The 72089-nt window shown below is 43.6% G+C and overlaps 1 protein-coding gene across 6 annotated transcripts; it reads right to left on the bottom strand.

Annotated features, from left to right (window-relative positions):
• Positions 1–19642: 19642 nt before the first annotated feature.
• LOC120488821 (uncharacterized) lies at positions 19643–70475 on the bottom strand. Of its 6 annotated transcripts, XM_039685478.2 has the most exons (18): positions 70363–70475; positions 70080–70243; positions 68749–69090; positions 68468–68680; positions 59054–59155; positions 57483–57581; positions 56912–57004; positions 56658–56708; positions 54918–55028; positions 54048–54197; positions 53753–53833; positions 53344–53442; positions 51789–51869; positions 21134–21241; positions 20937–21035; positions 20465–20499; positions 20323–20382; positions 19643–20202 (listed from the first exon to the last, which is right to left on the bottom strand). In XM_039685478.2, the coding sequence occupies exons 2-18, from the start codon at positions 70129–70131 to the stop codon at positions 19954–19956; spliced, it is 2025 nt and encodes a 674-aa protein (XP_039541412.2). In that variant the 5' UTR covers positions 70132–70243; positions 70363–70475; the 3' UTR covers positions 19643–19953. The 6 variants fall into 6 exon arrangements, with proteins under 6 accessions (XP_039541412.2, XP_088985074.1, XP_039541413.2 ...); XM_089128948.1 differs by having other exon boundaries at positions 70080–70472; XM_039685479.2 differs by having other exon boundaries at positions 20323–20385; positions 20471–20499; positions 70080–70472.
• Positions 70476–72089: the final 1614 nt, after the last annotated feature.

The following is a 72089-nucleotide window of genomic DNA, read 5'->3' as shown; positions in this document are numbered from 1 at the left end:
TTTGTCAGGCGAATCTTTGGGGATTCAGATTCCGACAGTGAGCCAGAGGGTGGTAAAAAGAGGAGGTACCACAATCTCTCAACTTGTCCACTGCCACTTATTCCTCCACCTACTCCTGACATACCATTAAAGCCACAATATGTATTTTTTCTGCATTAAAAATAGCAAAAATAACTGTATCTATGTTGTATATTTCTGTTAGATATGTACTTACATTATCCCGACAGTTTCCACCAAATTGCAAATACGGAGAAATTTATAGTTTAATTCGAAGACACGGGACGTTTCTTTATTTCCGTTTCGTCGCCCGTCTATGGCGTCATATAACCTTTGACTCCTCTATTTTCTCTAACTTCCTTGCGGAACCCGGCGAAACCGCCAAACACAAAGGGGAACACTGGACTACCGCCAATAAAGCAAAGAAAATGACGAAGAAAAAAAAGTAGTACGTATTTTTATGTGTGTAAATCACGTGCCCGCTCACGAGCGCTCACTCTTAACAGACACACTGTCCCCGGTGCTGCTCCTCGCGCATAAAGCGCTCCCCGTTCACAGTAACTGGGTCGTCTCATTCAAATCAGCCAACTGTTGCTGTTAGCGAGCCGCGCACATTGAATACTCTTATGAGTCAGGCTGCGAATGTACGTGCCCGCTTCAGCTCTCTCATGCTTACTAAATAAACGCCTCACCTCCGGCGCCGCGCACTCACTACATTCCCTTTAGCCTTTAGCACAAAGTGGATAAATATAACGCAAACCCAGTCAAACGTTTGACTGCAGTATCTTATGTGCTTTATAATCCGGTGCGCTCTATATATGAAAAATATTCTAAAATAGGTCATTCATTGAAGTAGCGTAATATTGATATTTATATTCGTCTGTATTATAGTTATGGACCACGATTACGCTTTGCCTGCACGTTCTGTTGCTACAGCCAGCTCATTAGCTAAAGCTCAAACGTACCTGAAAAATATGACGCGAGAAGGGTTTGGGACAGGAGAAGCATGACACAGGTAAACATTGGGGTTGCATTTAAAGCTTCTTGACAAGCTAAATCTACAGAGAGATGCCGTATATCCGTATATTTTGTGAAACGATGATGTCATGTCATGAGCTGAGCTGGTTGTCATTGACAGCGACAACAACTCCCGTGAGCCCACGCTCTTTCCCGACGTCATCAAAGTACGTCTTTTGTTATTATTTTAAACGAGTGACTAGTGTTGTCAAAAAACTCGGTACTTCGGTACCAAGTCGGTACTAAAAAAAAAAAATGTTACGGTACCAGCTTTTCTAGGTACCGAGTACCAGGTTAATCCAGTTCTGTTCTAGACGCGATGTCTGAAACGTGCACAGTTGCGTCCTCTTTATAACGCTGATATGGCTCTCTCTCTCTGAATCCACTTGTTGAAACGAAAGGAGGAAAGAGCCACATATGGAAATATTTTGGATTAGGCTAATGTCACGTTGCCATAAGAGGCCGATTACATGCAAATTCGCATATAGGCGCGATTCAAGCGTGCTCATAATAAAAACTCGTTGGCGTTGCATAGCAACGACAGACGCCGCGTGAGAGCAAGCGCTTTGGAAAGAATAAGCACGCGCAAAAATATAATTAAAAAACACGCGCGACATGTGAACGGCCTCTAAAGTGCTTTCGGGGTAGTTTTACGAGTACATGAGCACAGTAGTATCCACCCGACACCAGAGTACTACTGGTATTAGTATTGTCATTTAATGTCAATGCCAGTTCTAGGCGTATTCTTGCCTTTATAACTTAGCAGGTTTAAAAAGCCTTTTTAAAATTAAATATGAATGCAGTTTTAGATTAAATAAAAGGACAGTCAAGTCAAATAAAACATGTTTTATGGTAATGCTACAAAGATACCATTCATCAACATTACTTAGTTATCAACACATTGAGTTAACAATATATTTTTACAACATTAATTAATGTTTGAAAATGTTATTTATTACAAACATCTGATTGTTCATGTTTGTTCACTTAATTCATTGTGCATTAAATAAATAATGGATTAAAACTTTACAAACAACTTTAAAAATGTGTTAGTGTATACTATTGTTTATTTTAGGTCATTTTATTTAATCTTTTTCTAAAGTGTTTATAATACAAATGTACAGTTTCCATACTTGTAACCGTGATAAACACTTAAATATATGTAAATTTAAACTAAGCTTTGGTACCGAAATTGGTACCGAGAACCGTGAATTTTTACTGCTATTGGTACCGAATACTGAAATTTTGGTACCGTGACAACACTACGAGTGACCCCTGGTGGCCAAAAGTGAATCTTCTTCTTCCACTGGTATATTCCTGTATTTCTGTTAGTCCTGCTAAGTCCCGGAGTCTCTCTATACGCAAAGGAGCAAGAATCGATCACATCTTCTTCACAGTGAACAGTAAAAAGATCCCAATACTAGCAGATCAACCTATCCGGAGCCTTGGGAAACTGTATACAGCTGATTTGTCAGATAAGCACATGACGAATACTATAATGCTACAACTCACCGAAGGTCTGATGCGGATCGACAAGGTCTGGTGCTACCAGTTCATCTTATATAGGCGGCCAATGTGGCCTCTCAAGATGTGTGAGATAACTACCTCCAATGTGCAGAAGATGGACTCAAAAGCCAACAACTACATCAGGAAGTGGCTGGGCTTACCCCGGGGCCTCTCCAGTGTTGGTCTGTTTGGGAGGAACGCACTCCAACTGCCCCTGAGGTCAATCCTGTTGGGCTACAGACAGGAGAAGGCGAGGCTTGTTCTAGAGCTGAGGGACTCGCCGGACCCATCTGTGCGGAACACCAAAGCCCCAGTACGAACAGGTCGCAAGTGGAGGGCTGAACTGGCAGTCGATCAGGCTATCAGCAGGCTAAAACACCAAGAGATTGTTGGCAGGACACAGTCAGGAAGAACCGGCCTGGGGTGGGGTACTGCTCCGAAGAGGTGGTCCAAAGCCACAAAGAAGGAGAGGAAAGAGCTAGTGATTTCTGAGGTGGTCAGGACAGAGGAGGAGAACTACCAGATCAAAGCCCGTAGCCAAAGTCAGCAAGGACGCTGGACGACCTGGGAGGGAGTAATAAGCATGACCGTAGGGTGGGCCGACATGTGGAGAATCCCCCAAGCCAGGCTGAGCTTCCTCATAAGGTCCACCTATGACACCCTCCCAAGCCCCAGCAACCTCTGTCTGTGGTATGGCTCAGAGGAGTGCTGCCAGCTTTGTAATGCCCCAAATCCTAATCTGCAGCACATCCTATCAAGCTGCAAAACAGCACTAACCCAGGGTCGGTACAGGTGGCGCCACGACCGTGTCCTGCGGAAGCTGGCAGAGATCCTGGAGGTGTGCAGGGCGGAATCAGCCAGGGAGCGCCGACCACTAAAATCAAGACGGCCGATCCACTTTGTCAGAGAGGGAGGAGGGGCCACCAAAATTACGCAACCACAGAGATCAGCCCTGGTAGGCAGTTGCGATTGGAACCTGAGAGCGGACCTCGATCGGCAGCTCAGGTTCCCAACAGAGATCACCACAACCAACCTCCGACCAGACATCATTCTCTGGTCCGCCACAACCCGGGCAGTAATTTTGGCAGAGCTCACTGTCCCGTGGGAGGGAGGAATGGAGGCAGCCCATGAGAGGAAGAAAGATCGCTACCTCGACCTTACAGCCGAATGCAGAGAGGCTGGGTGGTCAGCTGCCAGCTACCCGGTGGAAGTCGGCTGTAGGGGGTTCGTGGGAACATCCACCCAGCGCTTCCTGAAGAGCATGGGAGTCACCGGCCCCAAACTCAGAAATGCTATGAAAGTCCTTGCCGAGGAGGCCGAGCAGGGAAGCTTTTGGCTTTGGTTAAGAAGGAAGGATCAGGCGTGGGGAAAACAAGGGTCCTAGGGTTAGCTGCAGGGGGCAGCGGGGAGACGTCCCTGCTGCCGCTCCACCACCGTGAGATGTTCCGGGATTAATGGAGCGAAACATCAATGAAGGGTGGCTCCCGGCTGATGACCCTGCAGCTACCCGAAATCGCACCGTCGGAGGTGCGGCAAGCAGAAATGCTCAGCGGGCAGTTATTTGCCTGTGCTACCACCTAGAATGTCTGGAACACCAGTGACTACTGAGAACAGAGCAGTTGGCGTCCAGGAAAGACTGGAGGACAGGCGGGAAAGACCGTTGTTGTGGAAATGATTCTCTGTTATTCGAAAAGATAGGAGGAAGAAGACAAGTGGAAACCTTTTCAAAAGTCAAAGTATCAAAAGTTTATTTTCTTGCAAGAAAACAATTCCAATCGTTGGCGTTCAACATACAGAACAGTGTCTACATGTGAAGGCGTTCAACATACAGAACAATGTCTACATGTGAAGGCGTTCAACATACAGAACAATGTCTACATGTGAAGGCGAAGGCTAGTCCTTCTCATCATCCTTATATACCTGAAAACCCAGGAAACCATGCAGGCTATATCTGGTTTTGCTACCGATTGTCTCCTACACCATCTAGCAAGGAAACATGTTTGCGCTGCTCTTGACTATTCTTGTAGACCGTATATTTAATTTGGACAGCACAATGACGTTTGTGTTAAGTTTCCTATGTTCAAATACAGCTTCACACCTCAATTTATCTCTTGGTTACAAGTTATGTTCGACCTCACACCTTTCTGCTCAATTTATCTCTTGGTTGCAAGTTCTGGTTTATCTTTTGTTGGATCAAAACCCTGCACAAATATAACTCACACTTGAAATACAATGAGCTATTAAAATGTTTCCATGCTGCTTGCTTCTTTTAAACACAGAACATTATGTCCTCACACTAAGCTTACATTACTTATGCATTTCTAACAGCTTGTTATATCTTTAACAATGTCCTTTGGATTACATGAACATCTTCCTTTAAATGCTTATGAGTATATGTTAGATGATATGAATATTTCCCTTTAAATGCTCATGAGTATATGTTCTCCAACGTTAGTAAAAGTTACACACACATCTATCACATCTTAATGAAATAAAAGAAAACATATAAAAGAAAATAGAGATCATATATGAAAGAAAAGAAACTTGTATAAATGTAAATGCAAAATTAGCCATTACACCGTCTGACGGCAGGAAAGACTGCACTAGGGGTGGACGGGCTAGTTACCCTCTCCACAGGTCCTCACACTGAGGATACCCTAACCAACTACGAGCACAAATAAAGAAACACAGCCCGAAGGTCCACCGAGAGGCGGGATGGAAGATGGACCAAATAGGACGGATAACATGGTATTGACCGATATGGAAACGACTAACGAGCAAAGGATCCTGAGGAGCTGCAGCTGCGGGTGGTCAAAGGTGACAACTTACAGGGGCCTGTGGATACACCAAGGGAAGGCTAAATGCGGAGGGAAGGACCAAAGGCAAACTTGCACTGCGGAAGCAGGTCAGACAAGGAGAAGTCAGAGCCGGGTTGAGCACCACAGCGTTACTGATTTCACCATTGTGGATGGTCACAGGGAGGTAGAGCAGCCGCAACAGCAGCAGGCCCAAATTCAACAACAGGCGCAAAGCCTAGAGCGTGAAAGTCACACAGAGACACCCAACGGCAGCCCAGTAAGACAAGCAATGGAGAGACCAGCCAGACAAAGCAAAGTCAATTGGCCAAAATCCATCGAAAAAGGTGCCTGGGAAAGCTCCGACCATGACCTGTACACCATCCTCAAGAATTTGCAATGAGGCAGTTCAATTACCAAGCTAAACCTCTTTGGCAGCATTGTTTATGGGGAGGGCAAAGAGAGGTTTGGGGAGGTAATCCAGAGGAAGAACATCCCTAGAGAGGTGGGAAGGCGCGAGCAAGAGATTCACAAGCTTGTGAAGGAGAGGAGGCTGCTTAGGAAGTCCTGGAAAAAAGCAGATGAGATTGAAAAGGAGGGTCTGAAAGCACTCTGGGCCCAAATTAGAAGCAGGCTTGCAACCCTGAGAAGGGCAGAGCGGATCCGGAGGGGAAGAAGCAAGAAAGAGAAGGAGCGAGCAAATTTGTGGTATGGGGGGCGTGGTTTAGCGCTGTCTGTGGCGGGAGAGCGGGGGAGGAGCCGAGCGGGAAGTAAGCGGGTCAAGTTCAAATGATAAACACCTGTCTGTGATTCCAGTGATTGGCGTTGGGAGAGTATTTAAGCGGGCCAGTGGGACACCTCAGGGAGAGAGACTGGAGCTTGTGTGTGGACACCGTGAGCTGAAGCTGTGGAAGGAGTGATCCGTTTGTCTGAGAAGGAAGCTGTGAACCAGCGGGAAAGAGTCTGTCCGATTGTGTATTCAAGTTTATTGTGAAGCGCTGAGACGCTGTGGAAAGAGTATTTGTTTTGTTTAATAAAGCACACAAGCTCCAGTATTCGCCGATCCCTTGTCTTCTTCCATCACCTCCTTTGAACCTTGTCACACTGATGCTGAAACCCGGGATGGAAGAAGCAGCAGCCGCCGCCAGGAATCCTCTGTCTTCGCCGTTTTGCGGAGATCATCCAGGGACTCGCGGGCTTGCACCAACAACACCAGGCAGCCCTGTTGAAGATGGAGGAGCGGCAGGAACGCCGGTTCGACACGCTCCTCAAGGAACAACAGGAGGCCCGCGAGCAGTTCCGGAGCTGGGTGGACCAGGGGAAATGGCCGGAAACTGACTGGCCGCTGCGCCTCATCCCATTGCTGTCCGGAGAGGCGCAGCTCGCCGCCCAACACCTGCCCGTCAGTAACCTCCTGGTCTACCAGGACCTTAAACGCGCCATCCTACAGCGGGTCGGTCGGTCTCCGGAGCAAAGCCGCCAGCGGTTCCGGTCCCTAGAGCTGGGGGAGATCGGCCGGCCCTTCGTCTTCGCGCAGCAGCTCCGGGACGCCTGCCGCAAATGGCTGGTGGCCGAGGGACGCGACGTCAACGGAGTGGTGGTGCTGGAGCAGTTCATTGCGAAACTGGCAAAGAAGACTGCGCAGTGGGTCCAGTGCCACCGGCCGACGTCGCTGGACCAGGCCATCACATTGGCGGAGGACCAGCTGGTGGCGTGCCCGGGGGTCGGCGAACCCCAACCATCTTCTCTCTCTCTCTCTCTCTCTCTCCCCCTCCCTCTCTCTCTCGCCCTGTCCCCGCTCCCAGGTCCCGAGGAGGAGGTCCTCCACGTCCGGCACCCCGCTGGAGGTCCGGACCCAGCGCTGAGGCGGTCCCGGCGCCCCGCCCTCCGCCTCGAAGTGGAACCCTGACTGGGAGCGTCCCTCCGTCCTCTGGCCCCGCGCTCTCCCCTCGCCAATCCCTTGACCCGTTTCCCGCCACCGGAGTGGCGGGGAGGCCTGGGCCGGCCTGTTGGCGTTGTGGGGACCCGGGGCACTTTATTGATAGGTGTCCACTGATGGAGGTGGACACCATCATTCGGGTCCCCTATGCGCCACAGGCCGCCCCCGATCAGACTGGGCTGTATCAGATACCTGTAAGTATCGAGGGGGTTATGTGTCAAGCTTTGGTGGATTCAGGTTGTAACCAGACCTCCATCCACCAAAGTTTGATTCAGCCTGGGGCATTGGATAAGAGCCGCGAGGTTATGGTGCGGTGTGTGCACGGCGAGGTGATGGGATATCCCGTCGTGCCAGTTATGATCCAATTTAGGGGACAAAAACATAGTGTGGAGGTGGCAGTTAATCCGCACCTCCGGCACCCGCTGATTCTGGGAACTAATTGGCCGGGGTTTCAATCTTTATTGGCGTGTTTGTGCGCGGGTGCTCCTGGGCAAAAACAACGGCACCGGGGGGGGGGGGGGGGGGGGGTGGGCGACTGTTCAGGCCGGCGAGGCTGTCCCGGGACCATCGGCGGCTGGTCCAGAGGAACGGAGCGGGGCCGAAATACCCATCTTTTCGGTCCGCGATGATTTTCCTCTGGAACAGTCCCGAGAGGATACGCTAAAAAACGCGTTTGAACGGGTCCAGGTCATCGACGGACAGCCGGTGCGGCTAGGTCAGCCGCTCACGTACCCATATTTTGCCATGATTAAAGATAGGTTGTATCGGGTGACTCAGGACAGCCAGACAAAGCAAGATACAACCCAGTTGTTAGTTCCTAAAAGCCGTCGGGAAATGCTTTTCCAGGCGGCTCATTCTAATCCGATGGCTGGACACCTCGGGCAGGCAGCCACGTTAAATCGTTTAATGACCCGATTCTTTTGGCCGGGCATTCATTAGAACGTGCGCAGGTGGTGCGCGTCTTGTCATGAATGTCAGTTAGTGAACCCTCCGGCCCATAGTAAAGCACCATTGTGCCCTCTACAGTTAGTTGAGGTCCCCTTCGAACGAATTGGGATGGACCTCATCGGGCCATTAGAGCGATCAGCACGGGGGCATCGCTTTGCATTGGTCCTGGTGGATTATGCAACGCGATACCCGGAGGCAGTGCCTCTTCGCAATATCTCGGCTAAAAGTGTTGCGAGTGCGCTGTTTTCATTAATCTCCCGGATGGGAATCCCGAAAGAGATTCTCACCGACCAGGACACGGCGTTTATGTCACGGACCTTACGCGAACTGTATGAGTTATTGGGCGTTAAATCGAATCCCACCAGCGTCTATCACCCACAAACGGACGGCCTGGTGGAACGATTTAATCGCACGTTAAAATCCATGATTCGGAAGTTCGTGCGGGAAGACGCCAAAAATTGGGATAAGTGGTTAGAACCCCTCTTGTTCGCGGTACGGGAGGTCCCGCAAGCCTCCACAGGGTTTTCCCCCTTCGAGCTTCTCTATGGGCGTCAGCCCCGCGGGGTATTGGATGTGCTTAGAGAGGCTTGGGAGGACGGACCTTCTAATAGTAAAAATGAAATTCAATATGTCCTGGACCTGCGAACAAAACTAACATACCACCGCAACCTCCTTAAAAGATGGAATGAGGTGGAGTCAGCGATGCTGGCGACGGTGGTGAGTGGGGAGGAGGATCTCGGGCCAGAGGCGAATGTAAAAGTGCAATCCCTCCCTCTGGCCGCTTGTGGAGACCACCTCTCGCCGTCCCAGATCGCTGACGTTCAATAGTTACAAGCGGAATTCGCAGATGTGTTCTCGCCCCTCCCTGGCCGAACGAATCTCATACAGCACCACGTTGAGACGGAGCCGGGCGTGGTGATTCGCAGCCGGCCGTATCGATTACCCGAACACAAGAAAAAGGTAGTTCAGGATGAATTAGCGGCGATGCTGGATATGGGAGTAATAGAGGAATCCAACAGTGACTGGGCAAGCCCGATAGTTTTAGTGCCTAAAACCGACGGCACAGTCCGGTTCTGTGTGGATTACCGCAAGGTGAATGCTGTATCGAAATTCGATGCATATCCAATGCCAAGGGTTGACGAGTTACTCGATCGGTTAGGCACGGCTCGTTTTTATTCGACACTGGATTTAACGAAGGGATATTGGCAGATCCCCTTATCTCCAATGTCCAAAGAAAAGACTGCTTTCACGACGCCGTTCGGATTACACCAATTTGTCACCCTTCCGTTCGGTTTGTTCGGGGCACCTGCCACCTTCCAGCGCTTGATGGACCGGATTCTACGGCTGCATGTGGCATATGCTGCGGCATACTTGGATGATATTATCATCTATAGTAATGATTGGCCGCGGCATATGCAGCATTTGCGAGCGGTCCTCAAGTCGCTGAGGAGGGCAGGGCTCACGGCCAACCTGAAGAAGTGTGCGGTTGGGCGCGTGGAGGTCAGGTATCTGGGCTTCCACTTGGGCCACGGGTAGGTGCGTCCCCAAATTGACAAGACAGCAGCGATTGCGACCTGTCCGAGACCCAAGACCAAAAAGGAGGTTAGACAGTTCCTGGGGCTAGCAGGATATTATAGGAGATTTGTGCCTGATTATTCGGACCTTGCTAGCCCGCTGACTGATCTAACTAAAAAGGGGGCGCCAGATACCGTCCAGTGGACGGAGCAATGTCAACAGGCTTTTACCCAGATAAAGGCAGCTCTGTGTGGCGGCCCGCTTTTACAGGCTCCTAATTTTTCTCTTCCCTTTTCTCTGCAGACGGACGCGTCGGACAGAGGATTGGGTGCGGTCTTGACCCAGGAGATGGAGGGCGAGGAACGGCCGGTGCTGTAAATCAATCGTAAGCTCTCTAAGAGGGAGACGATGTACAGCACCATTGAGAAAGAGGCGTTAGCCATCAAATGGGCCGTCCTCACCCTCCGCTATTATCTCCTGGGCCGGGAGTTCACCCTCTGTACCGACCACGCTCCCCTGCAGTGGCTCCACCGCATGAAAGATGCCAACGCGCGGATCACCCGTTGGTATCTGGCACTACAACCTTTCAAATTCAAGGTGATCCACAGGCCGGGTGCACAGATGGCTGTGGCTGACTTTCTCTCCCGGAGGGGGAGGCTGCAGGCCGGACGGCTCCCCGGCCTGAGTCGGGCGGTGGGGGTATGTGGTATGGGGGGCGTGGTTTAGCGCTGTCTACGGCGGGAGAGCGGGGGAGGAGCCGGGGGAGGAGCCGAGCGGGAAGTAAGCGGGTCAAGTTCAAATGATAAACACCTGTCTGTGATTTCAGTGATTGGCGTTGGGAGAGTATTTAAGCGGGCCAGTGGGACACCTCAGGGAGAGAGACTGGAGCTTGTGTGTGGACACCGTGAGCTGAAGCTGTGGAAGGAGTGATCCGTTTGTCTGAGAAGGAAGCTGTGAACCAGCGGGAAAGAGTCTGTCCGATTGTGTATTCAAGTTTATTGTGAAGCGCTGAGACGCTGTGGAAAGAGTATTTGTTTTGTTTAATAAAGCACACAAGCTCCAGTATTCGCCAATCCCTTGTCTTCTTCCATCACCTCCTTTGAACCTTGTCACAAAGTTTCTTTCGAGACCCCTTCAGATATGCCCGAAGCCTGTTGGAAGATAAGAAGAGTGGGAAGCTGGAAGCCACTAAGCATGAGCTTGAGGAACACATCAAGAAACAGCTAACTGATCAAAAGAAGGACATCCCGCTTGGGTCACCAGGGCATGTGCCTCGTCCGGCTGAGCCAGCCACCGAATTTGACACGGCACCACCCAAATGGGCTGAAGTCAAGTATGTGGTAGATAGGGCAAGGTCTGCCTCGGCACCAGGGCCCAATGGTGTGCCCTACAAGGTTTATAAGAACTGCCCCATGGTGCTGAAACTACTCTGGAGGCTGATGAGAGTAGTGTGGAAGGCCCAGGACATCCCCTCAGAATGGAGCTGTGCAGTGACAACCTTCATCCCAAAAGAACAAAATTCCTGTAACATCAACCAGTTTAGAGGCATCGCACTTCTAAATGTGGAAGGGAAGATATTCTTTTCTGTGATGGCAAAGCGGTTAACCAACTACCTCCTGAACAACTGCTACATCGACACCAGTTGCCAGAAGGCAGGCGTCCCAGGGTTCCCCGGGTGCGTGGAACACTCAACCATGATCTGGGAGCAGATTCAGACAGCCAAGCGAGAAAAACAAGATCTCCATGTAGTTTGGTTGGATCTGGAGAATGCTTATGGTTCCATTCCCCACCAGTTAATCACCTTTGCCCTGGAATTCTTCCACATTCCACCCAGCATACGGAACCTCATCTCTAATTATTTCCGCAGCTTCACCGTTTGTTACACAACACAGGTGGCAACGTCAGGATGGCACTACCTAGAGAAAGGCATCGCAATGGGTTGCTCAGTCTCTCCCATCCTGTTTACAGCAGCCTTTGAAATTATTCTCATCGGCGGGAGACAGATGGTGCGAGGGGTGAGAGGACAGTCAGGCCAGCGATTGCCAGCCCTGCGGAGTTACATGGATGACGCAACCATCCTCCTGCAAACAGCAGCCTGCACCAACCGGCTGATGAAGAGGCTCGAAGAACTTCTTAGTTGGGCCAGGATGAGAATAAAACCTGCTAAGTCCCGGAGTCTCTCTATACGCAAAGGAGCAAGAATCGATCACATCTTCTTCACAGTGAACAGTAAAAAGATCCCAATACTAGCAGATCAACCTATCCGGAGCCTTGGGAAACTGTATACAGCTGATTTGTCAGATAAGCACATGACGAATACTATAATGCTACAACTCACCGAAGGTCTGATGCGGATCGACAAGAGCCATCTTCCGGGTAAATTCAAGATCTGGTGCTACCAGTTCATCTTATATAGGCGGCTAATATGGCCTCTCAAGATGTGCGAGATAACTACCTCCAATGTGCAGAAGATGGACTCAAAAGCCAACAACTACATCAGGAAGTGGCTGGGCTTACCCCGGGGCCTCTCCAGTGTTGGTCTGTTTGGGAGGAACGCACTCCAACTGCCACTGAGGTCAATCCTGTTGGGCTACAGACAGGAGAAGGCGAGGCTTGTTCTAGAGCTGAGGGACTCGCCGGACCCAACTGTGCGGAACACCAAAGCCCCAGTTCGAACAGGTCGCAAGTGGAGGGCTGAACTGGCAGTCGATCAGGCTATCAGCAGGCTAAAACACCAAGAGATTGTTGGCAGGACACAGTCAGGAAGAACCGGCCTGGGGTGGGGTACTTCTCCGAAGAGGTGGTCCAAAGCCACAAAGAAGGAGAGGAAAGAGCTAGTGATTTCTGAGGTGGTCAGGACAGAGGAGGAGAACTACCAGATCAAAGCCCGTAGCCAAAGTCAGCAAGGACGCTGGATGACCTGGGAGGGAGTAATAAGCAGGACCGTAGGGTGGGCCGACATGTGGAGAATCCCCCAAGCCAGGCTGAGCTTCCTCATAAGGTCCACCTATGACACCCTCCCAAGCCCCAGCAACCTCTGTCTGTGGTATGGCTCAGAGGAGTGCTGCCAGCTTTGTAATGCCCCAAATCCTAATCTGCAGCACATCCTATCAAGCTGCAAAACAGCACTAACCCAGGGTCGGTACAGGTTGCGCCACGACTGTGTCCTGCGGAAGCTGGCAGAGATCCTGGAGGTGTGCAGGGCGGAATCAGCCAGGGAGCGCCGACCACTAAAATCAAGACGGCCGATCCACTTTGTCAGAGAGGGAGGAGGGGCCACCAAAATTACGCAACCACAGAGATCAGCCCTGGCAGGCAGTTGCGATTGGAACCTGAGAGCGGACCTCGAACGGCAGCTCAGGTTCCCAACAGAGATCACCACAACCAACCTCCGACCAGACATCATTCTCTGGTCCGCCACAACCCGGGCAGTAATTTTGGCAGAGCTCACTGTCCCGTGGGAGGGAGGAATGGAGGCAGCCCATGAGAGGAAGAAAGATCGCTACCTCGACCTTACAGCCGAATGCAGAGAGGCTGGGTGGTCAGCTGCCAGCTACCCGGTGGAAGTCGGCTGTAGGGGGTTCGTGGGAACATCCACCCAGCGCTTCCTGAAGAGCATGGGAGTCACCGGCCCCAAACTCAGAAATGCTATGAAAGTCCTTGCCGAGGAGGCAGAGCAGGGAAGCTTTTGGCTTTGGTTAAGAAGGAAGGATCAGGCGTGGGGAAAACAAGGGTCCTAGGGTTAGCTGCAGGGGGCAGCGGGGAGACGTCCCTGCTGCCGCTCCACCACCGTGAGATGTTCCGGGATTAATGGAGCGAAACATCAATGAAGGGTGGCTCCCGGCTGATGACCCTGCAGCTACCCGAAATGGCACCGTCGGAGGTGCGGCAAGCAGAAATGCTCAGCAGGCAGTCATTTGCCTGTGCTACCACCTTGAATCATTTTGTAACCAATGTTTTTGTTAATATCTAGCTGTTTAGTTGTCACATTAAAGGTGCACTTGCATGGATTATTTTATTATTTTAGAATGTTTCTGGGGTGCCCTTATAATGTTGGTATGTTTTTTAGATCAAAATGTGTTATAATTTAGAAATAAAAGGCATTATTCCTAGCCATTGTTATTTAATGTGTTATTCACTTAAAAAAACCTAATTACTGTCATTTCCATGTTTCACAGCAGCAGCCCCACCACCCTTTAATACAGCTGCAATGCCTTCCAGCTCTCTGCGCCACTACTCTACTGCATATGAAACAGATCAGATGAATCCTGAAGAAGGATATTCTACAGGTAAACTTTTTTTTCCTGGCAAGCTTTGCTCATCAAAATGATAACTTATGGACAAAAAGAATGAGTTAATCTCTCTCTCTCTCTCCTCTCCCTGGTCTCAGTGCCTTCTGTTGCTATGCCTACTTCTCAACTGCCATCACGCTCTATGGGCCACATCACTGCCATGCCTCAAACATCCAACGAGCATTCTTTCAGGCCCACGTTCAGACTGGGGAAGACGGGCACTGGACCTATTCCTTGCTCTGGTAAAATCCTTTAAATTTAAAACATTCTTTTTCCAATTATATAGATTAAGAAAACTTTTTGGTCTTTAAATGCTTCCTTAATTCTTTTTTGCACATTCTAACCCTGTTAGAAAATCTTAAGGAACAGCAAACGCAGCTTTCCTTTGCTTTCCATAATCTTGCTGCAAGACTAGGGACAGAAACTCCTGTGGCTGAAATGCCTCATGGTATTAATCTTCCACTGGCCACTCTGCCTGAAGTTGAGCAGTTGGAGGAGTGGCTGAAAGATGCAAAAAAACGTACGGGCTAAACAAAACATGGTGTGTTTATTTTTATTATCTAAAGTGTCACAATTTGGTGTTTAATTTTGTTTCAATAAACTGCATTTGGGTTCTAAGTGCTTGCCTCCAATGGACCCTAGTTACTTCACGAGTGCTGTGCAAATTTATTCTCATCTATATTTTCAGATCATTAATCAAAACAGAAAACAGAATGATACAGTTTTATATCATGTATTTTTGTCTTTTCAGATATCTGCTCTGGGTGCTTTGGGAGGACAAAACGTCAAAAACATCACATGGAACATACTGCACAGGCTGTTCTCAGACTCCGTAGCTAAACAAATAAACTGGAAAGGAGTCAATGGGAAGAAGTCTTTTAAAGGAATGCAGACAAGAAGTTTGTTGATCAGTAAGTATCAATAATAATAATTCATTACATTTATATAGCACTTTTGTAGGCACTCAAAGCGCTATACATAGAACGGGGAATCTCCTCAAACACCATCAATGTGCAGCATCCACTTGGATGACGCGACGGCAGCCATATTGCACCAAAACGCTCACCACACACCAGCTTACTGGTGGAGAGGAGACAGTGATGAAGCCAATCAGTATATGGGGATTATTATGAGGCCATGATGGACAAAGCCCAAGGGGCAGATTTGGGCAAGATGCTGGGGTTACACCCCTACTGTTTTTAATTAATTTTTTAAGGACATCCTGGGACTTTTTAATGACCACAGAGAGTCTGGACCTCGGTTTAACGTCTCATCCGAAGGATGGTGCTCTTTGACAGTATAGTGTCCCCATTACTATACTGGGGTGTTAGGACCCACACAGACCACAGGGAGGACACCCCCAGCTGGCCTCACTAACACCTCTTCCAGCAGCAACCTGGCTTTCTCAGGAGGTCTCCCATCCAGGTACTAACCAGGCTCAGCCCTGCTTAGCTTCAGTGGGCAACCAGTCTTGGGCTACAGGGTGATATGGCTGTAGTAAACCATCTCCACAAATAATATTTATGGCTAAGATATAACTATTTCATAAAATTAATTTCGTACTTCAGTAATTCAGTCCCATCAAACTACTTTTGTGATATCTGATTTTGATCAATTTAAAGGAATATTTCACCCAATTTTTCACCCACAGTTCACCCACAGGTATTAAAGGGTTAGTTCACCCAAAAATGAAAATTAAGTCATTAATTACTCACCCCCATGCTGTTCCAACCCCGTAAGACCTTCGTTCATCTTCAGAACACAAATAAAGATATTTTTGATTGAATCTGAGTGCTAGACCAGTCCTACATAGACGGCCTAAGGGACTGGCTCTTGACGGCCCATAAAGTCATTAAAGAAAAGGTTTAAATATTCCATGTGCCTACAGCGGCTCAATTATAAGTTTATCAAGCGACAAGACTACTTTTTGTGCGAAAAAAAAACATAAATAACGACTTTATTCCACTATTCCATTACTTCCTTATGGGCGCATGCGCGAGAACTGAGACGAGGACGTTCTCATTCGTCTACTTCTTGTTACCGGCTGCTCACCGCTTAGGAGTTTTACCGCCACCTACCATATAACTATTTTAAATAACTATAACTAAATAACTATTTTAGACCTACACTACCAGTCAAAAGTTTTCGGACAGTAAGATTTTTAAGAGTTCTTTGGACAACTTTGATGGACTTTTTTGATCAACTTCAAATGTTGACTACTGTACATTATCAAATGTTGAACATTGTCTGTGGCTGTTTTTGTCTGGTTGGTGCTCCGCAAAACAGCGGCCTGTTTTGCCGTTCATTATAGGTCATGGAAATTCATCTTTTTAGTCAGTGAAAGTCAGGAAAAAGTCAGGGAATTTGACATTTGGTTTAGAGTGGGAACCCTGAATAATGGCAGAGAGGAAATAAAGGAGCTGGCTGAAGTTCAGGAAGTAGTGTAGCTGTGCATAAATCCTACTGGTGCCGTCATTGGCATCATCTTTCCCGTGAGTGGGCGTGGTTTCAGCGCAGCCAGTGGACATGCCCCCAGTGTTTGACAGCAGAGTCAAAAAGACACTTTACAGGGACTTTAAAGACTAGTTTACAAATAAAAAAAAAACAGCAGTGTCATAATATTATATTATTAGCCCAAATACAGACAACACAAGTCAACTTAAAATAGGTCAATTTATAGTCGATAAATAGTCTGTCTCTGAACTCTGCTTCAATAAATCTCAACAAAACTAACAGCTTTTTCTTTGTCTTTTGTCTGCAGATGCCTCATGGGAATTAAACGGCAGTTCTGGAGGGGTTTGTTCCATGGCTTTCCTACCCGTTCTGTTCTTGTTGTTTGATGAATTTTTGGGATTCAGCTTTTTGCGACCTCTTCAACTTGTATTTTTGGGACAAATAAAGTGTGTTAGTGCACAGCACTAGCATGTTAATGTTTTCTTTATTGTGTAAATTGAGAAGTTCTGAGATTAAAGTCCATGTAAAGTCAAAATTAAGTATGTGTTCTGAGTTTGTCACACCACAGAAAAATGTGTTATTAGCCACCCAGCCAAATTTGAATGATAAAAAAGCCGGCAAGTACATAAAATAAGCTATCAAAATCATGAAAAAATGAGCAGTTATCTGTTCTCAAACGCTGGCTCTGCTGAAACCACGCCCACTAGCGGGAAAGCTGTTGACGGTGATATTAGCTAATTAGCTTTTGGAGACGGGAGGATGAAAGCTGAGGCGGGAGATCGTCGTTTCGGCCCCGTTCACCAGTAACAGCGGATCATCAGTGAATCCCAGTTGTCTCTGAGGAAAGTTTATAAAACGATCCAGTGTAAAATGATCACTATAGAGGCGGGTGTTGGTGGTGATCCTCAGCTCTTCATCAAGGTTGGCTCTCTAAAAACCTCTTCTTGATGTGATCGTTTTTAGGGAATTTAAATGAAGATACCGATCTGTTTTGTACATGATCGCATCCAGGTAGCCTATGCATGTCCGTGTCGAAGGCATCGCTAGGTAGCAAACTGTAGGCTTAGCTGTAGTAACTAATAGTACTGACAGTCACTCGTGATTGAGCGGTGAATGCGAATGTGCTCGGGGAGTGTTATTGTGTGTTATGGGAGAGATCAGACTCTGTGCATCATCAAATAGGGGCGTGTCCAAGAGCTCATGGGCTCTTGTTTTAGCCCCGTCCAAACAATCCGTAAAATTGCAATGGTGAAAAACTGTTTAACGGTCTAACTCCGTATTTCAGTACTTCACAGTTCACAGACTTTGTAATATGTTTTAGCAATACATATGTAACATTTATAATGTGTTAAGAACTTTTTTGTAGAATTGCCTTTACAGGGACTTTGACTATTTTTGTACCACTGTTTGAAACTTTGTAAGCCCAGCAAGTACTTAAGTGGACTTAATTTAGTTTAACTTAGTTTATAAAATAAAATCTAAAGCTTGTTTTTGTAACTTATCTGAAGAATCAGACAATAAGTTACAGTCTGTTTTGTCTTGTTAAATTAGAAAACTTACTGCATCAAATGTACATTACTATATTTTTCAAGTGAAACTACTTCTACTACAGTAACTGCAAGGAATGTCTTGCTTTCATAAACCAATAACAAGCCACTAATAAACCGCCTTTCTTTCTGAGTATGAACTTTGATTTTAGCAAAATATCAAAAGAAAAGATGCACAGTGGCCCTGTTTTGCATTTTGTTTATTCAAATAAATGGACAATGGATCAAAATAAAAGCCCTTGAATGTCAAATTTGTTTTTTCCCGAATGCATGATTATTGTGAAGTAGTGGATTAGTAAATTAGTGGTAGTGAATTCTTGAAAATTCTAGATATGTATATTACTAGCGTGTCTGTGTACGGTATACAAAATGAGCTAGATTCAAAACAGAGCTGGACCAGATCTGGCCCACATCTGGGCCAAATCTCCATAAAGGAATCCGGAGCTGGCCCAGTTCTGGTCCAGATGAGGAAAAAACGGGTCCGTGCCGGTATTGGCCCGTTGTGCCAAAAGACACCGGCCCGGGTCCGTTGTGCGGATCTGGCCCAGAACTTACGGAGTGTCTGGGCCAGATGATTTTTGCTATCTGGGTGGCCTGAAGCACTTCAAGGATTCCCACTTCAACAACCTCCGCCAGTATAAAGAAGGGTTTGACGATCGACTTCGTCTGAATGAGAGGTCAATTCCTTCTATCGTTGGAGACGACGAACAGAGCATTTCGATAAGCTGTAAATATCGTTAATAAAAATAAAGTACTTTACTTTACTTAAAACACATGGTGGTCATGGTTTAGCAGTACCTTTGTTTTGAAGTAACGTTACACGTCTGCAGTATTGTTCTTGAGTTTCATCAATGGTCATTTAGCTGCTTTTCTGATGCTTTTCTGAACATATCATATTGTCAATACAGATTGTTTGTGGTAAGATTAGACCGTAGTCATTTATCTTGTCAGTGTGCTTGTTTTAACAAGAGAAATAGTCGACTTTCACTAATAACACAAAACAGTTAACTCACATACCAATACATCCATATGATGAAGAGGTTGTTCTGCAGGTTCGTCGTCGTCTTTATCAACTCGCTCGCGTGTAAGGCTTGATGGACAAGTCTTCTGTTGTTGACATTTTATTACCGTGTGAATAAAAATGTTCTTTGAAGGTATCGTATATAATCGTATATCTCTAATCAAACTACAATAATGGCAAAACGTGGGGAATTGAACTGACCGTGAACTCATCGACCTGGAGAGCCGGCGGGGTGCGACGCATCTCCTTTTTATTTAAAGGGGCCGCTTTGAAACGGGTCGCTCAAAGACGCACATCAGAAAAGGGGTTTGTGGAGCTATAATAATGAGGAATTCAGACCCAAGCATTGCAGTTATGTTTTATATAGACCACATCAGTATGATTTATATGTAAAAATGAATGATTTAAAAGCATGATATGTACCCTTTAATATGTTTCATGTCCAAGAATGATTGGAACCAAACAGGCGTTTGACACCATTGACTTCCATAGCAGAAAAAAAGAAAGAAATACTCAATGGTTCCAAAGTTCCAATCTTCCTTTGTGTTCAGCAGAAGACAGAAACTCATACAGGTTTGCAACAAGTTGAGGGCAAGTAAAGGATGACAGAATTTTCATTTTTGGATGGAGTATCCCTTTAATTTAGGACAGCTAAGGGGAGTTGTTACAGGCACAACTTATTGCTTTTATAAAACGGTTACTCAATAAAAATATACATTTTTTATATTTTGTCATTCATAAAATAAACACCAGCAACAAAAAAATATAACGTTGTAACACATATATTCCTCCGCCAAGCAAAGGCAACACATGCAGCAACATATCATCACAAACGGCAGTTGTGCAGTAATACTGATATAATGCGGTCACAGGTGTGTGTGTGTGTGTGTTGAGTAATTTAATACAAACGTGGCTCAACCAATCAGAAATCAAGGACCGGAACTATTTGTTTTATAGAGTCTTCTTCTCTTATTGTTGATGTTTCTGATTCCACTGCATCCGGCTGATTTTCCTCCATCTGGTAAATTGTCTCGCACGGCTCGCTGGTTTTATCTGTTTTTCCAGCGTCCTGATCTAGATTCAGTAGAGGATTCATTTCATGTGATTCTGCTGATGAGTTCTGGTTCTGGTTTGATCCACTGGCTGAAGCTTCATCAGACGCTGCTGCATTCTGGGTTCAGGACAAGACACGTTTTATTTATGCAGGATGGTTTAACATGAAGCAAAGAGCCTTTTATTTTAGCTCAATTATAAAATCTTAAATCAATAAAATCATCTAAAAGATATTGACCTGAGAATCCTGGCCCTGGTTCAATTCGGTGACTGGAATGTCATCAGTTGTCGCTGCTTTCTGTTAAAGATGAATGTAAATGTGTGATAAATACATAAAGTAAATTCAGGTTGATTGTAAATCTCTAATCAATGATACTAACCTGACAACACTGCCAACATTTGGTGTCAGAAATCACTGCGTGTTAAAAGCAGCGGGAGAAAAGAAAATCATCAATGGCATAATGGATATTACTGATTCCTGATACAATACAAATGTCTGCAATAACTTGTTAAATCAGTGTGATTTTTTTTATTATGAATTCAAAAAACATAATGACCAGCCTAAATTACAGTTTTGTTTCAATGGTATTTCACGGTAAATTTGTTTTTTGAACCAATGAGTGTGCAAGTGCAAGATTTCTTTAAAGATGTGAATGCACAATCCAATATTTTCAACATTAGATACCCTGTGTTACACGTGATAACTGTTTTGAGTTTTTTTGTCTAGAGTTGTGATGACATCAAGGTTCTGAAAATAGTAAAGTGATTGTAAATAACAGTAATGTAAATAAGGGCATTAAACTAATTTTGATGATTTATAATAAAACATAATTCTACTGTAGTTGTACTTACAAGGTCCAAACATGGACAAAATCAGCAGAGAAAAAGCAAATATGCTTTCAGAGGAGAAGAGGACGACTCTCAGATCTCCAAATGCACGCTTACCATTAACTGAAGATGAAATCAAAATATTAGTAATCATTAGTAATATTTAAAAGAATACTAACAGCATGAAAGACTAGCACAGTAAAGTGTTGTTCTTCACTCACCCGTTTTCAGTATCAGTTCAGTCATCAGTGTAACAGAGTTCAGTAAAACGACACCAACTGATCCAAACACATACAATGTCTTTTTGGTGTGAAAGGTGAAAGTCAGATCTGTAAAACAGGTATAATTATTTCATTTGTTTTATATGTAACATTAAAATAGTTTTATGACCTAAAGCAAATTAACAATCTTTTTAATTACTGTTATGGAAATTTTAATTATTAGTGAAGATTACTAGGTAGTCTGAGCCATGTGTTTCCATTGAATCCCATGAGTAAAATATAGATGTGTACGTGGTTGTGGGTGACGTTTCAGGACCGGTGACCTTAGGGATGGCCAGTTTTGGCCAGTTCATTTCAGTTTGTGTCCTTAAGTAGAACAGCAGTACGGGCCTTATCTAGGTGGGTGAAAGGTACAGTGGGGGAAGAGGAACTTGAAAAGACAATAACAGCTGTTTCTTACGCAGTGATGATGTTTGACCGGATTTTTGCCACAACATTAACCACTAAAGCAAGTTTCAAAATCAAGTATAACTAATGAATCAGTGACAGTGACAAAATGATTGATTAACCATCAGAATCTGTCTTGAATTCTGTATTGATTCCCACTTTTATTGTCATTTCTCTTTTTGTGAAAGGAGAATTGATTTCATTCTTTTTGAGTGTTTTGACTCCAGTGAAAGAAATTACTGAAAACCAGCGAGCAGTGCGAGACAATTTATTCAGACACACACACACACTCACTCACTCACACACACACACGCATATATATTTATACTCTCACACTCTCTCTCGCACACAAACTCATTATTACACTCTCCCTCTCTAAAAATGCATTTCACATAAGAATGTGTAGTGGAGCGGCTAAGTGCTTATGTTTGGCAGAATCGTTCAGTTTATGATACAAGCGTGAAAATTGGCATGAGCAGTCTCCATGGGTCACTTGACAAGAAAATTGTCCGAGCCACTTGAAATTTCAAGATGGCGGCCATTTTTCAAGATGGCCGACACCTTAGTGGAGCAGTTAAGTGATATAGTGGTTTATTTGGTGATACAAGCATGAAAATTGGCATGAGCAGTCTCTGATGTTCACTAGACAATAAGCCACCCACAGCTACTTGAAATTTAAAGATGGCGGCCATTTTTCAAGATGTTTTCATTTTTCATTTTTCAACACCTAAGTGGAGCAATTAGACTTAAGAAATCATTTAGTTGGTGATACAAGCATGAAAATTGCCATGAGGTGTCTCAAAGGGTCATTTGACAAGAAACTGCCCAAAGCTACTTGAAATTTCAAGATGGTGGCCTTTTTTTCAAGATTACCACCATAGAGGAGTTAAGCAATATAATTGTTTAGTTAGTGACATAAGCATGCAAATTGATATGAGCAGTCTCTAAGGGTTGCTTGACAAGAAAACACTCTCAGCCACTTGAAATTTCTATTTTCAAGATGGCCGACCCCTGGATCCTCAAATCAAAGAACAACTTTTAACTCATCAAAATACAGTTGTGTTGATTTGTTGATTATAGATAGATTAGACAAGAGTGAATATCTCCACTACCAGGGCACACTGTTGATATATCAATGTGTTTTCTATGCCATTACCTTCATCTAGTTGGGTTGGACTAGGTAAGATAGAAGTAAGATAAGCAGAGCATTGATCTTATGAAATAATGGAACATTTCTTGCAATGGTATCATAACCAGTACGATCGTGCTCTCTGTTGAATAAACTTGGATGAATGAGTTTTTCCTTGGTGTCCTGCTGACAAATGAAACATCTGTCCCTGTTAGTTTTCTCAACTGTAATGATGGCTTCTGCCATGTCTGCAGCAAATGTATAAGCAGAGGCCGAGGGTTTATCCTTTTACCACCTTTTACAAGGAACTCTGATGTATGGGATACAACTAAGTTCATGCCTTAACCCTACACTTAGTCCGATCGTTCATCCAATGGCATTTATATCCCGTGCGATCTGTACACCATCCGGTTAAAGGGGTCATGACATGGTTTTTGTTTTGTTTTATTATGTTCCCTTAGGTGCAATTATAGTATTACTTTAGTTTTTGGACAAAAAAACGTTTTTGATTTATGACCTTTTCCCACCCTATTTCCCACCCTCATCCTCTGATTCAAACAGTCTGTTTTGGAGTTGTTTCCCCTTTAAGAGTTCAGTGTTAACACCCACTGTTATGATTGGCTAACGTCATTGCTTATGCATAAATTATTATCACCCCCTAGTCAGAACATGTACGGATTCCGTGGAACGGTTTATAGTAGCGGGTGCTGCCGATTGATGCGAGCGAGGCGATGCCTCTTGAAATTATACAACCCTATAGAGCTGGTAAGTCCCGCCCCTTCCACTAACCCCGCTGGACCTCTAGGTTGAAAAACCGTCAATGCAAGTGAATGAGAGAAAATAATTATTTTCTAATCCTGTTTGAATTGTGCAATGAATGTAACATATGTTGTCTGATTTTATCATATTGATTTTATCTCCAATCCTAATCAAACACACCTGAAGCAACCAATTAAGGTCTTCAGGGTCACTTGGAAATTAAAGGCAGGTGTGTTTAATTAGGGTTGGAGATGAACTGTGCAGGACAGTCGATCGGCAGGAGCAGGGTTGGGCACCCCTGATCTAAAACATATCAAATAAAATGACACCAAATCATCCTTGATGAAAAAAAACAAAAAACATTTCTATCGGAAAATTGATTTGAGGATCCAGGGGTCGGCCATCTTGAAAATAGAAATTTCAAGTGGCTGAGAGTGTTTTCTTGTCAAGCAACCCTTAGAGACTGCTCATACCAATTCGCATGCTTATGTCACTAACTAGACAATTATATCACTTAACTGCTCCATATAGGTGGTGGTAATCTTGAAAAAAAGGCCGCCATCTTGAAATTTCAAGTAGCTGTGGGCAGTTTCTTGTCAAATGACCCTTTGAGACTGCTCATGGCAATTTTCATGCTTGTATCACCAACTAAATGATTTCTTAAGTCAAATTGCTCCACTAAGGTGTCGGCCATCTTGAAAAATGGCCGCCATCTTGAAATTTCAAGTGGCTCGGACAATTTTCTTGTCAAGTGACCCATGGAGACTGCTCATGCCAATTTTCATGCTTGTATCATAAACTGAACGATTATATCACTTAGCCGCTCCACTAGTGTTACATTTAGCAGTCTTATATATTCACATGAAAATAAGCACTATCTCTATCTCTCTCTCACACACACTTTCTCACACACGCACACACTTTCACACACTCTCTCTCTCTCTCTCTCACACACTGACACAAACATTCACATAAACACACTCACACAAACACACACGCAGTGATTTTGTGAAAGTGGCACTTAAAGTTAGCCTGGTAATACCAGACTCTGCTACTTCACTTTGCTTCGTAGACAGAGTCTGGAATGGCATAATAGAGAAGTGTTTTCTCTCTCGAAAGGGGGCGCTTCTCTGAAGTTTAAAATCATTGGTTACCCATAAGCCAATCAGATAAGTTTATTTATGACGTATGTTATGCGCCGATGTATTTCACATGTATTTTGTTCATTGAGCACCGACAGTGAGGAGTCCCCAACAGAATTGTACATTCGCTTAAAAGACTTGTTCTCAAAGTGGGTCAAGTTGGACATGAGCAGTAAAACCGAGATAATGGAGACCTTGGTATTGGAGCAGTATATGAGAGTGCTGTATCCGGAGGTGAGGATCTGGGTGAAGGAGAGAAATCCCAGTACCGCAGGAGAAGCAGCTGACCTGGTAGAATCCTATATAGCAGCGCGAAAGGGATCTTCTGGGACCTTCCGGTACGCTGGTGTCTTCTCGGAGGCAAGAGGTAAGTCTGTGGGGTCAGGGGGTAGTTCGTTCTCTCAAACTAAAGCCCAAAGTTTTAAAGTCACTGATCCAAAGCCTTCACTGCCGGTAGTCACACAGCAGATGCCTAGAAGCGATATAGTATGTTATAATTGTGGAGAGGTAGGACAACCTAGCCCACATTGCCCGGTGAGAAAACCCAAAGCTGCCAGTTTGTGTTATGTGCCCCAGTCTAGCCCTAAGATAGTGTTGAAGCCAGATAAGGAGCCCACTATTTCAGTGTTATTAAATGGTAAGTTGCTGACGGCGTTGGTAGATACAGGATGTACACGTACGTTAGTACAGTCACAATATATAGCTAGAGAGTCATGGACTGAGGAAACCGTAACGGTTTGTTGTGTACATGGAGATAAGTCAGAATTACCTACTACTGAGGTGTATTTGGAGGTTAACAAGCAGTCATTTTTGATGAATGTAGGTGTTACCACAAACCTGCCCTATCCCGTGTTGCTAGGAACTGATATGCCCATATTAGCAGACTTAGTGCAGGAGACAGCTTGGTGTGGGATAGTTACTAGAGCGCAGGCGAAAAAGCATACCCAGATAGCACAAACTGAAGATTCGATAGATGGCACTCTGCAGGATATGCCATTTTTTCTGGAAGAAAGTCTAGCTGAAGAAGGGTTGTCTGAGGAAGATAGATTGGACAAACGCAGGAAAAAAGTGGCAGATTTGATGGATAGCTCACAACAGACAAAGTTTGAGTGGGAAGAACCAGAGATTGCTGAGTCAGAGTTTGTCATACCCAGTGAATTAGGACAGCTTCAGAAAGAGGATGCTACTTTGTCTGAATGTTTTGGGAAAGTTAGCAAAGATGCAACTGTGAGTTCATTGTATGGTGAGACATTTATGGTGGAACAAGGTCTTCTTTACAGACAGAGTGAAAAGGAAGGTTTGCAGTTAGTGGTACCCAAATCTCAGCGCAGAAATGTGTTAGAGCTCAGCCATTCAATTCCTTGGTCAGGTCATATGGGATTCAGGAAGACATTGAGGAGAGTTTCTAAACGTTTTTATTGGCCCGGTATGTATACTGAGGTGAAAGAATACTGCAAAACCTGTCCTGAGTGTCAGTTAGCAGTTGGTAGGGCACCTGCAAAGGCACCTCTTGTTCCGATACCTGCAGTAGATACACCTTTTGAGAGGATAGGGGTGGACATTGTTGGACCGGTGGAGAGAAGTCAGAAAGGGAACCGTTTTATCTTGGTGGTTTGTGATTATGCAACCAGATACCCCGAGGCCTACCCTTTAAGAGACGTTACTGCAAAACAGATTGCAGCTGCACTGTTAAACTTCTTCTCACATGTAGGCATTCCTAAAGTAGTTTTGACTGACCAAGGCCCCAATTTCATGAGTCGTACCCTAAAACAAGTCTATCAGTTACTGGGCATTAAGAGAGTTCGGACTACTCCATATCACCCCCAGACTGATGGTCTGGTAGAAAGATTTAATCAGACCTTAAAAGGAATGTTGAAGAAGTTTGTGTCTGAGAATGGAAAAGACTGGGACAAATGGCTGCCTTACCTTTTGTTTGCTTACCGTGAAGTTCCTCAAGCATCCACCGGGTTTTCTCCTTTTGAATTACTGTTTGCTCACCAGATTCGGGGTCCACTGGACGTTTTGAAAGACAGTTGGGAAGCCAATGACAAGCCCACCAAGCAGAACATTCTTTCGTACATCCTCAAAATGAGAGAGAAGTTGCAACTGGCATCCACCCAGGCACGGGAGAGTGTGCAGGAGTCACAAGTGAAACAGAAGATATGGTATGACCAGAAGGCCAGGTCCCGAACTTTCCAAGCAGGAGAGCAAGTGTTGTTGTTACTTCCAACGTCAGAGAACTGACTGTTGGCCAAATGGCAAGGCCCATATCAAGTGAGGAAGAAAGTTGGTCCAGTAACGTATGAAATAGAAATGCCATCCAGAAATAAACCTTTGCAGACTTTTCACGTTAATATGTTGAAAAAGTGGCACAGTCCGCCTGCACAGCCAGAACCAGTAAGAGCAGAGGTGAAGGACCTCTTAGTAAGGGCAGTACAGGAAGAGGACGAAGTAGAGGAGCAGTTCTTGCCTGTTGGTGGAAGTGAGTACCCTTTAAATCTTCAGCATTTGACAGTGGAACAAAGAAGTCAGTTGCAAAATTGTATACCTGAGCAGCTGTTCCAGGACACACCTGGGAAGACAGATCTGGTACAACATCACATTTATTTGAAGGATGTGAAACCGATTCGACAACCAGTGTACAGAGTTCCAGAAAGGCTGGTGCCTATCATGAAGCAAGAGTTGGAAGTTATGCAGAAACTAGAGGTCATAGAACCATCAGTAAGCGAGTGGAACAACCCCATTGTGCTGGTGCCAAAAAAAGATGGGTCCCTAAGGTTCTGTTTGGACTTTAGAAAACTCAATTCGGTGAGCAAATTTGATCCTTACCCTATGCCCAGAGTCGATGATTTAATTGAAAAGCTTGGCAGTGCACAATACCTCACAACTCTTGATCTGTGCAAAGGTTATTGGCAAGTGCCCTTAAGTCCAGACAGTAAAGAGTTTACAGCGTTCAAGACTCCATTTGGGCACTATCAATTCCGCGTGCTTCCTTTCGGACTACATGGGGCTCCTGCGACTTTTCAGAGGATGATCGATCAGATCCTTAGTGGAACTGAGAAATACGCAGCGGCATATTTGGATGACATCATTATCTTCAGTAGGACATGGCAGGGTCATCTGATACATCTCAAGGAGGTGTTAACTCGAATAAAAAATGCTGGTCTTACTATTCGCTCAGACAAGTGCACAATAGCTAAGGCAGAGACCTGTTATCTTGGTCATGTGCTGGGGCATGGAGTCATACGCCCTCAGGTTGGGAAGGTGGAGGCCATTAAACAGGCTGAGCGGCCTGTAACCAAGAAGCAAGTAAGGTCGTTCCTTGGCCTGGTGGGGTGGTATAGACGCTTTATCCCGAACTTTTCTGAAAAAGCCTTAGCCCTTACTGAGCTCACAAGGAAGAACAAACCCAACAAGCCTAATTGGACTGCAGACTGTGAGCGTGCTTTTATGTACTTGAAAGATGCTTTATGTGAAGAGTCAGTGTTGCAGAGTCCGGAGTTTGACCAAGTTTTTACAGTGCAGACTGATGCTTCACAATTTGGCCTTGGGGCTGTACTTTTGCAGGGAGAGCAAGGACACTTAAGACCCATTGCTTTTATCAGCAGGAAACTCCTTCCACGAGAGACACGGTATTCAACCGTAGAGAAGGAATGCCTGGCGGTCAAATGGGCCTTGGACTCTTTCAGGTACTACCTAATGGGTAGGAGGTTTAAATTAGAAACTGATCATCGGGCACTGGTTTGGCTGGGCCGAATGAAAGACACGAATGCTCGTATAACACGGTGGTTCCTGGCTCTGCAGCCATTCGACTTTGAGGTTGTCTATCGGACTGGCTCGGAAAACTGCACCGCAGATTTCCTCTCCAGGACACCACGAGTGGTGTCTGGGGAAGGGGGAGGAAATGTCACAGGGTAAGCCTGCGACTGTGCATGGACACACACACATACACATGCACGTTACGCGCATACACCGGCGTCATGTATTACAGTCTGTTAGCCGACATATATTTATGTATGCATTGACCTGTGTGACATTTGATATCATTGTGTTGCAAACTTGTATGATGGTCTGTGTGTAGTTTTATCTGAGTAATGACCACTAGTAATCGTATACGAGTGAATAGAAGTGTTTAATAGAAGTGTTTTTCTCATGCGGGAATGAATCACCACCACGAGTATTTGATTAACATATTTTATTGATTAAAGTGGAAGAGATATAGAAGATGCTTACCATGTTGTGATGAGTCGTTGGCCAAATCTGTTCGGTTGAACATCCGGTCTATTTATAGGTCTTGTGTCCGCGCCAGCTAGTGGCGCGTTCATGTGAGTGACGTCACCGGAGAGTTTATTCTCATAGTTTTTAAGTTATGGGTTTTCTTTGAATATATATATATATATATATATATATACACTCACCGGCCACTTTATTAGGTACACCTGTCCAACTGCGCGTTAACACTTAATTTCTAAGCAGCCAATCACATGGCGGCAACTCAGTGCATTTAGGCATGTAGACATGGTCAAGACAATCTCCTGCAGTTCAAACCGAGCATCAGTATGGGGAAGAAAGGTGATTTGAGTGACTTTGAACGTGGCATGATTGTTGGTGCCAGAAGGGCTGGTCTGAGTATTTCAGAAACTGCTAATCTACTGGGATTTTCACGCACAACCATCTCTAGGGTTTACAGAGAATGGTCCGAAAAAGAAAAAACATCCAGTGAGCGGCAGTTCTGTGGGCGGAAATGCCTTGTTGATGCCAGAGGTCAGAGGACAATGGCCAGACTGGTTCGAGCTGATAGAAGGGCAACAGTGACTCAAATAACCACCCGTTACAACCAAGGTGGGCAGAAGAGCATCTCTGAACACACAGTACGTCGAACTTTGAGGCAGATGGGCTACAGCAGCAGAAGACCACACCGGGTGCCACTCCTTTCAGCTAAGAACAGGAAACTGAGGCTACAATTTGCACAAGCTCATCGAAATTGGACAATAGAAGATTGGAAAAACGTTGCCTGGTCTGATGAGTCTCGATTTCTGCTGCGACATTCGGATGGTAGGGTCAGAATTTGCCGTCTACAACATGAAAGCATGGATCCATCCTGCCTTGTATCAACGGTTCAGGCTGGTGGTGGTGGTGTCATGGTGTGGGGAATATTTTCTTGGCACTCTTTGGGCCCCTTGGTACCAATTGAGCATCGTTGCAACGCCACAGCCTACCTGAGTATTGTTGCTGACCATGTCCATCCCTTTATGACCACAATGTACCCAACTTCTGATGGCTACTTTCAGCAGGATAATGCGCCATGTCATAAAGCTGGAATCATCTCAGACTGGTTTCTTGAACATGACAATGAGTTCGCTGTGCTCAAATGGCCTCCACAGTCACCAGATCTCAATCCAATAGAGCATCTTTGGGATGTAGTGGAACGGGAGATTCGCATCATGGATGTGCAGCCGACAAATCTGCGGCAACTGTGTGATGCCATCATGTCAATATGGACCAAACTCCCTGAGGAATGCTTCCAGCACCTTGTTGAATCTATGCCGCGAAGAATTGAGGCAGTTCTGAAGGCAAAAGGGGGTCCAACCCGTTACTAGCATGGGGTACCTAATAAAGTGGCCGGTGAGTGTATATACTTGTGGATATGATTTATTACATATATGTTTATTTGTATTTATTACTTTTGTTATTGCTTTTGTTTTCTTCATTATTATTATTATTATTATGCATTCCTGTAAGTGTATGAAATGTGTTACCTTTAAGGTGGTATGTTCCAGAGTAGGAGGAGTCAGGGCTATAAAATGACTCCAGAAAGTTATTAGGGCAGTCAGAGATAGGAGGTGAAGGAGAGGTCTAGACAGACCATGGACTGCTCGTGAGTTTGTAACTCTGGGAAAATACTACTTATGTAGTGTTTTTGCACAGGTCAGGTTATGCTCTTTTGCTTGGCCTTATGTTGTGCAGTCTTATATTTGGTTGCCTCTAAGTTTTTGTTTTGTTTTTCTGTTTTTCCCACAAATTCTGAGTGACTGTCACCCTGCACTGCAATAAAAGCACTGATTAACCCTGACCAACTGTTTCCTCTGTCAATGGGAACCTCCAACCGCTCAAGGCGTTCATAACAATTTGTCCTTGTTATAATGATTTGGAAAAATAAAAACGGCTGCATCTGTGTTGATGAGAGAATCAAAAGTGTATGCGCGTTGTGCAAGCTACATAATGGCCAAGCATGCTGGTTTTTGCTGGTGTTACGTCCCCAGAGAACTGGGTACGTATTATAGTGATTTTCTTTTCTGGCATTCTTGTGTTTTTCTTCTTACAGGTAAGATGGCTTCTGTAACCATTCCAGCAACTGATTGGTGGTTCAACGGCTGATTGGATCTTGGAACTCCTCCTACTCGTCAGTGGCTGCAGCTGGCTGGGCTCTTTAAAAAGCCTAGTTTTGGATCTGTTCACTCTCTGCTCTGGGCTTTGCACTCTGCTTTGGGCTTTGCACTCTGTTCCTGCTGTTAGTGTGGTTGGTATCCCTTTTTGGGAAACATTGTGAGTTGTAGATAACTTTATTGTTGTCTATTTTGAGATTAGGATTGGAACATTTGACAATGCTTTTGATAATGTTGTAATCTGATTTGTTAGCTAGTAACACTAGCTTTGTGTTCCACTTTTGGAACTTGAGCAGCAGGACTGAGTTTGTTGTTTGTGAATTATTAGTGGTGCTTGCTGAAAGCAAGGCAACACTATTACTATTGTGTTTTTTGAGTCGGCCCAAAAGTTTGACGCGCTACTCCTCCCGCAGTTTTTGTCACACACCCATGAATGAGGTCTCAAATCGTGCGGAATATTCGGGAATGGTGTGCTATGACTTTTCTAAGCGATCGGGGGTACGATGTTCGCCCGAAGGGCGAACAAATTTCCCAAAAATCCCATAGACTTAACATTGCGACAAACTTTGACGACTCATAGCTCCGAGCGAGGATTTCACAGAAGCCTGCGATTTACCACATTTGAAGAGGCTGACAGGCTCTGTAAGAAAATACCTCACAATGGGGTAAAAGTTGCACCCCTGGGGGGCAGGAGCTGCCCAAATTTTCCCCATTGACCCCCATGTTATTTATTATTCTTCTTCTTCTTATTATTCTGGCCACTTTTTGGTTCGCTACTCCTCCCGCAGCTTTTGTCACAGACCCATGGGTGAGGTGTCAAATCGACCGGCTCATTTAGGAGAGGTGTGCTATGACTTTTCTAAGAGATCGGAGGTACGATGGTCGCCCCAGGGGCGAAAAACGGCCAAAAAAAATCCCATAGACTTAACATTGCGAAAAAATTTGACGAGTCATAGCTCTGAGCACGGATTTCGCAGAAACCAGCAATTTACCACATTTGAAGAGGCTGACAGGCTCTTTAAGAAAATACCTCACAATGGGGTAAAAGTTGCACCCCTGGGGGGCAGGAGCTGCCCAAAATTTTGCCAAAATCCCCATAGACTTAACATTGCGAAAAAATTTGACGAGTCATAGCTCTGAGCGAGGATTTCGCAGAAACCTGCAATTTACCACATTTGAAGAGGCTGACAGGCTCTGTAAGAAAATACCTCACAATGGGGTAAAAGTTGCACCCCTTGGGGGCAGGAGCTCCCCAAATTTTTCCCATTGAAAAATTTCTAGTATAGCATTTTACTATTCCAGGAAAAAGTTTGGAGCACTCCTACATCCACAGTTTTTGTCACAGACCAATGAATGAGGCATCAAATCGTGCGGCCTATTGAAGAGAAGTGTCCTATCACTTTTATCAGAGATCGGGGGTACGGTGTTCGACCCAGGGGCGAACAAATTTCCAAAAAATCCCATAGACTTAACATTGAGACAAACTTTGACGACTCGTAGCTCCAAACAAGGATATCGGACAAACGTGAGATTTGCCACATTTGAAGAGGCTGGCAGGCTCTTTAAGAACATACCACACAATGGGGTAAAAGTTGCACCCCTGGGGGGCAGGAGCTGCCCAAAGTTTCCCCATTGACTTACTATGGTGAAGGACGTCCCATCAAATGCATGTGTTTTTCCTACTATGGTAAATTGCATAGGGATTTTGTATTGAACATAGCTCTGGATCAGAGTGTCATAGAGACAAGGGGGCGGGCTCATTTTACTCAGATTACCAATCAGTCTCTCAGGATCATTGTGAAGCTATTAAGCCACGCCCTAGCAACCATTTAGAGCACCTTAGTAACAACTCCCATAGACTTCCATTGAAAGAGATCAAATGGATATCTCAGGATATAAGTGTCATAGAAACATGAGGGTGGGCTCGTTTGACTTGGGCCAGCAAACAGCCAATCATGAATCACCTCAACAATTTCTGGCCATGCCCTAGCAACCATTATCGAGCACCTTAGCAACCAAAATCCAAAGAGGGATATCTTCCATTCTGAATGTCATAGAGGCATGGGAGTTGGTTTATATCATTCATACTGACAAGCAGCCTTTGGAGTTTCATGATTGGCAGCTACCAAGCCACTCCCTAGCAACCAAACAGAGTACCCTAGCAACCATTTTGCAAGACTTTATCTCTGCATCAAAACATCGTATAGAGATGGGGGTTGGTTCATACATTCACATTGACTTTGGAGCTTCATGATTGGCAGCTGCCAAGCCACTCCCTAGCAACCAAACAGAGTACCCTAGCAACCGTTTTTCAAGACCTATATCTCTGCATCAAAACATCGTATAGAGATGGGGTTTGGCTCTTTTTACTCATGTTAGCAAACATGACTTGCTACATGCTACACATGCTAGCAGTGAATAGCTACATGCTAATATTGATTAGCTAAGTGCTAAATCATGCCATGAATGTTATAAAAACTCTATAGTAACCATATGTGAACACTACCAACCATCTAGTAACACCATAGCAACCACCCAGAATACCATAGCAACCACCTAGCAACACCCTAGCAACCACACAGAATACCATAGCAACCACCTAGCAACACCCTAGCAACCACACAGAACACCCTAGCAACCGCCTAGCAACACCCTAGCAACCAACCAGAACACCTAGCAACACCCTAGCAACCACCCAGAACACCCTAGCAACCACCTACCAATACCCTAGCAACCATCTATAACACCCTAGCAACCACCCAGAACACCCTAGCAACCGCCTAGCAACACCCTGGCAACCATACAGAACACCCTAGCAACCACATAGCAACACCCTAGCAACCACCCAGAACACCCTAGCAACCACCTAGCAACACCCTGGAAACCATCTATAACACCCTAGCAACCACCTAGAACACCTTAGCAACCACCTAGCAACACCCTAGCAACCACTCAGAACACCCTAGCAACCACCTAGCAACACCATAGCAACCACCCAGAACACCCTAGCAACCGCCTAGCAACACCCTAGCAACCACACAGAACACCCTAGCAACCACCTAGCAACACCCTAGCAACCACCCAGAACACCCTAGCAACCACCCAGAACACCCTAGCAACCGAGCGAGCTTTTTGCCACTGCAAGCACCACTTCACATTTTCCTCTGGAAATGTACATTCTAGTTAGTGGTGCTTGCTGAAAGCAAGGCAACACTATTACTATTGTGTTTTCTGAGCCGGCCAAAAAGTTTGGCACGCTACTCCTCCCGCAGTTTTTGTCACACACCCATGAATGAGGTCTCAAAACGTGCGTAATATTCGGGAATGGTGTGCTATGACTTTTCTAAGCGATCGGGGGTACGATGTTCGCCCGAAGGGCGAACAAATTTCCCAAAAATCCCATAGACTTAACATTGCGACAAACTTTGACGAATCATAGCTCCGAGCGAGAATTTTGCAGAAGCCTGTGATTTACCACATTTGAAGAGGCTGACAGGCTCTGTAAGAACATACCTCACAATGGGGTAAAAGTTGCACCCCTGGGGGGCAGGAGCTGCCCAAACTTTCCCCCATTGACCCCAATGTTATTTATTTATTTTTTTTTTTTCAACTTCCGTGCGTTTTTTGGCACGCTACTCCTCCCGCAGCTTTTGTCACAGACCCATGGGTGAGGCGTCAAATCGACCGGCTTATTTAGGAGAGGTGTGCTATGACTTTTCTAAGCGATCGGGGGTGCGATGGTCGCCCCAGGGGCGAAAAACGGCCAAAAAAAATCCCATAGACTTAACATTACGACAAACTTTGACGAGTCATAGCTCTGAGATCGGATTTCGCAGAAACCTGTGATTTACCACATTTGAAGAGGGTGACAGGCTCTGTAAGAAAATACCTCACAATGGGGTAAAAGTTGCACCCCTGGGGGGCAGGAGCTGCCCAAAATTTTCCAAAAATTCCCATTGAAAATTTTCTAGTATAGCATTTTACTATTCCAGGAAAAAGTTTGGCGCACTCCTACGTCCACAGTTTTTGTCACAGACCCATGAATGAGGCATCAAATCGTGCGGCCTATTGAGGAGAATTGTCATATGACTTTTATAAGAGATCAGGGGTACGGTGCTCGCCCCAGGGGCGAACAAATTTCCAAAAAATCCCATAGACTTAACATTGCGACAAACTTTGACGACTCATAGCTCCGAACAACGATTTCGGAAAAACGTGTGATTTGCCACATTTGAAGAGGCTGGCAGGCTTTTTAAGAATATACCTCACAATGGGGTAAAAGTTGCACCCCTGGGGGGCAGGAGCTGCCCAAAGTTTTCCCCATTGACTTAATATGGTGAGGGACGTCCCATCAAATGCATGTGTTTTTCCTACTATGGTAAATTGCATAGGGATTTTGTATTGAACATAGCTCTGGATCACAGTGTCATAGAGACAAGGGGGCGGGCTCATTTTACTCAGACGACCAATCAGTCTCTCAGCATCATTGTGAAGCTATTAAGCCACGCCCTAGCAACCATTTAGAGCACCTTAGCAACAACTCCCATAGACTTCCATTAAAAGAGATCAAAGGGATATCTCAGGATATAAGTGTCATAGAAACATGAGGGTGGGCTCGTTTGACTTGGGCCAGCAAACAGCCAATCATGAATCACCTCAACAATTTCTGGCCATGCCCTAGCAACCATTGTAGAGCACCTTAGCAACCAAAATCCAAAGAGGGATATCTTCCATTCTGAATGTCATAGAGGCATGGGAGTTGGTTTTTATCATTCATACTGACAAGCAGCCTTTGGAGTTTCATGATTGGCAGCTACCAAGCCACTCCCTAGCAACCAAACAGAGTACCCTAGCAACCATTTTGCAAGACTTTATCTCTGCATCAAAACATCGTATAGAGATGGGGGTTGGTTCATACATTCACATTGACTTTGGAGCTTCATGATTGGCAGCTGCCAAGCCACTCCCTAGCAACCAAACAGAGTACCCTAGCAACCATTTTGTAAGACCTACATCTCTGCATCAAAACATCGTATAGAGATGGGGGTTGGCTCTTTTTACTCATGCTAGCAAACATGACTTGCTACATGCTACACATGCTAGCAGAGAATAGCTACATGCTAATATTGATTAGCTAAGTGCTAAATCATGCCAAGAAAATGCTACAAATTTCATAGTAACCATCTGTGACAACTACCAACCACCTATACCAGAACATCCAAGCAACGTTAGCAACATCCTAGCAACCACCCAGAATACCCTAGCAACCACCTAACAACACCATAGCAACCACCCAGAACACCCTAGCAACCACCAAGAACACCCTAGCAACCACCCAGAATACCCTAGCAACTGCCTAACAACACCATAGCAACCACCCATAACACCCTAGCAACCACCCAGAATACCCTAGCAACCACCTAGCAACACCCTAGCAACCACTCAGAACACCCTAGCAACCGCTTAGCAACACCATAGCAACCACCCAGAACACCCTAGCAACCACCTAGCAACACCCTAGCAACCACACAGAACACCCTAGCAACCACCTAGCAACACCCTAGCAACCACCTAGCAACCACCCTAGCAACCAGCCATAACACCCTAGCAACCGGGTGGTGAGTTTTGCCACTGCAAGCACCACTTCACATTTTCCTCTGGAAATGTACATTCTAGTTAGTGGTGCTTGCTGAAAGCAAGGCAACACTATTACTATTGTGTTTTTTGAGTCGGCCCAAAAGTTTGGCACGCTACTCCTCCCGCAGTTTTTGTCACACACCCATGAATGAGGTCTCAAAACGTGCGGAATATTCGGGAATGGTGTGCTATGACTTTTCTAAGCGATCGGGGGTACGATGTTCGCCCGAAGGGCGAACAAATTTCCCAAAAATCCCATAGACTTAACATTGCGACAAACTTTGACGACTCATAGCTCCGAGCGAGAATTTCACAGAAGCCTGCGATTCACCACATTTGAAGAGGCTGACAGGCTCTGTAAGAACATACCTCACAATGGGGTAAAAGTTGCACCCCTGGGGGGCAGGAGCTGCCCAAATTTTCCCCATAGACCCCAATGTTATTTATTATTCTTATTCTTATTCTTATTGTTCCGCCGTTTTTCTGTTCGCTACTCCTCCCGCAGCTTTTGTCAGAGACCCATGGGTGAGGCGTCAAATCGACCGGCTTATTTAGGAGAGGTGTGCTATGACTTTTATAAGCGATCGGGGGTACGATGTTCGCCCCAGGGGCGAAAAACGGCCCAAAAAATCCCATAGACTTAACATTACGACAAATTTTGGCGACTCATAGCTCTGAGCGAGAATTTCGCAGAAATGTGTAATTTACCACATTTGAAGAGGCTAACAGGTTCTTTAAGAAAATACCTCACAATGGGGTAAAAGTTGCACCCCTGGGGGGCAGGAGCTCCCCAAATTTTTCCCATTGAAAATTTTCTAGTATAGCATTTTACTATTCCAGGAAAAAGTTTGGAGCACTCCTACGTCCACAGTTTTTGTCACAGACCCATGAATGAGGCATCAAATCGTGCGGCCTATTGAGGAGAAGTGTCATATCACTTTTATCAGTGATCGGGGGTACGGTGTTCGACCCAGGGGCGAACAAATTTCCAAAAAATCCCATAGACTTAACATTGAGACAAACTTTGACGACTCGTAGCTCCAAACAAGGATATCGGACAAACGTGAGATTTGCCACATTTGAAGAGGCTGGCAGGCTCTTTAAGAACATACCACACAATGGGGTAAAAGTTGCACCCCTGGGGGGCAGGAGCTGCCCAAAGTTTCCCCATTGACTTACTATGGTGAAGGACGTCCCATCAAATGCATGTGTTTTTCCTACTATGGTAAATTGCATAGGGATTTTGTATTGAACATAGCTCTGGATCACAGTGTCATAGAGACAAGGGGGCGGGCTCATTTTACTCAGACGACCAATCAGTCTCTCAGGATCATTATGAAGCTATTAAGCCACGCCCTAGCAACCATTTAGAGCACATTAGCAACAACTCCCATAGACTTCCATTGAATTAGATCAAAGGGATATCTCAGGATATAAGTGTCATAGAAACATGAGGGTGGGCTCGTTTGACTTGGGCCAGCAAACAGCCAATCCTGAATCACCTCAACACTTACTGTCAACGCCCTAGCAACCATTGTAGAGCACCTTAGCAACCAAAATCCAAAGAGGGATATCTTCCATTCTGAATGTCATAGAGGCATGGGAGTTGGTTTATATCATTCATACTGACAAGCATCCTGTGGAGATTCATGTTTGGCAGCTGCCAAGCCACTCCCTAGCAACCAAACAGAGTACCCTAGCAACCATTTTGCACAACCTATATCTCTACATCAGAACATCGTATAGAGATGGGGGTTGGTTTATATCATTCATACTGACAAGCAGCCTTTGGAGTTTCATGATTGGCAGCTGCCAAGCCACTCCCTAGCAACCAAAAACAGTACCCTAGAAACCATTTTGTAAGACTTATATCTCTGCACCAAAACATCGTATAGAGATGGGGGTTGGTTTATACATTCACATTGACTTTTGAGCTTCATGATTGGCAGCTGCCAAGCCACTCCCTAGCAACCAAACAGAGTACCCTAGCAACCATTTTGTAAGACCTACATCTCTGCATCAAAACATCGTATAGAGATGGGGGTTGGCTCTTTTTACTCATGCTAGCAAACATGACTTGCTACATGCTACACATGCTAGCAGAGAATAGCTACATGCTAATATTGATTAGCTAAGTGCTAAATCATGCCAAGAAAATGCTACAAATTTCATAGTAACCATCTGTGACAACTACCAACCACCTATACCAGAACATCCAAGCAACCTCCTAGCAACACCCTAGCAACCACCTAGCAACCACCCAGAACACCCTAGCAACCACCAAGAACACCCTAGCAACCACCCAGAATATCCTAGCAACTGCGTAACAACACCATAGCAACCACCCAGAACACCCTAGCAACCACCTAGCAACACCCTAGCAACCACACAGAACACCCTAGCAACCACCTAGCAACACCCTAGCAACCACCTAGCAACCACCCAGAACACCCTAGCAACCGGGTGGTGAGTTTTGCCACTGCAAGCACCACTTCACATTTTCCTCTGGAAATGTACATTCTAGTGTTGTGAATACTATTCTCCAAGACAAAACTTTGGCACGCTACTCCTCCCGCATTTTTTGTCACAGACACATGAATGAGGTGTCAAATCGACCAGCTCGTTAAGGAGAGGTGTGCTATGACTTTTCTAAGAGATCGGGTGTACGATGCTTGTCTAGCGGGCGATAAATCGGCCGAAAAATCTCCCATAGACTTAACATTGGCACCAAATTTGTGAGATCATATCTTTTGAATAGAAGGTCATAGAGACTTGGGGTTGGGCTCATTTGACTCGGCCTATCATACAGCCAACAAGTAGTGACATAGTAACTTAATATTCACGCCCTAGCAACCACTTAGGGCAGCCTAGCAACCATAAAACAACATATACAAGCCATATCTCAGCTCCAGAAAATAGAAGAAACATGGATTTTGCCTTTTTTTGACTTAGACTGTCAACTAGTCTTTAAATATCAACTCATAAACTGTATAATCACACCATAGCAACCATATAGGGTACCCCAGTAACCCTACAAACACATGAATAAGACATGTCTCAGCTGAATAAACCATTTATCATCACAAAAACATCGTACAGACGTGTTTGGTGTCTCGTATGCAAAAATGTGCCACACTCTAGCAACCGAGCGAGCTTTTTGCCACTGCAAGCACCACTTCACATTTTCCTCTGGAAATGTACATTCTAGTTAGTGGTGCTTGCTGAAAGCAAGGCAACACTATTACTATTGTGTTTTCTGAGCCGGCCAAAAAGTTTGACGCGCTACTCCTCCCGCAGTTTTTGTCACACACCCATGAATGAGGTCTCAAAACGTGCGGAATATTCGGGAATGGTGTGCTATGACTTTTCTAAGCGATCGGGGGTACGATGTTCGCCCGAAGGGCGAACAAATTTCCCAAAAATCCCATAGACTTAACATTGCGACAAACTTTGACGACTCGTAGCTCCGAGCGAGGATTTCGCAGAAGCCTGCGATTTACCACATTTGAAGAGGCTGACAGGCTCTGTAAGAACATACCTCACAATGGGGTAAAAGTTGCACCCCTGGGGAGCAGGAGCTGCCCAAATTTTCCCCCATTGACCCCAATGTTATTAGTGGTGCTTGCTGAAAGCAAGGCAACACTATTACTAGTGTTTTTTGAGTCGGCCAAAAAGTTTGGCGCGCTACTCCTCCCGCAGTTTTTGTCACACACCCATGAATGAGGTCTCAAATCGTGCGGAATATTCGGGAATGGTGTGCTATGACTTTTCTAAGCGATCGGGGGTACGATGTTCGCCCGAAGGGCGAACAAATTTCCCAAAAATCCCATAGACTTAACATTGCGACAAACTTTGACGACTCATAGCTCCGAGCGAGGATTTCACAGAAGCCTGTGATTTACCACATTTGAAGAGGCTGACAGGCTCTGTAAGAACATACCTCACAATGGGGTAAAAGTTGCACCCCTGGGGGGCAGGAGCTGCCCAAATTTTCCCCCATTGACCCCAATGTTATTTAAAATTTCTAGTATAGCATTATACTATTCCAGGAAAAAGTTTGGCGCACTCCTACGTCCACAGTTTTTGTCACAGACCCATGAATGAGGCATCAAATCATGCGGCCTATTGAAGAGAAGTGTCCTATCACTTTTATCAGAGATCGGGGGTACGGTGTTCGACCCAGGGGCGAACAAATTTCCAAAAAATCCCATAGACTTAACATTGAGACAAACTTTGACGACTCATAGCTCCGAACAACGATTTCGGAAAAATGTGTGATTTTCCACATTTGAAGAGGCTTGCAGGCTCTGTAAGAATATACCTCACAATGGGGTAAAAGTTGCACCCCTGGGGGGCAGGAGCTGCCCAAAGTTTCCCCATTGACTTACTATGGTGAAGGACGTCCCATCAAATGCATGTGTTTTTCCTACTATGGTAAATTGCATAGGGATTTTGTATTGAACATAGCTCTGGATCACAGTGTCATAGAGACAAGGGGGCGGGCTCATTTTACTCAGACGACCAATCAGTCTCTCAGGATCATTGTGATGCTATAAAGCCACGCCCTAGCAACCATATAGAGCACCTTAGCAACAACTCCCATAGACTTCCATTGAAAGAGATCAAAGGGATATCTCCGGATAGAAGTGTCATACAAACACAAGGGTGGTCTCGTTTGACTCGGGGTAGCAAACAGCCAATCATGAATCACCTCAACAATTTCTGGCCACACCCTAGCAACCATTATCGAGCACCTTAGCAACCAAATTTTAAAGAGGGATATCTTCCATTCTGAATGTCATACAGGCTTGGGAGTTGTATTATATCAATTACACTGACAAGCAGCCTTTGGAGATTCATGATTGGCAGCTGCCAAGCCACTCCCTAGCAACCAAAAAGAGTACCCTAGCAACCATTTTGCAAGGCCTACATCTCTGCATCAGAACATCGTATAGAGATGGGGGTTGGTTTATACATTCACATTGACTTTGGAGCTTCATGATTGGAAGCTGCCAAGCCACTCCCTAGCAACCAAACAGAGTACCCTAGCAACCGTTTTGCAAGACCTATATCTCTGCATCAAAACATCGTATAGAGATGGGGGTAGGTTTATCCATTCACATTGACTTTGGAGCTTCATGATTGGCAGCTGCCAAGCCACTCCCTAGCAACCAAACAGAGTACCCTAGCAACCATTTTGTAACAGCTATATCTCAGCATCAGAACATTGTATCGCGATGGGGGTTGGGTATTTTGACTCATGCTAGCACATAGAACTTTCAAAATGTTAAACATGCTAGCTGTGAATAGCTACATGCTAATATTGATTAGCTAAGTGCTAAATCATTCCATGAACATTATAAAAACTCTATAGTAACCATATGTGAACAATACCAACCACCTAGTAACACCATAGCAACCACCCAGAACACCCTAGCAACACCATAGCAACCAACCAGAACACCCTAGCAACCACCTAGCAACACCCTAGCAACCGCCTAGCAACCATCCAGAACACCTTAGCAACACCCTAGCAACCACCTAGCAACACCCTAGAAACCACCCAGAACACCTTAGCAACAGCCTAGCAACACCCTAGCAACCACCTAGAACATCCTAGCAACCACCTAGCAACACCCTAGCAACAACCCAGGACACCCTAGCAACCACCCAGAACACCCTAGCAACCACCTAGAAACAACCTAGCAACCATCCAGAACACCTTAGCAACACCCTAGCAACCACCTAGCAACACCTTAGCAACCACCCAGAACACCCTAACAACCACCTAGCAACACCCTAGCAACCACCCAGAGGTGTCAAATCGACCGGCTCATTTAGGAGAGGTGTGCTATGACTTTTCTAAGCGATCGGTTGTACGATGTTCGTCTGGCGGGCGATAAATCGGCCGAAAAAAGTCCCATAGACTTAACATTGGCACCAAATTTGTGAGATCATATCTTTTGACCAGAAGGTCGTAGAAACTTGGGGTTGGGCTCTTTTGACTCGGCCTATCATGCAGCTAACAATTAGTGACATAATAACTTCATATTCATGCCCTAGCAACCACTTAGGGCAGCCTAGCAACCATAAAACAACATATACAAGACATATCTCAGCTCCAGAAAATAGAAGAAAAATGGATTTTGCCTTTTTTTGACTCAGACTGTCAACTACTCTTTAAATATCATCTTATAAACTGTATAATCACACCATAGCAACCATGTAGGGTACCCTAGTAACCACACAAACACACGAATAAGCCATATCTCAGCCCCAGAACATCGTACACACATGATTGTTGGCTCGTATGCAATTCTGTAACACACCCTAGCAACTGGGTGGTGAGTTTTGCCACTGCAAGCACCACTTCACATTTTCCTCTGGAAATGTACATTCTAGTGTTGTGAATACTATTCTCCAAGACAAAACTTTGGCACGCTACTCCTCCCGCATTTATTGTCGTAGATCCATGAATGTGGTGTCAAATCGACCCGGTCATTGAGGAGAGGTGTGCTATGACTTTTCTAAGCGATCGGTTGTACGATGTTTGTCTGGCGGGCGATAAATCGGACAGAAAAAGTCCCATAGACTTAACATTGGCACAAAATTGGTGAGATCATATCTTTTGAACAGAAGGTCATAGAGACTTGGGTTTGGGCTCTTTTTACTCGGCCTATCATGCAGCCAACAAGTAGAGACATAATAACTTCATATTTACGCCCTAGCAACCACTTAGGGCAGCCTAGCAACCATAAATCAACATATTCAAGTCATTTCTCAGCTTCAAAAAATAGAAGAAACATGGATTTTGCCTTTTTTTGATTTAGACTGTCAACTAGTGTTTAAATATAATCTCATACACTGTATAATCACACCATAGCAACCATATAGAGTACCCTAGTAACCACCTGAACACATGAATAAGCCATTTCTCAGCTGAATAAACAATTTATCATCACAAAAACATCGTACAGACGTGTTTGGTGTCTCGTATGCAAAAATGTGCCACACTCTAGCAACCGAGCAAGCTTTTTGCCACTGCAAGCACCACTTCACATTTTCCTCTGGAAATGTACATTCTAGTGTTGTGAATACTATTCTCCAAGACAAAACTTTGGCACGCTACTCCTCCCGCATTTTTTGTCACAGACACATGAATGAGGTGTCAAATCGACCAGCTCGTTAAGGAGAGGTGTGCTATGACTTTTCTAAGCAATCGGTTGTACGATGTTCGTCTGGCGGGCGATAAATCAGACAGAAAAAGTCCCATAGACTTAACATTGGCACAAAATTGGTGAGATCATATCTTTTGAACAGAAGGTCATAGAGACATGGGGTTGGGCTCATTTTACTTGGCCTATCATGCAGCCAACAAGTAGAGACATAATAACTTCATATTTACGCCCTAGCAACCACTTAGGGCAGCCTAGCAACCGTAAATCAACATATTCAAGTCATTTCTCAGCTTCAGAAAATAGAAAGAAACATCGATTTAGCCTTTTTTTTAATCAGACTGTCAACTAGTCTTTAAATATCATCTTATAAACTGTATAAGCACACCATAGCAACCATGTAGGGTACCCTAGTAACCACACAAAAACACGAATAAGCCATATCTCAGCCCCAGAACATCGTACACACATGATTGTTGGCTCGTATGCAATCCTGTACCACACCCTAGCAACCGGGTGGTGAGTTTTGCCACTGCAAGCACCACTTCACATTTTCCTCTGGAAATGTACATTCTAGTTATTATTATTATTATTAGTATTATTATTTGTGTTAACTTCTCTTTTCTTGTTCTTTGTTTTATAGGGAGTTGGGGGAGTAGATTTAGAGCTACCCCGGGGTATACATCACCCGTAGGCATACTTCTCTGTCTATAAACACCAGTTAGACCTGGGCGGACCACCATCTGTAATTTTGGTTAGGGCGCCTTGATTGTGTGCCAGATAGGTGATGTGTATAATTAGTGTAGGTTAGGGGTGGGGTATTTTTGTTTATTTCTTTTCTTTGGTTCGTCCAGCTCTCCCCTTTCTCCCTTAAATTTGTTTATCATTTACATTATTACCGTGACAAATAAAAACACAGTTTGTACGGTATTTGGAATTTGTCTCCTTTTCTCGCACCACGACTCCATTCATCTTTTGCTGGCATTTGTGGGTCTGAGCAGGGGGTTATCAGGATCCCCTCCCTTTTTGGGGGCTGGAACGTAACAAATGGGGGCTCGTCCGGGATCTTGGTGCCCCCATGCTCGGACCACTTGATGCTCGGTGATTGAGATGTGGTGTTGAGGTGTGAAAAAGGCTTCGTAGTTTTGTTTGGCATAGTAGTGGATGTTTTCTGTCCTAGAGTTGGTTGGTATTTGTAGTTGTCTGAATAGTTTAAGAGTGTACTGAATAGTGCATTGGAGTTGGGGTGAGTATGGCGGCTACTTCAGAGGTGGCAGGCTTTATTGCAGGGCCCTCATTGGGGTCATTGTGTAATCTGCGTAAGGTAGATCTATTTACATTAGCAGACTACTATAATCTAACCGTTGATAGGCAGGCTCGTAAAGCGAATCTAGTAGCAGTGATTAAAGGCCATTTATTGAGTCTGTCAAGGGCAGGAGTTATGGCTGTTGAGGATGTGGAGATAGAAGATGAAGGGGAGGACGTAGGGACTCTCGCCTGCACGGCCGAAGGGTGGTGTGGGGGGTGGGGATGCTCCGGTACCTCGAACTCTGCCAAAGTATGATCCATTTTCTCCAGTGGTTCCTGAGTCTGTAGAGGTCGCTCGGCTAAAGCTGAAAGCAGCCCGTCAAGAAGCAGACCAAAAAGATAGGGAAGACAAAAGGAGGTATGAGATAGAAATGAGAAAAATAGAGGCAGACAAGGAAGCTCGAATTCACATTCGGCGAATGGAACTTGAGGCTGGGGTGTCTCCTTACTCATTTGGCAAGCCAGGTCATTTTGATGTAGGTAGGAATATTGCAGTTGTTCCGCCATTCCGTGAGTCTGAGGTAGACTCATATTTTTCTGCTTTTGAACGAGTAGCTGCTGCCTTACAGAGGCCAAAAGAGGTTTGGCCTCTACTTCTTCAATGTAAGCTAACTGGGAAGGCCCAGGAGGTTGTAGCCTCTCTCTCCATAGAGGATAGTTTGCATTATGATGTGGTCAAAGCTACTGTACTGCGTGCCTATGAGCTGGTGCCAGAGGCTTATAGGCAACGATTTATTAACTATAAGAAAAGTGGTAGTAACACATTTGTTGAGTTTGCCAGGGACAAAGAGTCCTTGTTTGACCGCTGGTGTGCAGCCAATAAAACATCTACTTATGAGGCTTTGAGAAATCAGATCCTGTTGGAAGATTTTAAGAACAACCTACCTGAAAGAATAGTGATGCATTTGAGTGAAAACAAGGTGGTGAAGTTGAGTCAGGCAGCGGTAATGGCCGATGAATATGCCTTAACACATAAAACGGTGTTCACAGCATCCAGTCAGAGTAGGACGTTCGTTTCATCAGCAGTTGGTGCATCACGCTCTTTAGATCCTTCTACTGTTCCTAGGAAAGAAGAGAGGGAATGTTTTTATTGCCACCGGAAAGGCCATTTAATCTCAGATTGTTCCTTACTGAAGAACAAGTCTAAGTCACCTCCATCTTCCCGTAAGAGTGTTGGTTTAACTCAGACTGTTTCTTTTCAGGAAGCTAGATGTGCTGGCGAGGTGCTCTCAAAGAAACCAGACCTGTTGTATGCTCCGTTTGTGTCTGTAGGGTGTGTTTCATGCACCGGGAAAACTGAAGACCAGAGGGAAATTAAAATCTTACGTGACACTGGTGCGGCTCAGTCAGTTATCCTTACAGATGTGTTGCCATGGTCTGATCAAACATACTGTGGATCACACATATTTCTGTGTGGTATTGAAGCTAACCCAATTTCTGTGCCTTTACACTGGGTTCACTTGCGTTCTGATTTGGTTTCAGGTCAGTTCCGTGTTGCGGTGGTGCCTACATTGGCAGTGGAAGGGGTAGCATTATTATTAGGAAACGACATTGCTGGAGGTAAGGTGTCCCCAGTACTAGAAGTAACAGACAGACCTCAGTCTAATGTCTCTGACAATGTCCTATTTCAGAAGTACCCTCAAGTGTTCCCTGCATGTGTTTTAACACGGGCACAGGCTCGTATGCAGGGGGATACAGTGAATCTATCTGACTCTATTCTTGAACGGGTTGAACCTGTAGTTGTAGAACCTAAACCAGAGGCGTTACTTTCTGTGCAGGCTGAGAAAAGGGGGTGCAGAGTCGCTCCCCAGTTAGATGTGTTGTCATCCATCACGCCAGAGAAGCTGATTGAGTGGCAAAAAGAGGATGTCAGTCTTAATAAATGTTTTGATTCTGTGGTCTCTCTCGAAAAGGCAAAAGTACAGGGGGCTGCTTACCTTGTGGACGCTGGTGTTCTAATGCGCAAATGGACTGCACATAATACCGGTGAGGACTGGGATACAGTTTGGCAGGTAGTCGTTCCATCTCCACTACGACAGCAAGTATTGTCACTGGCTCATAACCCTGCATGGTCCGGACATTTAGGGGTAACTAAAACTTACAACAGAGTCCTCCGACATTTCTTCTGGCCAGGATTGAAATCGGACATTGTGAAATACTGTAAAACCTGTCATGTATGCCAACTTGCAGGAAAAGTGAACCAACCTGTTCCTCGTGTGCCACTTCAACCGATTCCCGTGATTGGAGAACCGTTTGAGCGGGTGATTGTTGATTGTGTGGGTCCATTGCCAAAAACTCGAACAGGTAACCAGTTTCTGCTTACCATAATGTGCAGTGCCACTCGGTATCCAGAAGCTATTCCTCTCCGGACAATTACAGCTAAGACGATTATGAAGAGTCTGATCAAGTTCTTTTCCACCTTTGGTCTCCCCAGAGTGATCCAGATGGATCAAGGAACTAATTTTATGTCCAAACTGTTTTCTTCTGCATTAAAAACATTGTCCATATCGCATCAGGTCTCCAGTGCTTACCATCCAGAGAGTCAGGGGGCTCTTGAACGCTGGCACCAGACCCTCAAAACTATGCTGAGGAAGTATTGCATGGAGACAGGTGCTGATTGGGATGAGGGTGTGCCCTTTGTTTTGTTTGCTGTAAGGGAAACGGTGCAGGAATCTTTAGGGTTCAGCCCAGCTGACCTCGTGTTCGGACATACACCTAGGGGTCCGTTAAAAGTGTTAAAGGAGCATGTTTTATCTGATGCGCCTAGTAGTGCCCCTAAAAATGTGTTGCACTTTGTAAGTCAGATGCGAGAGAGGCTGCACGCTGCCCGCATGCTAGCTCAGGAGTCGCTCTCTTCTTCTCAGTCTCGTATGAAAAGACAGTATGACAAACAAGCAAAAGACCGTGCGTTTTTGCCAGGGGATCAAGTACTGGTTTTGTTACCAATTCCAGGTTCGTCATTGTCTGCCAGTTTTTCTGAGCCATATGTTGTAGAGCACAAAGTTAGTGATACTAACTACATTATTAAAACACCAGATCGCAGGCGCTCTTCTCGTTTCAGTCATGTTAACATGCTGAAGGCCTATCATGTGCGTAATTCTTCCGACACTCCCTCTAGTGTTCCAGTCCAGTCTGTAGGATCCAGCGTGGTGTTGGTGGTACCTGTGCCTACTGTGGACCTAGAGAACAATGATGGTTTGGAATTGCGTCACTCATTACAACAGTGTAAACGACTTAGTAATTCAGAGATGCTACAAAACTTGCCTTCGTTGATGGAACATTTGGATGGTAGTCAAAAAGATGATCTTGTGTCTCTAATACAGTCTTTTCTTACTGTGTTTCAGGATGTACCTAAAAGCACTTCTGTTTTGATGCACAATGTGGATGTTGGCAGTACAACTCCTATTCGCCAACATCCCTATCGGGTATATATAAAAAAATGTGACTTAATGAAAGAAGAGGTTGACTACTTGTTAAAACATGATATGGCAAAACATAGTCACAGTGCTTGGAGCTCTCCGTGTATTTTAGTTCCAAAACCGGACGGCACGTCCCGTCTATGCACGGATTACCGTCGAGTCAATGCAGTACGGTGCCAGATTCCTATCCGCTGCCCAGGATAGGAGACTGTATTGACTGGATTGGTTTGGCGCTGTTTTTGTAAGTAAACTTGATTTGCTTAAAGGTCATTGGCAGGTGCCTTTAACCCCACGTGCTTTTGAGGATGGTGTAGATCGTCCATTTAGTTTTTTCTCCAGGAAGTTCAATCCATGCCAGTCGCGGTATTCTACTATTGAAAAAGAAACGCTTGCTTTATTGTTGGCCTTACAGTTTTTTTTAGGTATATGTTGGTTCTAGTGTTGAGCCTGTAAGAGTATTCACAGACCATAATCCTCTTACATTCCTCAAAAGAATGTACAATCAGAACCGTCGTCTTATGCGGTGGGCTCTGATTCTACAGGGATATAATGTCTGCATCACTCATGTCAAAGGAACATCTAACGTAGTTGCTGACGCATTGTCCCGTGTGTACCAAGACTAAGAGGTGTGCAAACGGTGGTTTGCACAACTTTTGGGGGGTGGCATGTTGCGTCCCCAGAGAACTGGGTACGTATTATAGTGATTTTCTTTTCTGGCATTGCTTGTGGTTCTTGTGTTTTTCTTCTTACAGGTAAGATGGCTTCTGTAACCATTCCAGCAACTGATTGGTGGTTCAACGGCTGATTGGATCTTGGAACTCCTCCTACTCGTCAGTGGCTGCAGCTGGCTGGGCTCTTTAAAAAGCCTAGTTTTGGATCTGTTCACTCTCTGCTCTGGGCTTTGCACTCTGCTTTGGGCTTTGCACTCTGTTCCTGCTGTTAGTGTGGTTGGTATCCCTTTTTGGGAAACATTGTGAGTTGTAGATAACTTTATTGTTGTCTATTTTGAGATTAGGATTGGAACATTTGACAATGCTTTTGATGATGTTGTAATCTGATTTGTTAGCTAGTAACACTAGCTTTGTGTTCCACTTTTGGAACTTGAGCAGCAGGACTGAGTTTGTTGTTTGTGAATTATTATTATTAGTATTATTATTTGTGTTAACTTCTCTTTTCTTGTTCTTTGTTTTATAGGGAGTTGGGGGAGTAGATTTAGAGCTACCCCGGGGTATACATCACCCGTAGGCATACTTCTCTGTCTATAAACACCAGTTAGACCTGGGCGGACCACCATCTGTAATTTTGGTTAGGGCGCCTTGATCGTGTGCCAGATAGGTGATGTGTATAATTAGTGTAGGTTAGGGGTGGGGTATTTTTGTTTATTTCTTTTCTTTGGTTCGTCCAGCTCTCCCCTTTCTCCCTTAAATTTGTTTATCATTTACATTATTACCGTGACAAATAAAAACACAGTTTGTACGGTATTTGGAATTTGTCTCCTTTTCTCGCACCACGACTCCATTCATCTTTTGCTGGCATTTGTGGGTCTGAGCAGGGGGTTATCAGGATCCCCTCCCTTTTTGGGGGCTGGAACGTAACAGCTGGTATATGTTGCAAATAGAGGGGGAGCAAAATTGTTTTTTGTTTAGAGCGGCAGAAGTGCACGCGCCGGTCCTAGATGTAAACACATGCGATGATGATGCGAGCGAAATACTGGAGTGAACATGGCGGTAAACGACTTTTGCTTCAGTTTGAAAAACCCTGGAATGTTCTCCATAACAGAGCGAATTGCATCCCGTGTCTTGTTTCCCATTTCTGCGGTTGTTTCGGTTTTCGATTTCTCTAACCTACAATGTAAAACTCAGCGCTTAGCGTCTACGTCACGGCTCTCAGCCCGCCCTCTGTTCGTTGATTGGCCGGCTGTTTTCAGGCCGGTGGAAAACTGAAAAGATAGGCCGGTATCTCAGACTCACTACAGGAGCGAAATGAAATTAGCGGAAGTCTGACGTAGTCAGGCTAACTTAAAGTCCCTGTAAAGTCAAAATTAAGTATGTGTTCTGAGTTTGTCACACCACAGAAAAATGTGTAATTAGCCACCCAGCCAAATTTGAATGATAAAAAAGCCGGCAAGTACATAAAATAAGCAAATCAAAATCTTGAAAAAATGAGCAGTTATCTGTTCTCAAATGCTGGGGGCGTGTCTGCTGGCTGTGCTGAAACCATGCCCACTAGCGGGAGCTGTCGCCGGTGATATTAGGTGAAATTGCTTTCGCGAGGGGAGGATGAAAGCTGTGGCGGGAGATCGTCGTTTCGGCCCCGTTCACCAGTAACAGTGGATTATCAGTGAATCCCAGTTGTCTCTGAGGAAAGTTTATAAAACTATCCAGTGTAAAATGATCACATCAGAGGCGGGTGTTGGCGGTGATCCTCCTCTTCTTGATGTGATCGTTTTTAGGGAATTTAAATGAAGATACCGATCCGTTTTGTACATGATCGCATCCAGGTAGCCTATGCATGTCCGTGTCGAAGGCATAGCTAGGTAGAAAACTGTAGGCTTAGCTGTAGTTGTACTGACAGTCACTCGCGATTGAGCAGTGAATGCGAATGTGCTCGGGGAGTGTTATGGGGAGATATCAGACTCTGTGCGTCATCAAATAGGGGCGTCTCCAGGAGCTCTTGGGCTCCAGTGCGTCATCGAGCCCTGTTTTAGCCCCGCCCAAACAATCCATAAAATTGCAATGGTGAAAAACTGTTTAATGGTCTAACTCCACATTTCAGTACTTTAAAGTTCACAGTCTTTGTAATATGTTTTAGCAATACGCAACATTTATAATGTGTTTAGAACTTTTTTGTAGAATTGCCTTTACAGGGACTTTAAATGTAATCAATAAAAGTGAAGGACAAGCACCAGAACAAAATTACAATCACAAGAATGAGCAAAATACTGTAGTATTGGTGTTTTTGGTAATATTTTTTTTGTTTTTGCTGTGAATCAGAGTGCATTATGGGTATAAAAGAGTGAATCATACAGCAAAATAAATTGTTCACTGAGTCACACACACAGTATCTGTTGTCTTGTGTCTACGGTTGAATTTCCCCGATTGGAGAAAACTGTCAATGACAATATACTGACACCAAATGAAAATCACTTTAACACCCTGCGTACTGTTCTTCACGTGAACTGTCACATTCAAAACTGAGATCAGGAGGGAAAACAATTCACAAAGATAAATGCAGAATATGATCAAAACTGTACCCAGATCATTTCTCCGAATGTACATTGCAATCATCCACAGCAGTTGCAGAAATACAGCCGTACACGTCCATCCTGCAGCATCTGCACACAGAAGTGTGTCTTATTTAGGGCTGTCGCGGTTATGGAATTTCCCTTGCGGTAATGTTGAGTGGCTCAATAGCGCGATATGCGGTATTACCGCCATTTATTTATTTATTTAATTTATATGTATTTGTAGCTATATCAACAAAGTCTACGATGTGGACAAAAACGAGGACATTTTGAGTAACCAATGTAACCGAAACTAAACAGCGTCTACAGTATATGCGCATTGAAAGACTTTCACTCAGCGTGCATATTGTTATGACAACGGACTTTGAGCGAGTCATTGAACCGTTCATTCAACGAACACGTTTAAAAAAGCTCATTCATTAAAAGAGATGTAATGAAACAAGATGTTAATTATTTTTAACTTTGAGATTCAACTTTTCAAGGCTCAGCTGAGCAGCAATGCGTCGCATGGGCAACGCTGAAGCTGATGCTTCACTTATTAGAGACCAATATAGCATTGATTCAATGCGTGACTCACTGATTTTATTTCCCCGTGGCTTCCTTGTGCTGTGGGATGCTGACCAGCGCTGCTGCTGACGCGCATTTATGGGAAAATACCCATGAAGAGAACGTTAAAATGATGATGCGACAAATATTTCGCTTCCCTTTGACACGACAAGCTTTTCACGACTTCAAAGACAGACGCAGGTAATTGCACGCGCTCTGCCGATCTCTCTCATTCACTGTCTGTGTGAAACCTGTAGGCTACACATCACCATGATAAACAGTCTTGTTATCATTATGAACTTGTTTAATATTCAATACACATGCATTAAGTTCAAAACAAGAAGGCTATAGCCTTATAAAAAAAAAACGTGAATATCGCGGTTGCTGCGGTTACGTGCAATCCTCTGCGGTTGACTTGTCAGAAGCGCGGTACTACAATATTGCGGTTATCGCGACAGCCCTAGTCTTATTATTATATAGTTTTAGAGTTTATTATTTTCAATTAACTGTACAATTCATGTTCAAAATAAATAAAATATATTAACCTCATGCCTAGGGATGCACGATATATCGGCCAGCATATCGGTATCGGCCGATGTATATGTTCATTTTTAATGTTATCGTTATCGCTTGGTAAGAAAATGTGGCCGATATATTAAAGCCGATAAATAATATATTGTTCCCTTCAGCTGAGACACTTGTTGAGCACTGTTTATGTTTTTTAATTTCTTGAAATATGATTGAAATCTCTTCAAAAAATGAAAATACGGTTCACAAATCTGTTAAATCGGCTACATAACACTATAATGAGGGGACATGGGTTAAATTGTGAGTCTTTTGTTTTTGTAATCAGACTCTCACAATTAAATATCGGCCGATATATCGGTTATCGACTTTCAAATATAAAGAATTATCGGTATCGGCCAAAATTTTCATATCGGTGCATCCCTACTTATGCCCAGAGATGTAATTAGATAAATACGTTTTTAATCATTTATTTTATTAGAAATGTAATTACCTTTTTCACGTTTCAGTGATGTGCTGTAGAAATACACCGTTACTGCAGTCATGATGAACATGAAGATCAACCATGATGTTATATTGAGCACAACTGAACCTGAAAAATATTAAAATAGTTTAACTCAAGAATCTGTTCAAAATAGTTTACTTGGATATTCAAGCCTGTAAATATTAAAGCAGAATCACTAAACTTGAATATAATCAGGTAACAGAGAAACATCCCACAACTGAAACACAAGTCACACTTCTGATTCACCTGTAATAGAGTTTTTAGTTCTGACCCATAAATTCAGATTAAACTTTAACATTCAGATTGAACAGTTTTTTGGGGTTTTTTTTTTTGCTGGGATGGTATTTACTCATTGATCACACTGAACTATAGTCAGATGAGTTCATCTCATACTCACAGATTTTCCCTTTGTTTATGCCCCTCAAACAGGAAAATGACAGAAAAAAGAACAGTGGGAAAATCATGCTGACAATAAAACCTAAAATCAGACAAACAACATTCATGTACGATTTCCAGAAAGCATTTTCAGGAACAGCAGAGACATTTTAATTAGGATTAAATTGCATTTTCCCTCTCATTTATGTATGAAAAATCAATTATCAGTGTTAATAACAATTGCTGCTTTTCTCATTTGTGAATATTTTCCTTATTACTCCTCATAAATGGCACAGATGTGATGAAGTGTCACTGACCTCCAGCAGCGTTTCCAAAAGCAGTGAACAGGAGGATGAATTGCAATGTAGGCAGAATGAAAAAGCTGTAATAAGCTATATAAGATACTTTTCTCCATATCCGTTTCCATATCTCTCCACAACACGGCATCTCCATGTTTTCAGTAAATACTAGAAAATGAAAAATACACTTATTGAAATGTTTTCATCACTCCTGCCTTAGATGTAATTATTTATTACATTGATAGTATAATGTATATATATATATATATATATATATATATATATATATACAGTATATACATATATTAACACTAAGTCATCATTATTTTACTTTTTTACTTTTTTAACTTTTTAACAGGTCCCAAACAAAATCTAAAGTTAATGATTCAAGGGTCAAGAGCCCAACTAAAGCAAACACTGATCTCCATAATGGTGACTTAAACTTAATTTTAGGATAATTGTACTTAATTAACTTAATTATTTTGGACAAAACTAAGACTGTTAACCTTATTCAACTAAACAGCATTGGATTAAATAATAAATATATAAAAACGAAATAAATAATGTTACATAAATCCAACATAACCTAGTTACATGGGACCTGTTGACATAAAAAGTTAATTAAAGCCAACACAGCATTTTTTAAAGTGGGAATTACAATACATTTGAAAATCACTGACAGTCTAGTTGCTTGTTACAAAGTTTACAATAAATGTTTCTGAGCTTCTGAAATGATACGCTACTGGTCAGAGATGTTCATGTATTTCAAACAAATAAACTTTTACAGCATGAATGTGTCTGTTTGTGTGTGTGTGTGTGTGGTATTGTTAAGCTGATTAAACAGTTTCACAGTATTCCTCTCTATATAAAATGGTTAGAAACACTTACAGCAAATTATGAAGATGACACAGAGCAGAATCACGACTACAAACACGGATATTATTATTTTTTCAGACCCTCCATAATGTATGATATTCCTCCAAGCATGACTCAAAAGAACTGAAAAAGAACAACAGCAAACCTTAAACCACAGGTCTGTTGAACGCTTGTGATTATGTGAGTATGTGATTATTCAGTAAAAGCAGATCCAGGCAGGGTTGAATTGTGTCTGTTTTTAGTAGGTTAATGGTTTTACAGTAGACACACAGGATCAGGATAAATCACACATTTATCTCTCTTTCAGAACGCTGAATTATTAAAAAATTAAACTGAATTACCACCAAACATGATTTTGAGTAAAGATAAATCACTGCAAATCATTTTAAACTATTCGTTTTTTTTTTTTCACAACTCTAGACACAAAACTCACAACGGTTATCAATTATAACACAGGCTGTCTAATGTTCAAAACATTGCATTGTGCATTCACATATTTAAAGAAATCTTGCACTTGCAATTTTACTGTAAAATAGCATTAAAACAACTGGATCACACACACACAAGCAATGGATAGTTTCACTGTGTTCATACAATCATTAAATATTGTTGAACAAAATAGGTGATACAGGTTATTATGGCACTACATGTACAGTAAACACATTGTAAAAAACACTGCAGTAGTAGAGAGAATACACACATAGTGGAATCATTGAACAAAGTGTGTGATATATTGATGCAAAACACTAATCAAAACATAATGGAATCAAAGCCAATATATAAAATATTATGCTACATCCATGGATATTGTAGTCTAATTGGTTCATGCTCCACGCTAATTGGTGACAATGAATCTCGTTATCTTGAAACTTTCATGATTTACTGTAAACATGGAAGAAGATTGTGTGTCTGCTTCCATTCAACTAGTACTGCAACAGTTACTTATCTTTTTGAGCTGCTGTATCAACTGATAGTTAGATCATTGTAAGGAAATGAATAGACACTCATTTGAAATGTAATGTGTGAATTGCCTTTTGAAATAGTAGTACTTTGATGTTAAGTGATGAACAAATGATCTAAGTTTTGTCTTTTGTATCCAAGAAATTGAGTGCCGAAGTTACGACGTCAGTCTGTAGGCCAAAACACGGAAGTGAGTTAGCATTTTAGCACTACCGGTTCCCTCGCTCTAAAGTCTATGGGATTTTTGAATGGGTTTTTGCTAAATCGCCTGAAATAAGGTCTGTGGTGAACAAAGTCTCTAAATATTTTCACGTTTTGATCTATGACATAGAACACACAGTTATAACCTGCTTGTGTTTTTTTAAACTTTGTGTCTGCTTGTGTTTTTTTAAAACTTTATATAGGCTTCAAAATGTATACATTTTGGTTGGATTAACTTGTAAAGATTGTCTTTATAGACAAAACGTGTAAGGGTCACAACTCTTTGTTGAACACAGATCTTATTTTTTGTGATTTTCCAAAAGTCTATGAAAAAGCTTTTAGATCGAGGGAACCCATGCGCCGCTAACTTCCGAGTTGTCCTACAAAGTGACGTCATCACTTCGGCACTCTATTGAGAAAAGAATTAGAGTTTTGAAAAATGTGCATTTTGATCATTGGTTGTGAGATTTGTGTCTAGAGTTATGAAAAAATAGTAACAAAGTGATTGTAAAAAAAACAGAATTGTTCATTAATGACAGCATGATCAACTTAAACAAATTATGATATTGAAGAATTTTTAGATTTACCAACCTGAAAAATAGACCAGCATTAAAATGATAAATTCCGAGAGAAGACAGAGTTCTGTGAAAAAAACGGTTTAAAACTTATGAATATATAACATATTAGAGCAAAACAATAATAGTTCATTTCCACATTGTTGCACATTCATGTTAAAGAAATCTAAATGTCTCATAAAAATCACTCATATAGAGATTATGCATATTTCAGCCAATATGTGAAGAGACCTGGATGCAATAAAAAAAAATTCAATGAAAAATCCAAACCTGGTATCTTCTTTAAATATGGTGCAACAAATATCACCATCAGAGGCCTCAGGATATAAAGAACACAGCAAAAGATCGTCTCATAAAGAAATCCTGCAACAAAACCAGATTCTTGGGTGTTGATTGGCTTGAGACCCTTTGATATTTTGCTATTTAGCTGCTTTATGCTACAAAACTGTTATTTGTATCCACACCAAACACACATTACGACAAAACAAAACCCTGATTTGTGATAATATCGAAAATGACATGTTTCTTAAGTTCATTATACATACAATTTTAAGGCAGCAACTTTTTTTCACAATAATGAAGTCAATATTTGCTCCCAACATTTGGTTTCCAACTTTCCCAACAAGAAAAAAAAAATGTCTAAGGTGTTTGAAATGACAGAATCCTTTTATGGGTCTGAATAATAATGCAATGTCTAATGCAAAAGCACTTCAGAAGGCTGCAATTTTGTTTTATTTATACATTTTTATTTATTTACTTATTTTACAAGGTATTGTTTTTCAAATATCCAGAGAAAATTATATTTCTGACTGTGTGATCATTATATATTTGATTTACTCACCTTCAGTAACACCCCAGAGGAGAAAGGCCACAAACATCATAATATTGGGAAGAAACACATGAAGAAACCCAAGAGTCCTGACATGTTTGGTTGCAGAGTCTGTTAGAGGAGCAAAATATTTATTAATTGTAAATTGTTTTGTCTTATTATTAAAAAATGCTATTTACCTTTTTAATGAAATGTTTTGCTTGCTTTTAAGGAAATGCCATATTAAGTATTGTACTTGACTTTTTTTGTTTGATGCTTTTGACGCCCCAGATATATTTATTAAGCGTTGACTGACGCTTGGGTGTCGATTGGAGACGCCCCAGGTAATTAGGTTCCAGTTACATATACGTACGATATACGAATTGTACCACAAAGTATACTAATAGACCACTTGAGTAAACTTTTTTTCCTGTAAGGGTAGGCCACAATTGCCACCTTTTGGCTACTATCCATAAGGTGGTGAACCTAACTTATAAAAATACATTGATGGGCTCCGCGTTATTTCAGCTTTTCTTTTGTTGTCCAATATCTTTTTTGTTGTCCAGCACCACCGCTCCAGTTAGTGCGCCTCCCTCGAATGCGGGCGGGCCCGGTTTCGCATCCGACTTAGAGAGGGCGGTTTAAACTGGAAGGGCTACATGGAGGCAAACATTTTACCCTAATAGATAAATATATAGCATAGAAAAGCTGCAATGAGATGCAAATAAACAGTACCTCAACACACAAATAGTAAACATGCTGATGATCAATAAATATTAATACAGTGGAAATATGAACTCTGAACCATATGACGGGTAAATAACAGTGACAACCTCAGCAGCAGCACCATAAATCAAGCAAGTAAATGCAAAGACAGACATTAAATTATAGTTGTTGTTTTTTTTTTTTTTTACATTTGTTATTATAACATTTTGCTGATACCCAATGTATTAAATCCAAAATCCAATTATTTGTCGTACCACGTTTGAGATTTGTGTGTTGAGATTCATATGTGCATCTCTTTGGAACTTTCCTCAGCACAGTCTCACCCCAAAAAGTCACATTACTGACGTTTTGGGACGTCTTTTGACCATACGTCAATATTCGCCTTTTTAGGGCCCCCTTAAACGTCGGTAGATGAGGTTATGGGATCCTAACTCTACCCCAGACCTAAACCTAACCCGTCACCTAACTGGCGTTAAAGGTAAAGCGTCAGTTGTATGACGGCCCGGCATTGCCATCTACCGACGTTTAAGGGGGCCCTAAAAAGGCGAATATTGACGTATGGTCAAAAGACGTCCCAAAACGTCAGTTATATGACTTTTTGGGATGAGAATGTGTTGCTTTCCTATGCAAAATATTTACCTATTAGGTCAAACAATGTTCACATCATGTAGTTAGCTTTGATAATCAAACATGAAGATGAAATAAGTATTGTAGCCAATTTGCACTGTTAAATGCTGAACAACAATCACACAGTGGCATATTTCATTATATGTTATTATTTATTGTTTTTGTTGTGTCGCAATACTCTAGCTGAGAAGATCTGAATTATTGCAGATAAGAGTATTTTCATGGCATTCACATGCCTCACATAGACCTACCTGTATTTTGTGATCTGAAGTAGATCAGACAGCACAGCAGAAGTGCAGATCCAGATGCAGAAATACATAGAATCAAAATTATTATGTGTGAAACAGAGAAACCTGTGAAACACAGACATCAGTTAATGAACAAAAAGGTACATCGTGTGTGATGTCTTCACACTGTGAAAATAAATGTGAATCATGAAAGTGCCTATATTTTTCTTTTTTGAATATCACCTTTGATGCAGTGTGAGTGCAAAGGTTGGCAAAGTTTCTAAGATTAAAGTGCATGGTACTTATCTAGTTCCGGCATTAAACTCTAGATGACTCAGGCTGATAAGTCTTTAACTAATTTGGTAGCAATCACGTCCTTAACTACATGGCACAGCTGATTGGTTGCTGTCGTATCAGCGGCCAATGAGTTGCAGGTCAACATTCAAACAAATGCCGGTACTGTTGTTAGCAGTCTGCAGTGTGCTTTCAGAAACTCTCCACCTCCCCCAGCTCCACCTGTTTAGATCTGCTACAGGGTTAATTCATGTATGTTACATGCAGACATCCCAACCTGCAAGAATTCATTTCCGGGAGGTATATCTCAGTGACAGGATTGTGGGGGTGGGCTAGCTTTCGCGTTCGCGAGGCACACTCGCAAGGTCTCTCCCTCTCTACAGTGCACGTGCAGCGCGCTATGCATGTTATGCGCGCAGTATGTTCTGTCTCGCTCTAGATTCCAGGAGATTTTAACTCATTTGCGGGCATCAGGGAGACGCTATCAATATGTGGGAGACTCCCGGAACTTCCGGGAGAGTTGGGATGTCTGGTTACATGTGCAGCAGCATGTCTTACATGCTCACAGGAATGTCTGTGAAGGCATTCACAGTAGCAAGTCTCTGCTCGGGGACAGACGACACGCACACCGGCTTGGGAACAGACCACACATTCATGGCCTCGGAAACAAACACACACTCTGGCTCGGGAACAGGAACAGACTCTGGATCGCCCATCTTGTCCGAAGACACTGGCTCGGAGGAAGTGACGTGAACAGACTCTGGATCGGTCATCTTGTCCGTAGACAGTGGCTCGGAGGAAGTGACATGAACAGACTCTGGATCAGCCATCTTGTCCGTAGACTCTGTAGGAGTGACGTGAAACGTCTCTGGCTTGGCAGAAGTGACGTGAAACATCTCTGGCTCGCCAGAAATGACATGAACAGACTGAATCGGCCAACTTGTCTGTAGACACTGGCTCGGAGGAAGTGACGTGAACAGTCTTTGGATCAGCAGAAGTAACGTGAACAGTCTCTGGTTCTGTTATCTTGTCCGTAGACACCGGCTCGAAAGAAGTGACATGAACAGACTCTGGATCGGCCATCTTGTCCGTAGACGGACATGACGTGAAAAGGCTCTGGATCGGCAGAAGTGACGTGAACACTCTTTGACGGGGCAGACGTGACGTGAACAGTCTCTGACAGTCTCTGACCATCATTAGTTCATTAATCACTGAATTATATCATTAACTTCAACACTGCTTCAGTATTACTCCAACACTCTGTAGTGTGGACACACAAGTGTTCATTTAAAACAAAATATTTTGCAGTAGGGTTAAATATGTTAAAAAATAAATAAAAACAGATTAAAGAGTAATTTAACGGTAACCAACTGTAAATTAATGTACGACATTAAACTGTAGAAAAACAGCAATTTACTGGCAACCCAGCTACCAGTAAATCACAGTAAAAAAAAAAAATCAAGGAAAACATCTTGGTTACGTATGTAACCCTCGTTCCCTGAGTAGGGAACAGAGACGTTCCTTCGGATGATGACGAATGGGGTTTCGCTTAGAAAGCATATCAGCTTTGATCAATATAAATCGAGCCAATGGCAAAGAAATTTGCATAGAGTAACTCCGCTTCAACTCATGAGTATTTTTTTATTTAACCAGGTATTAAATTTAACCAGGTTTTTAATTATTTATTTCAACCAGGTAAGCCGATTGAGAACAAATTCTCATTTACAACAGCGACCTGGCCAAAATAAGGCTAAAAATGTGCAAGACAACATAAAGTTACACAATAAGTACACAAAACACTGGAGAGCAAATTTGCAAAATACAGTGAAACACAATAAAGCAATACAGGGTCAAGAGAACAGGATAAAATATATGTAATTCTATTGAGTAACCAAATTAAGGCACATACAAATGTTTTTTTAAGATAAAAATATAAATAGTTAAAATTATTTCCGACAGTAGTGCAGCTGAAAGAGGTCCACTGTACAATGCAGACATAAAGAAGCAAAGATTGAAGACAACTAACAGGAACATATATAAGTCAGGTGTTCAGAAAGAAGTTGTTTAAAGGCAACAGGTGATATATAAGTGCCTCAAGTTTTAGGGTTTTTTGTAACTCGTTCCAGTCCTTAGCTGCAGCAAACTGGAAGGATTGGCGGCCGAATGATGTGCGGGATTTTCGGGGTGACTAAGGCAATCAGACTGATCTCATGAAGTAGCGCGTGTTTGACACGCCAATTCGTATTTCCATTTTTGGCGTGCTATCAAGACGCATAATCACTTTTTAGCGTGTTTATGAACGCCGTTGACTTAACGTTATATAAATATATGACTTACCTCAACCCTGTCCCTAAACCTAACCGTCACTGGGGTTAATGGCATTTATGACTGTTCCCTTACCATCCTAGGAAAAAAAAGATCGCTCCCCAGATGTAGATCTACATTTTGCTTCGTTTCGCGTGGACATTTGACGGCGTGTACAGACACGCGGAATCACTCGGACGTTAATGGCGTAGAGATACACGCATATAGGCGGATACAAGCGGATAGCTCAAAATGCGTAGAGATAACACGCCATTTGACTCGAAAGTGGCGTGTATGTTTACGCAAAAGTCATGATGTCATGTTGAAGGCGATATACCTACTAGAACTAGAAAATAGACTGTGAGTGGGAAGAGCAATGGAAACTTAACAGCTTAAGTACAGCGGGACTTTACCAAGCAGAGACTTGTAAATATGTTGGTACCAATGAGTTAAACGCCGAGTAGTTAATGACAGCCAGACAACTAATGCATAGAGCTTGCAGTGGTGGGTGTTGTAAGGGGCATTAGTAACAAAGCGTATAACGCTACGATCGATCACGTCCAGTTTTTTCAGCAAAGAGTTTGAGGCAGTTCTATAGATGACATCGCCAAAGTCGAAGTATAAAAGGAGGACGCGGGCAGAATACAAACATGTTTATTCGATGAGGAGCCCACGGCACAGCGGAAAGTGGCATGAAGACGGAGCGTAATACGTACGTAACCGAGACTGTTTCCTTTCGTTGTCGTAATGCAATGAATGATGGGGATTGTGGTGAAGTGCAAGAACCCATGCTTTGAGTGGATGACCTCTGGTGGTGACCAAATGGAAGTGCATGGACGTGACACTCACACATTTACATTTATTCATTTAGCTGACGCTTTTATCCAAAGCGACTAACAGTTGCTATATGTGTCAGAGGTTGCACGCCTCTGGAGCAACTAGGGGTTAAAGGGTTAGTTCACCCAAAAATGAAAATTAAGTCATTAATTACTCACCCCCATGCTGTACCAACCCCGTAAGACCTTCGTTCTTCTTCGGAACACAAATGAAGATATTTTTGATTAAATTTGAGAGCTGTATAACTACCACATTGGCTCCTAAAGGACTGCCTCTTGACGGCCCAGAAAGTCAATGAAGAAAATGTTTAAATATCCCAAGTGACTACCGTGGCTCAACTATATGTTTATCAAGCGACGCGAATACTTTTTGTGCGAAAAAACAAACAAAAATAACGAGTTTATTCGACTATTTCTTTTCTTCCTTGTAGGCCAGAACGAGACTTCCTTAGATTTCCACGACGCATGCGCGAGATTTGCGATCTGCTCACATCAGCTTACACCACTTCAGATCGCAATTCTCGCGCATGCGTCGTGGAAATCTAAGGAAGTCTCGTTCTGGCCTACAAGGAAGAAAAGAAATAGTCGAATAAACTCGTTATTTTTGTTTGTTTTTTCGCACAAAAAGTATTCGCGTCGCTTGATAAACATATAGTTGAGCCACGGTAGTCACTTGGGATATTTAAACATTTTCTTCATTGACTTTCTGGGCCGTCAAGAGGCAGTCCTTTAGGAGCCAATGTGGTAGTTATACAGCTCTCAAATTTAATCAAAAATATCTTCATTTGTGTTCCGAAGACGAACGAAGGTCTTACGGGGTTGGTACAGCATGGGGGTGAGTAATTAATGACTTAATTTTCATTTTTGGGTGAACTAACCCTGCTCAGGGACACATTGGTGTCTCACAGTGGATTCGAACCCGGGTCTCTCACACCAAAGGCATGTGTCGTATCCACTGTGCCATCACCACCAACACACGGACTATGACTTGTTTATTGGTTGCGAGCTGCTGTTTGACTGAACTGAGAAAATCAACCACACTAATGCTTCAGTTTGATTCACTGAGAGATGCTTACAGTTTACACAAATGAGTTTCTCATGTCACAGTGTCTGGTTGTGTTTCCCTGGGTATCCACTAGAGGTCCTCTTCCCCACGGTGTCATCCTTTCATGAACTGCATTCCCCACAATCCTTGTTTGTACCAATCACTGTTCATTGCACTCAGCTGTTCCCCGTAATCATTGTACCAATCTGTTCCTTGTTAGTTCGTTGTTAGATCTGTGTGTATATATTCCCTGTCTGTCTCAGTATGTGTTACGGAGTCATTGTTAGATGTCACCACTTCTTAGGTCTGTCGTTACCAGACTCGCTGTCAGATTGGGAGATGGCTGACAGGGAAATGACTTGCGCTCTGAAAGGAGTGGCAAGTACTTTGGGAACATAACCATATATCGGTTTGAGGATGACCTTGGAGTCATTAGGCCCAAAGTAAGGCTGAATCCCAATTCTCTGTCTTACCCCTTCCCCCTGTCCGGGATTGGGCTTTTGCTTTCCGTCTTCACTATTCATCATGTTTACATGCACAAGGTGTTGTTTCAATCGGACGAATTCATTCATTTAAAGCGGTGAATCTGAATGTATTGTTGATCTAATATTTCCGTGTTTTCGTCTCAGTCGGGATCCGTTTGAAGCTGAATACATCATCTGAGAAGCTGATCACGTACGTGTCTGTGTCAGATAATGTACACATTATGAATGACGACTGTAGAAAGCAAAAGCTGAATCCCAGACATTTTGGGTGATCTTGAAATGTGGGACTGATTGAGCAAAACAATGTAACGTTAGCATAGCCTAGCGTAGCAAAGTAGCGATTTTTTAAAACTTTAAAAACGTTTCAATAAACAACATAATTGCAAATATATATGTACCTAATTATGTAGAGCACAAAACAAGACGGTCATATTTTTTTATCAATCATTTAAGCGAAAAAACTTGTCCATTTCTTACCCCTTGGTTTCAAGTAAGCTCGCGAAAATTCTTGGTCTTAGGGGGTATATACCCCTTCACCTTACCCCTACCCCTAGATCAAAATGAGAATTGTGATAGCCCTTCCTCTCACGTGAACACGCAAAACTAAGGGGAAGGGGTAAGACAGAGAATTGGGATTCAGCCTAAGTGCGTGTAAGTCACCGGATAGCCACCAGAAAGGCGGTTTTCAACGAGAGATACTTACACAGACTGCATCCCCAAACTGGTCCCAAATCAGCTGAACCGACTGGGGATGGAGTCACCATTTTCCAGGGAGGGCCTGAGGCCGTGAGAGCTCGTCGGCTGCACGGTTCAGGGCTCCGGGGATATAAATGGCACAAAGGGACCTCAGATGCTTCTGAATCCATATGATTAGGTGGCGGGCGAGTTGCCACATACAGCGGGAGCGCAGACCACCTTGACGGTTAATGTATGCTACAGTTCCGGTATTGTCTGATCGGACTAGTACATGACGGCTCTTGAGCATGGCTCTGAAGCAGCGCAGAGCGAGATGTACAGCCAGCAACTTGAGGCAATTGACGTGCCATAGGCGCTGGGGTCCTATCCCATCTGTCCCACCCGACATCTGTCATTACAACAACATGTCGGGAAGTTCGCTCCAGGGCTACTCTGGCCTGTAGAAAACTGAGGTTCGTCCACGGGGTGAAGGTCTGACGGCAAGTCAGAGTAACTTGTACTAGGAGAGTGCCGTGTTGCCATGCCCACCTTCTCAGTCAGCAGTGAACGCGGACATGGCGACCGAACCGATATCCATACCGAGAAAAGAGATCCTCTGCACGGGGCAAAGTTTCCCAGTTGACTCGAAGGCCCAGACGAACTAGGTGCCGGAGCACTAGGTCCCTGTTTTCGCAAACCTGATCTCGAGAGTGAGCTAGGATCAACCAGTCGTCGGGATAATTCAGGACGCGAACCCCGTGTTCCTGGAGGGGAACAAGGGCTGCCTTGGCTACCTTTGTGAAGACTCAAGGAGACAGCGCTAGCCCGAAAGGGAGAACCGCGTACTGGTGTGTCTGCCCCTCGAAAGCAAACCGTAGGACCGGTCTGAGTCGAGGAAGAATAGAGACATGGAAGTAGGCATCCTTCAGGTCGATTGCTGCAAACCAATCCTGGGGCCGCACACATTCGAAAATGCATTTGGCGGTGAGCATCTTGAACAGCAGCCTGTGAAGGCAGCGGTTCAAAATGCGCAGGTCCAGGAATGGCCGTAACCCACCATTTTTTTTCGGGACAATGAAGTAAGGGCTGTAGAAGCCGGACCTCATTTCGGCTGGAGGGACAGTCTCGATCGCACCCTTCGCCAGCAGGGTAGAGATCTCTGCTCTCATGATAGAGGCAAACTGAATCGCATAGCCAAGCCTGATCGCCCGAGCGATCGCCTGAGCCAGGTTCTCAACAACTGTACCAGCGGGGTCATACGAACCACAGACTTCCCATCGGTGGTGCAGCGAGGCGGAATGACTGGCCCAGACGTGGACGGCATAGCGGCCCAGTGTGGGGGCACAGTCTTTGACCGCGTCCTGACAGAGGAGACCAGGTAAGGACAAATGCTCTGCTGGGCCAGGGGGCTGGCGACAGAGGGGTATGAGAGTGGTACGGTCTGGGGACGGCACGCACATCATCCGGCTCTCGGACAGATGAGGACGAGGGGTGCACGGCGTTCGGGGCGGCGCACTGTGTCATTCAAGAGATACTCAGGGATGGGTGTGTTCCTTCTTTCTTTAACCACATTACCCGCAACCACACAACCCGAGGGTGAGCAGAGGGGAGTGGAGGACAAAAGATTCTCCCCCGGCCCTCCTCCGGGGAAAGGAGTGGTCCTGTTACCATCCCCTGAGAAGTAACAGTCGACATCCCTGAGCAGCCCATCTCAGGAGCGCCGCTTAACCTGGAGTTTATCGTTGGGTGGGGCAGGAGAGGGCTGGGTCGTCCTCCTGCTGCTTCCTCCATGACCAGGCCAGGGTAAAGGCTGCTGCTTGTGCCGGGCAGGAGGGGCAGGAGCCGCAGGAGGGCACCCTTGGTGGTGAACAGTCTGAGGTGCCTGCCCGACCGACTGGGTGGAGTGAGCAGCGGGTCGGCGGGGCAGGATGTGTTTAATGACCTCAGTCTGTTTCTGAGCAGTCGAGAACTGTTGGGCGAGTTCTCAACTGCACCGCCGAAGAGGCCGGCCTGGGACATGGCTCACCACGCGTGGAAGCACTCTGTGGACACAGTTGCATCGCAACCGAGCGTTCAACCGGGGGGAGCCCAGTGTACCCATGGTTTGAAAACCCCTGCACCAGACAGCGCTCATGCCCATCAGAGTCAGACATGAGTCTGCCGGATCCAGAAGTGCAAGGGCGAGGCATCTTTAAAAAGATGTGCCGCGTGCAAGCTCTTTTAGAGAGGAAATCTCGGTGCTCAAAGGCCTGGGGAGAAACACACTCACTGGCAAACCACTACACAGATAAGCAGGAAGGGCGAACAAGCCAGGATATCAAAGTCACACCAACACTGCGAATCTCGCTCATCTGAAGAAGCTGACAATTTTCAGAAATGGCTTGTGGAACGAAGGATGAACGTGGCTTAGCTGTAAACATGTCTATTCTGCCGGCATCCTTCTTTTATACTCACAAGGTGATGCAGAGTTACGCCATACAAATTCCGCAGACCCATGGCTTTTCTTTGCCATTGGCTTGTTTTATATTGATCGAAGCTGATAGGCTTTCTAACACCGTGTCCTAACTACACGCGACGCCGTAAAAGGTATCTTTTCCATGTTAATCAGAGTTTTTGTCCTAACCAGACGCGACGGCGAAACGCGAAGTTTCTAATTTAGAAACGATTCCTATTTCTGCGACGTCGAAGCTGACAGAATGAAGAAATTACACTGGTTATGAGTACACATTATTTATTTTTAGTTAAAAATAGGTCACTGTGCCACAAGCGATAATGGATAATTTACCTCCGATTTTGAAAGCATATAATATAGCGTTCAAAATGAATTCTATGCAAACATACAACTGTACTTCATAACAAAATTAGTAAATGAGTATATTTTGTTAATATTTTTAATAATGTTATTTCTTGATTTCATTATGTCCTTACCCATTTCCAATGTGAGTGCGGGCCAGCAGTGCGCTTTCACGCTGTTCTGAATGGCTGTGATTTTTGATTGACGTGTGGCGTCTTACAGTCGCGTCGCGTCTAGTGTGGACAGACACAATTGCTGTCGCTGGAATTTTATCGCGTCGCGTTTAGTTAGGACACGGTGTAAGCGAAAACCCATTCATCGCCATCCAACGGAACTCGTCTTGACAATGAAAGAGATTTACTAAATGAAAGTTAATTTCACTGAAATATCAGTAAAAATTCATAGAAAAAAGTTTGTGAACTTAATTCCGGCGCAGTATACTTTATAACGTCCTATAATTAGGGCTGGACGATATATCGCACGATATTGCATGCGCATCTAATCAGTAAAGCCGGTTCCTTGATTAGTAGTAAATCACCTTCACCTGCTTTCAGATGGAGCGGCATTTACTACGAAGAGCCGTAGTTCACTGACAAGCTGAGCCAAATCACACTAAATTAATCACTTAATCATCTCATTAACTTTAACACTCTTGAGTGTTAATTTAACACTCATATCGTCCATTTGAAAGCAGGTGAAGGAGATTTACTACTAATCAAGGAACCGGCTTTACTGATTAGATGCGCATAACAATATCGTGCGATATATCGCCCAGCCCTACCTATAATGGTAGCCTAATGAAACACTCACTATGCGCCATTATGAATTCCTGTGTGTGCGGCAATGTGAGACAATGGCAAACACACGCGCAGCTTCAACGGAAGACTGTATTCTCGTACTCTCGAGTTTAATCTCAAAATATTTCGACTTTAATCTCGAAACGAGAAATCCTTTCCGAGTTTCGAAACGAGTTTCCTTTGGGGATTTCATCAGTGAAGAACTCACCTCTGTGTCTGTATTGCTCATATGATGAAGCTGGAAAAGCCTGATTGTTTTGGTAGAGCAGAACCGGAATATCTTCATCTTCATCTGTTTTCCTCCATGACACCTCTTCAATGTGTTCAGGTTTGACGTGAGAGTCGACAGACCAATTCAGAGTGACGTCCTCACCCACAGATGCAGATATCGAGCGACTCGATCCTGATACCAGCAGACGCTCTTACAAAATCACTTCATGAAATTTAAATTCAGTAATTCATTTGTGTTCACATGTGATTAATACTCACCAACATTATCAACTTTTATTTGAACCACAGTCTCTCCAGAATCCTGCTGACTGTTAACTTTACATGTGTAATTTCCCTCATCCTCAGCTCTCAGATTGTCCAGACGGAGGGAGAAGTTTCCATGTTTAATCTGATCAGTAAAGAAGTGAGCTCTATCCTGATAATCCTGCTGCTGGACCTCTGGTCGACTCTCACCGGGATACAGATGAGTCTCTGAGTCTGCTCTTCTCCACTCCACCTCCAGATCTTTCATTGGTAAAGGTTTATCAACATAACAGGGCAAAACCACAGAAGTTCCCAGAGGAGCAACCAGAGGAGCAGAGGGACCACGCACAATGAACCCTGAAACAATTTTATCCCATGAAAGGGACAGAGACAAATTAAATAAAGCTTGTTTTGTAGTTTCTCAAAGCAAAAATGAATACATAATAGTGCTGCACGATTAATGATATGATGAGTGGCAGCCATTGCAAATACACAAGATAAACAGAGCATATAAACAGATGACTGTCATACAATGAAAATTACATGTGGACACAGCTGTCAAGATCTTGAATCTGCTCAAAGTACACCCCAAGATGTTGAATGCATTTAGTCATGATGATGTTTTGTCAAGAACTAAGTTATTGCAACTTCTTTGAGACTCCAGTTTAAACATATAATGTATGGATAAGCTCATGTACTAGTAATATGGTTTAAGAGGTACATTGTCCCAATGAATTATCCTTCTTTTTGCAGGTCTAATCAGTCAGCCACAGTGGACACAGTAAAGCCACAATTCAAACACAATTCACAGTTCTTGTATTTCTATAATACATCATGTACACCTTATATTGTAAATGTATTGCGTCAGATGTTTATTTCCAGCTAAGCAGGTTTTAATTCTCTATATATTATTTTGATTTCAGGTTTTCATGTTCTTCATTCTTTGCAAAACACAACCCCGGGGTGTTGTTAGATATTTAAAGGTTGATGTGCAGTTTATATTACTTAAACTTATATTAAGTTGTACTTAATAATTCAAGTTCATTTTTAAATTATACTTAATGGCCCAATTAATGGCCTAATTATTAACAGCTACGTTGCCAGTTTTATAAATACAAATCAAAACAAATACAAAACTGCAATGGAAACCATTAAATGTGTAAAATTTGTAATTGAAACCTATAGCCTACAAATCAATAGATCCTATTCCTAATGGAATAGGCCATGGCCCAAAACATACGTAGTGGAAACAATTTGCCAATGTTTTAATGGTTTGTAATGGCGATGGTTTTAATTGTCATGATTTCTATTGTTTTTCTTTCAGCAGGCTGTAGTCTACTACTTACCATCAGCGCTCAACAGTAATACTGACACCAAAACACAGACCTGTAGGTGCATCTTCAAATGTGGAAAGTTACGATCCTGGACATGAATGCAAATATCGCTGCTAACGGACCAGCTGTTGGTGAAAAGCAGCGATTTGTTTCCTTGCTTTCACTTTCAGTTGCCACTGTTAAATGGTCCCGGGTCGCGTCAGAGCAAAAGTAAGCAAAACTTCAGCACGTATAACACTGAAACGGATCAATCCGAGAAAAAGAAATGTAATTACAGGAATGTTGTCGCACTCACAGATGTATAGGCTGCACCCAAAAACCCAAAAAGCCTAACGTGTTGACAAATGACGTTTAAGGCAAGGAATGAAGGCACCTCCGGAAACAGTTTCGGACACTGGGAGCCTTCTGGAGCCGTGTAGCGGAATGACGTTGCTAGGTTACCAGCTGCTATTTTTTTTTTTTTTTATTAAATTTTTTTTTAATTATTATTAGTATTATTATTATTATTATTAATGTTTAACACAATACACAAATAATAACAGATAACAGAATACAAAACCACGAAACCATTAAAAAGATAAAAATAAAAAAATAACAATGGAGGAATAATATAAATGAAACATTTTGATACAAGAATTACATGACACTGAAAAAAAGGAAAAGAATTACAAACAGATAATGTTTTAAGGCTTTCTTGTTTTCAGACAACTTAAATGAAAAGAGATATTTTTTCTTTCACAGATATAAGAAAGAGAGGTTTGGCGTTTAGATATTTAGATTTATGAATATGGAATTTTGCTAGTAATAAGATCATATTTATTATGTTAAAAAAAATTAATTTTTTAGATTTATCATAATCAACAAAACCTAGGACCACATCCTTCCAATCCAACACATATTCATTGGATTTCAGACCAAATAAATAAAACATCTTGCCAAAACATGTTCATAAATGGACAATACCAAAAAAAGAGTTGCCACAGAAAGAGCAACTGGAGGAAATATCCTTTTTGAACTTTTTCAGATAGTGATTACCCAGACAGCAAACTGACATGGAATCAACGTGGAAACGACCGTCTCTCATGACATTAAAACAACGTTGATTTTGCTCATCGAATTAACGTTGAACCAACGTCAGACGCGGCATTCTTCAAAGCTAAATGAAAATCGAAAATTGGTTTGCTTTCATAACGTTGAAACAATGCGTTGATTTCAAGTTGATTTTCCATTAGTTTTGAAAGAATGACGCGTCTGACGTTGGTTCAACGTTAATTCGATGAGCAAAACAATGTCAGATCAACGTTGTTTCTATGTCATATTTCCACGTTGATTCAATGTCAGTTTGCTATCTGGGTTAGCAGGGTAGCATTTATGAATTATTTTAAAAGAAATCTCTTTTACTTGAAGCATCCACACTTTTTTCCAATGGATATTACCAACTAAATTCATTCTTCCTTGAATTCTTTCAGAGCAAAATTAACTTGATCTACAATCAACTTCAGACAAACCAGACCACTCAAGATGATGCTCCCCCCACCCTATGTGCAACACTAAACAGATCCTTTTCTGCCTTTTCACCTGTTGATGAACAGGATGTTTTTGCCTCCTTGACCCTATGCCCATCCTACTGGTTAAGGTCTGCCTATCTGTCCTCTGTCCCCTCTTGGTTCAAATAATAAACTCTTCCCTCGCTCTGGGCTCTGTTCTTCTGTCTCTCAAAACAGCAGCTATGTTTTGAAAAGGCTTGGGGTAGCTGCAGAGGATTTTAAGAACTATCAGCCCATCTCAAACCTTCCGTTCATTGCTAAGCTCCTTGAACGTACAGTTGCCAAACAGCTCCAAGAGTACCTTAATTGTCATGGCTTTTGGGAAAAGTTTCAGTTTAGTTTCAGGACCATGCACAGTACTGAGACTGCCCTGGTTAAGGTAGTCAACGACCTCCTGTTGGCCGCTGACTCGGGCCATGTGAGTATTCTCATTCTCCTCGATCTTATGGCTGCCTTTGACACTGTTTGTCACAAC

Source organism: Pimephales promelas, chromosome 3 (genome assembly GCF_988280905.1).
Source record: "Pimephales promelas chromosome 3, fPimPro1.hap1.1, whole genome shotgun sequence".
In the NCBI taxonomy this organism is placed as follows: Eukaryota; Metazoa; Chordata; class Actinopteri; order Cypriniformes; family Leuciscidae; genus Pimephales; species Pimephales promelas.
The sequence above is the reverse complement of the archived record's forward strand: the minus strand, read 5'-3'. Positions and strand labels throughout refer to the sequence as shown.

What these genes read in the sequence shown, in the direction of transcription:
- LOC120488821 (XM_039685478.2), bottom strand. Translation starts at nt 70,131, where the DNA reads ATGCACCTACAGGTCTGTGTTTTGGTGTCAGTATTACTGTTGAGCGCT. An exon ending in CTTCAGATCACAAAATACAG is followed by an intron (nt 57,582 to 59,053) that starts GTAGGTCTATGT and finishes CTCCTCTAACAG; the next exon opens with ACTCTGCAACCAAACATGTC. An exon ending in CATAAACAAAGGGAAAATCT is followed by an intron (nt 53,443 to 53,752) that starts GTGAGTATGAGA and finishes AATATTTTTCAG; the next exon opens with GTTCAGTTGTGCTCAATATA.